The sequence below is a fragment of the Barbus barbus genome (assembly GCF_936440315.1).
Source record: "Barbus barbus genome assembly, chromosome: 10".
In the NCBI taxonomy this organism is placed as follows: Eukaryota; Metazoa; Chordata; class Actinopteri; order Cypriniformes; family Cyprinidae; genus Barbus; species Barbus barbus.
The window spans coordinates 31,989,658-32,061,746 of record NC_136738.1 but is presented as its reverse complement, the minus strand read 5'-3'; the positions used below and the strand labels follow the sequence as shown (position 1 = coordinate 32,061,746).

Sequence of the window (72,089 nt, the reverse complement as noted above, 5' to 3'; positions counted from 1 at the left end):
AGTTGTCAGGTATGGCAACCAAAACCCAACGTCATTTGACGTTGTTTTTAGGTTGTGGCATTAACTAACCAAAATCCAACGTCGAGCCAACGTCTTAAGCCAACATCATATTGACGTCAAATACTGAGATACAGTCGTCGGGTATGGCAACCAAAACCCAACGTCGCCTAGACGTCATAATGGTAACGTCCACACAACGTCAAATTATAACATCGTTTGACATTGATCTATAGTTAGTATTAGGTTGTGGCATAAAATAACCAAAATCCAACGTCAAGCCAACATCTTAAGCCACGTTCATATTGACGTCAAATACTCATATACAGTCGTCAGGTATGGCAACCAAAACCCAACGTCTCCTAGACGTCATATTGGTAATGCCCACTCAGTGTCAAACTCTAACATCATTAGACGTTGGTCTTTTGTTATTTTTAGGTTGCGGTATTAACTAACTAAAATCCAAAGTCGAGTCAACGTCTCAAGCCAACGTCATATTCATGTCAGTTACTGACATTCAGTTGTTAGGTATGGCGACCAAAACCCAACGTCACGTATATGTTATAATGGTAATGTACACACAACGTCAAATTCTTACATCATTAGACGTTGATCTTTTGTTAGGTTTAGGTTGTGGCATTAACAAACCAAAATCCAACGTCGAGCCAACATCTTAAGCCGATGTCATATTGACGTCAAATACTGATATAGTCATGAGGTAAAAAAAATAAATAAAAATTTCACAAGAGAACTGTACATTTAATGCTGTTTTTACAGTATTTTTCTGTTATTTTAAATTATTAGCAAAATTCTTTAGAACAACTTCTATAAATTAACAAATGTTATTTTAAGTAGCTATAATGTTATTAATCACAAATTATAGTAGTTCTCATTTTTTAAGACAGGAAAATGGTTGTATTATTTATACTAAATTTTTTTCTGTTGTCTTAAATTGCATATAAATTAATGTAAATTCATACAAATAATCTGTAATATGTAGCTCATTAAAGGTTTATGTCCATAGCTGTTTAGCATTTTTCTTTGTAATTTTAAAGCACATCATATCAGTTTTATATTTAGGTGTTTTTACATTTAAACTCTGCAATTCTGAACACAAATATAGCTGACTTATTTCATTACATCAAAATATGCATAGTCTGTTTTTTAAAGCTGCACTACTCTCCAGGTTGAAACTTTCATGCCTCTGCTCACACACCATCTGATCCAAATAGCTTTGCAATGGAAATTGTGAACAGAGAAAAGTATGCATAATCTTTAAAAGCTCAAACAAAAACAAACAAAAAAACATTGACTTCACAAACACGTCATACATACATCGAAAAATATTGGTATGCTATCTGATCAGAGTATGCATTTGTTATTTGTGTGAGAGAAACCCTATACCTACTGAGAAATTTGAAATGAGAAAAAAACAAGAGCATAGAGAAAAGGGTCTGAGAGGACTGGAATGCATACATTCCATGCAATGTGTAGAAAACATACATTCAAATATGGAAAATGTAGAATCCTCAATTTGTCAAATGTGCATGTCTGCGTTATGGAAACACCTTGCTGTGAGGTGACTGCATAACCACGGAGTCATTTGCTGTTGCAAGCAATACAGTGATGAAATGAATAAGAGTACATTCATTATCAAAGGCCTCAATTATTGTTGAATTAGTCGCACATCAACATTTACAGTTTACATTTTCCCATACCACGAATGCTGTAACAGCATTGCCACTGCAGTCAACAGTGTAATCTGTAGACAAATGTTGCAATTATGACAGTGTTTGTAGTAAGTGTTACTGTGGACAAAGGAATAAACCTAAACCAACAGGTGGTGTAACACTTACAGCAAAGGGTCAGATATAGAAAATGCCACAGTTGTAGGCACAGCTGCATTTAGGCATAAGAGTTATACAGTTGAGGCAAGGGATTTGTTAAAGTTCAAAAGGGTCATCATTGGTCATGTGAATGTAACTGTAATTTACAAGTATAGCCAGACATGTACACACCTTCTCTGTACTCCTAAACCTAACCCTATTTTAACTATAAATTCATATGGAAATTATAGGTGAATAGTGAATGGCACAGATGTACCTGACCCTGGTTTTGAGCATAAGTGAAAACACAATTTTACCAATTACTTACATGTAACAGCCTAAAAAATAAAAATCAATACATATTTGCTATCTTTTGTTTAAAACATTTTTTTTTCTACAGTTACAACGTTGTTTGACGTCTCTATGTTGCTTTGTTCGTGATTGGTTAATCTGAATGTCATCCAGGAATCTGACCAATGACAGCAGGGCACGCCTCCTCCCGCTCAGATTTGAATATTGAGCTCAGTCGTTACAGCAGCTCTGTTTATCTGCAGTCCTGCTCCGTTCAGTGCTCTAGGAATGGCTTTCACATGATTGTCGCATATCTGACAGATGAGTTATTATTTTGACCGATTTTGAGTTATGCGGTGTCGATTGAGAACACAGACACAATGGCTATGGACACATAATGGAAACACAGAAGGTAAGTACCTCTTATAAATGTTTTTTTGTTACTGTTAAAGTGATATGATAATCGCGATGACAAAATCTGTTACTGTGTTTTGTTATTATGTTTTAATACTGTCCAGATAAGGCTGTGTGACGATGTCTTGGGCATGATTAAAAGTGACTCGTTGTTGTTGTTTTTATATTGCGAAATGTAAATATATCCGCGTAGCGTTAGTACTACAAGTTCTGGAGGTTTATGTAATAGATACATATACATGAATGACAGAATAAATAGCGGGAGCTGGACCTTAATATGAGTTAAGTACTGAAGGCCGCCTTTTGCTGATCTTATTTTTAATAACAGAATGAAATAGTAAAAATAACGATATTGTTATTTTATTGTAAAATAAAATGTCTCACTCTGGAACATGAACAACTGACATGTGTTCAACAGAGAGATCATGAAAGCACCTGAAGAATACTATGCAAACCATGCGTTCGGATCCAACTTACTGCTAGCTGCTAAGTGTTTGTATAAAGCTGGTGAGTAGCCAAACTTTCTGTAAGCCTGTCTGTCTCTGTCTCTGTCAGTAAGTCAACAATTACTATTGTTTTATTAAACCTGTTAAATATTTGTGTGTGTGTTTTCCCTCTCATGGTCCAGAGGTTTTGGGATTGAAAATCTTCTGCCATATGATCTTCTGTAAAAGTGAGTATTCATAATGCTTTAATGATCATGTGCCGTTATATGTGCTGAAATGTGAACATGGGCAAAGCAGGCAAACTCTGCACCAAGGCACCACTCTGATTCAAACTTAATTCTTGAGTTTAGCTCACTCAAAATCAAAACTCCCTCATCATTTTCTAACCCTCATGTCTTTTTTAATCTTCTTTTGTGTTCCACAGAAAAAAAAAGTCAGTTATGCAGGTTGGAAAAGACATAAGTGAGTAAATGATGACATAATTTTCATCATATCCACCTTATTCTTCACATAAAAATGGCCCATTTATAGATTTTATGGGTCTTGCTTCCAGATATTTTTACTTTTTTAGCTGTACAGAACTGCTCGTTTAGGTGCTTGATATTGCAAATTGGTTTGTCATACCATATTATTTTAGTGTATTATCTTAATTATGAACACACTGGTTTGTAATACAAACAGCTTTAACAACTGCATGTTGTTATTGTTATTTAAGGCTAATGAACTTGAAGTCTCGCCCATAGGCTTACTTCTGCGTTTAGGAATAAGGTGGATGAAGTATGAAGATACTTGAGTAATTTAATGATCTCCTCAAGTACATTTGTTAGACATCACCCACGTGTGATAGAAAAGCAGTGTAAACAGATTAATAATTTTATTAGTTATAAATATACAGGTATTAGCATTTTAGCAATTGATAAAAATATTATATTTATTTTTTTAGTGTACTAATTGCCATTTTTTTTACATCTGGGAAAAGTTGTTATTTGTTGCGAATACTCATTTCTTTATTTGTATTTCCTGTAGCTCAAATAGTAGAGCATGGCGCTAGCAACGCCAAGATCATGGGTTCGATTCCCAGGGAAAGCAAGAGCTGATAAAATGTAGAAACTGTAACTTGAATGCAGTGTAAGCCGCTTTGGATAAAAGCGTCTGCTAGATGTAAATGTATTTATAATTACAAGTAGGGTTAACTTGTAACTTGCTCAAGGGTACCTCAAGCCCTGTTTACACTAGTGGGTTTCCTGCCAGGACTGAGACTCGAACCCATGACCTTCAGGCTACGAGTCTGCCTCTCTAACCATTAGGTCACAGCTAAATAATTAAATTAGTCAGAATATCTCAATGTCAAATGTTGTTTAAAGAAAAGGTACATAAATGGAATCCTCCTTTTTAAGGACTTTTCAATAAATCTGTCGTCTTTTTTTTTTTTTTTTGTATTTTTTTTTTTATTTAACCCCCAGATGCAGCAAGGATCCAGCTGATTACTTCAGATTTGGAGGACTGCTCTTTATCTACTGTGTCTGTCACTTCTGGTGCAGAATCATGGACCTTTATTTGTATGTTTTGACTTTACTTTTTATTACACTTGTGTAGCTAGTATTCAGGATTAAAATACAATGTAATTTTTTTCCACATATATTATCAGAGCTATATTGGAGCCCAAAAGGGTCAATCGAATATTGATAAAAACACTATAAACCTGATTGGGATAATACAAGCTAAAGTACAGTTCCCTGCACAATCTTTTTCAAAGAAAAAAATTATGATACTAACCCTAATTTTTTCAATTGCTTCTCAAGAATTCCTCTTCAGGAAATTTGTTTACACAAATTTACATCTGAATAATGAAACAGTTTTAAAGAGATACTCCACCCCAAAATGAAAATTTTGTCATTAATCAATTACCACCATGTCGTTCCAAACCCATAAAAGCTTTGTTCGTCTTCTGAACACAATTTAAGATATTTTGGATGAAAACCGGGAGGCTTGTCAATGTCCCATTGACTGCCAAGTACATTACACAGTCAAGGTCCAGAAAAGTATGAAACACATCGCCAGAATACTCCGTCTGCCATCAGTGGTTCAATCATTATGTTATGAAGCGACAAGAATACTGTTTGTGTCAACGTAGCGCCATTTTGGAGATTACGCCCTGGACACAAAATGTGTACACTCTTCTGTATCAGCCTCGACACAGGGATGCGTCTTCTGCGTTGATTTATGCTTTGATTTGAACGCAAACAGCGCATCCCTGTGTCAAGGCTGATACAGAAGAGTGTATGTGTTTTGCGTCCAGGGCATAATCTCCAAAATGGCGCTGTGCTGATGCAGAGGAGACGTTACGGTGCCTAATTGTTGAATAAAGTCATTATTTTTGTTGTATTTCTATATAAAAAGTATTCTCATCGCTTCATAACATTACATAACATATTCTGACAATGTGTTTCATACTTTTCTGGACCTTGACAGTGTAATTTACTTGGCAGTCAATGGGACAGACAGAAGCCTCCCGGGTTTCATCCAAAATATCTTAAATTGTGTTCCGAAGATGAATGAAGCTTTTACAGGCTTGGAACGACATGGGGGTAAGTGATTAATGACAATTTTCATTTTGGGGTGGAGTATCCCTTTAAGCCTGGAATACACTACACGACTTTTAAAAATCTGAACAGATTTTTAAATCACCAGGCATCATACACTTACCGATTTTGTAAATAATGACAAAGGAAAGCTGGGCATCATATATAATTAGGCCTGGAATACACTACACGTTTTTTGTCCTGATTTTCTGCCAATTTACAGTCTGGAGAAGTTGACACTAGTTGCCGAAAGTCAGAGCCAATCTGCAGATTTGATAGTTGACCGATTCAACAGAAAATCGCATAGTGTATGATAGTCACAGACTCCGGTTTTTTAGCTTCAGACTCAGATTCTATCCAGTTGGAGGATATCAAAAATGTTTGATATTTTCAGCCGATTTTAGAACGTATATTGTTTCCATTTGTCACGCGTCTCCAAGGCTCATGTTTCTGAGTGAGTTTGTTGTGCTCGGAACAACTTTAAAGTCTGGTAGTGTATGATCCTCGGTCATGTAGTGTATGATGCCCAGTTTTCCTTTGTCACGATTTACAAAGTCAGTATACAGCCAGGTCCATAAATATTGGGACATCGACACAATTCTAACATTTTTGGCTCTATACACCACCACAATGGATTTCAAATGAAACGAACAAGATGTGCTTTAACTGCAGACTGTCAGCTTCAATTTGAGGGTATTTACATCCAAATCAGGTGAACGGTGTAGGAATTACAACAGTTTGCATATGTGCCTCCCACTTGTTAAGGGACCAAAAGTAATGGGACAGAATAATAATCAAATCAAACTTTCACTTTTTAATACTTGGTTGCAAATCCTTTGCAGTCAATTACAGCCTGAAGTCTGGAACGCATAGACATCACCAGACGCTGGGTTTCATCCCTGGTGATGCTCTGCCAGGCCTCTACTGCAACCGTCTTCAGTTCCTGCTTGTTCAGTTTTGTCTTCAGCAAGTGAAATGCATGCTCAATCGGATTCAGGTCAGGTGATTGACTTGGCCATTGCATAACAGTCCACTTCTTTCCCTTCAAAAACTCTTTGGTTGCTTTTGCTTTGCTTTGGGTCATTGTCCATCTGCACAGTGAAGCGCCGTCCAGTGAGTTCTGAAGCATTTGGCTGAATATGAGCAGATAATATTGCCCGAAACACTTCAGAATTCATCCTGCTGCTTTTGTCAGCAGTCATATCATCAATAAATACAAGAGAACCAGTTCCACTGGCAGCCATACATGCCACGCCATGACACTACCACCACCATGCTTCACTGATGAGGTGGTATGCTTAGGATCATGAGCAGTTCCTTTCCTTCTCCATACTCTTCTCTTCCCATCTCTCTGGTACAAGTTGATCTTGGTCTCATCTGTACATAGGATGTTGTTCCAGAACTGTGAAGGCTTTTTTAGATGTCGTTTGGCAAACTCTAATCTGGCCTTCCTGTTTTTGAGGCTCACCAATGGTTTACATCTTGTGGTGAACCCTCTGTATTCACTCTGGTGAAGTCTTCTCTTGATTGTTGACTTTGACACACATACACCTACCTCCTGGAGAGTGCTCTTGATCTGGCCAACTGTTGTGAAGGGTGTTTTCTTCACCAGGGAAAGAATTCTTCGGTCATCCACCACAGTTGTTTTCCGTGGTCTTCCGGGTCTTTTGGTGTTGCTGAGCTCACCGGTGCGTTCCTTCTTTTTAAGAATGTTCCAAACAGTTGTTTTGGCCACGCCTAATGTTTTTGCTATCTCTCTGATGGGTTTGTTTTGTTTTTTCAGCCTAATGATGGCTTGCTTCACTGATAGTGACAGCTCTTTGGATCTCATCTTGACAGTTGACAGCAACAGATTCCAAATGCAAATATCACACTTGAAATTAACTCTGGACATTTTATCTGCTCATTGTAATTGGGATAGTGAGGGAGTAACACACACCTGGCCATGGAACAGCTGAGAAGCCAATTGTCCCATTACTTTTGGTCCCTTAACAAGTGGGAGGCACATATGCAAACTGTTGTAATTCCTACACCGTTCACCTGATTTGGATGTAAATACCCTCAAATTAAAGCTGACAGTCTGCAGTTAAAGCACATCTTGTTCGTTTCATTTGAAATCCATTGTGGTGGTGTATAGAGCCGAAAATGTTAGAATTGTGTCGATGTCCCAATATTTAAGGACCTGAATGTATGTATGATGCATAGTGTTTTAAAAATCTGTTCAGATTTGAAAAGTCATGTAGTGTAATCCCGCCTTTAGAATTAATAGTCGTTTGAAACTTGTAGATATTTTGTATTTCTTGTGCTGAGAATATTTAATTCAACTCATTAACTTCTCCTCAAACTGTTCTGTTAATTGGTACAGTATTTTAAATGTTGAAATGTATTTGAAATGTATTTCCTTTCAAATTTGCACTGTTTTACTTCAAAAACTGAATGATTGCATTTTCAGTTTTGTACAGTATATGTAGAGACTTTGTATTTTGTCTTTCAAAATAAAACTTTTAATTTACAATTGTCAGCATCCTTTAACACTATAATTTTTTGTTTTTTAATAACCTGTAAAATAAGAAGTGTTTCTCTGTAGAACGTTTAGACTAGTATTTTACTTTTAGCACTTTATTGAATGCGTTTGATCATAATAATCTAGGAAAATCTGTGAAAGGACAGTGTTCCTCTGTACACGGTTTAGTGATATCACTTTATTTAATTGGTCAGTAAAAAATCCATAAAATAACACTGTTTTACACTGTTAAAAAAAAATAAAGAAACGGTCAAATGACTGGCAGTAACGGTTGCCAAACATAAAACTGAAGTAAATAAAAAATGGGACAAACCACGCTCATATTGATGTAATGTGGAATACCATTCATATGCCTTAAATATGGGATGATTCTATGTTAATGTCAAGCCTTGTTTGCAAATTTGTGCTAATATTGCCAACTTACAAAATAATGACAGACTGCTGATGTTACTGAACTCATAGTGTGAAATATCCAAAAACATTGCTTTTGGTACCATATAAGAGTCATAATTTGCTCAGTCAGTTGTTTGTTCTCTCACTTTTGTGTACATACAACAGACCCAAGTAAATGTTTGAAATTGTGCAATATCAGTTTTGTCTTCAGAAGATAAAAGCATAGCAATTTGGGTGGGCCCATGATCTTCCATCTAGCACCACAGTAGAACCAATGTGACAACTACATTAGATATGACAAACCTAACACAAACTATAACAAGCGGTTCATAATGTGTTATGTATAATTAATTATTTGGACATTTAACTCCTCTTCCTTTTGTATTCACAGGTTGATAACAAATGTGGTAATGGCCAGTTTCGATAGGGATGTAATGCAATGTTTGTCCACTGTTGGAGGCTGACAAAAATCAGGTTGACATCAGAATTTAATGTAAGATTGACGTCAACCTCTAATGTTGGATAGATGTTGCATTTTTCATTCTGACGTCAATCTGACGTTGGGTTCTGACATCAATCTGACGTTGGGTTCTGACGTCAACCTGATTTTCATTTTCAACCAAAATACAACGTCTGTCCAACGTTGGGTTCTGACGTCAATCTGACGTTGGGTTCTGACGTCAACCCGATTTTCATTTTCAACCAAAATACAACGTATGTCCAACGTCGGAGATTGACGTCAATCTGACGTTGGGTTTAGACGTCAACCCGATTTTCATTTTCAACCAAAATACAACGTCTGTCCAACGTTGGGTTCTGACGTCAATGTGACGTTGGGTTCTGACGTCAACCCGATTTTCATTTTCAACCAAAATACAACGTCTGTCCAACGTTGGGTTCTGACGTTGGGTTCTGACGTCAACCCGATTTTCATTTTCAACCAAAATACAACGTCTGTCCAACGTCGGAGATTGACGTCAATCTGACGTTGGGTTCTGACATCAATCTGACGTTGGGTTCTGACGTCAACCTGATTTTCATTTTCAACCAAAATACAACGTCTGTCCAACGTTGGGTTCTGACGTCAATCTGACGTTGGGTTCTGATGTCAATCTGACGTTGGGTTCTGACGTCAACCCGATTTTCATTTTCAACCAAAATACAACGTCTGTCCAACGTCGGAGATTGACATCAATTTGACGTTGGGTTTTGACATCAGTCTGACGTTGGATTCTGACGTCAACCCGATTTTCATTTTCAACCAAAATACAACGTCGGAGATTGACGTCAATCTGACGTTGGGTTCTGACATCAACCTGACGTTGGGTTCTGACGTCAACCCGATTTTCATTTTCAACCAAAATGCAACGTCTGTCCAACGTTGGAGATTGACGTCAATCTGACGTTGGGTTCTGACGTCAACCCGATTTTCATTTTCAACCAAAATACAACGTCTGTCCAACGTTGGAGATTGACGTCAATCTGACGTTGGGTTCTGACATCATTCTGACGTTGGGTTCTGACGTCAATATGACGTTGGGTTCTGACGTCAACCCGATTTTCATTTTCAACCAAAATGCAACGTCTGTCCAACGTCGGAGATTGACGTCAATCTGAAGTTGGGTTCTGACGTCAATATGACGTTGGGTTCTGACGTCAACCCGATTTTCATTTTCAACCAAAATACAACGTCTGTCCAACGTCGGAGATTGACGTCAACATGACGTTGGGTTCTGACGTCAACCCGATTTTCATTTTCAACCAAAATACAACGTCTGTCCAACGTTGGGTTCTGACGTCAATCTGACGTTGGGTTCTGACGTCAACCCGATTTTCATTTTCAACCAAAATACAACGTCTGTCCAACGTCGGAGATTGACGTCAATCTGACGTTGGTTTCTGACGTCAATCTGACGTTGGTTTCTGACGTCAATCTGACGTTGCGTTCTGACGTCAACCCGATTTTCACTTTCAACCAAAATACAACGTCTCTCCGACGTTGGGTTCCGACGTCAATCTGACGTTGGGTTCCGACGTCAATCTGACGTTGGGTTCTGACGTCAATCTGACGTTGGGTTCTGACGTCAACCCGATTTTCACTTTCAACCAAAATACAACGTCTCTCCGACGTTGGGGTCCAACGTCAATCTGACGTCATATTGACGTCCGGTGCCTGCTGGGTAATCACTTATAAATGCACCAAAAAACACTGACTTTGTGTAGCAGTCTTGTTATGCATAAGAGAAAAGGTAGAAATGTAGTTTGTTGTTGCTGGTAAAAGTGAAGTGTTTAATCACGCAGCACCAAACTGGAATACAATCTGTTTATTTGAGCAGCATGTTTGAATGTCAGCTTAGCCAGTGGTGTGAGTCTGGGGCGTATCTTTGCAGTTCTGTTTGGTGGCACAGAAATGATACACTGCAGCTTTAATAGTGTTAACAATCTCATAAATACATGAAAACAATACATGCTCTCATTATGTGCCCACAATCACACAACACTCCCAATGTCCTGCATTATCAGATCAGAGCAGCTGGAGTTCACATGCATTTCTTCACTTCTTTGTGTATTATATGAAATCATTTTTTTTCACTGCAATGGCCAAAATGTGCATGTTTTTCCCATTTTTATCACTTTCATTTTAAGACTGGTTCGCGAAGCCTCAATAAACAGTTGAGTCAGTACAAACCTGCCTTAAGATTTCTCAACCAAAAGTCTCTTTAAAAGTGTAAATGTGATATCACTTACTCTGTGTTTCCTGTGGAAGCCGATATAAGCCACTGAATGAAGAAGAAAGTTCTCACAATTCTTTTTTTTTTTTTTCAGAATCGGGAGATATGACTTTATTTCTTGCAATTCTGACTTTTTCTCAGAATTGCATGATACACATTTGCAATTTCAAGTTATAAAGTCAGAATTGTGGGATATAAATTCTCGCAATTAATGATTTTTATTTGTTGATATCATAAAAGCTTGGAAAAGGGCAAATACAAGAGTTATAATCAGTGTCTGCTATTATAAACACAAGCTAAAAATAAACCATAAACATTTACAGCTATGTGGAAAGTCCCCTAGATGGTGAGTCCAAGATGTTTATGTATTTCTATCATATCACTTTTTTTCATGCCATACTAACGTAGAACAAACTCAGTAGGCCTTAGCTAGATACAGTATAGTTCGACTCTTTTGTGTTTTACTGATGGAGATAAAAGTGTCCAAAGGCAAACTGAAGGAACATTAGATGTGGTAATTCTGGATCTGGCAGATTAAAACACCAGATTAGTTCTTATCCACTTTAAATGAGGGCTTAATGATGCTAATGCTGCTTGAACAGACTTGCAGGAATATTTACAGTTTCCTTCCAACTTTATGCCTAATTTGAATTGTAGTTCGACTACAAGCTTAGGGATACAACGCAAAGATGTGATACAATGTAAACTCATTTAAAAACGATTAAATCTGTGTATCACATAAAGACGGAATCTCTTTTAAAAACATCAAAATTCACATTTCATACCAACTCAAAAGAAAAATAGAAGTAGAAAATAGAAATAAACTTAAAAGTACATTTTGCAAAAGGGAAAAAAAGCTATTTTGAGGATCAGTGCATTATGACATTTATACAATCGAGACAAAATAACTAAAACATTAATTATGAGAGCATATCTTCACATCAAATCCCCATTATTATAGCGCAATTACTGCAATTTATTAATGCAATTTATAATTCTCAATTGGGATTCTTATTAGACTCACTGTAATACAATTATTTTAAGGCAGTATAATAATGATATATTTTAAATGTTTAATTGCATGTCAGTGTAAACTAATCTAACTAATGACTTCAATTATGTATTTAAATGATGTATTATTCATTAGAAACAAATTCTTGTTTTTGGCATAAATGTGGTTATAAAATATGAATTTTTTTAATGTTCTTTAAATTTTATTTAATTTCTTTATTTTCTTAAATATGTGGGTAGATAGTATTTATAGAGTTGTAACTTTTTAGTTTTAGTTACTTTTTCTTATTTGTAAGTCGCTTTGGACAAAAGCGCCTGCTAAATGACAAAAGTAAAGTAAATTATTATTATTATTAACTGATTTTTAGCTGATTGACAAAAAAAAAAAAAAAAAAAAAAACATTATCCCATGGAGTGATGTTGAAGGAGGGACAACACAGAACACCTTAGCAACCACCTAGAAAAATGCAAACAAACATCCTAGATACCACCTAAATATAACTCAGCAACCATATAGCAACACCCTAGCAACCACCCGGAAAACCCTAGCAACACTTACAAACATCTTAGCCTCAAAGCAAACTCTATTTTTTTTTACAACTTCTAAGTCAGATTAATTTCTTTCTTGTTCGTGTTCTTGTCAGTTTTGTGAAATTCACTCCAACAAAATATAAATCAGAATTGTTAAATATTTAAACCTCAAGAGTTAAACCTCATTATTAAGTTCTGTTAGGCAGGTAACGAGTTATACAGTACTATTTACATGAACTCAGTTCACTCATGAATGCATCTTCAAGGCATGGATACATCAATAGTGAAGTGACATACTGCCAATGGTGACCCATAACTCGGTATTCGTGCTCTGCATTTAACCCATCCAACGCACACAAGTGTGTTTGCACTCAATCCCACCTACAATCCCTGCCGGCCCGAGACTCAAACCCGCAACCTTTGGATTACGAGTCCGATTCTCTAACCATTAGGCCACGACTTCCCCGCAATAATAAATACAAGAGATTATATGCTCTCAATCTTTTATGATGTGCAATAATCTTCAGAAAACCTCTCCAAACATAATGAAAGTGTTTGTGTTCTGGCCATTATCAGCAGTTCCAGAGTTCAGCAGATATTGCGTCTGTCCTTGACGACTATTGACTGAGTCCTGGCATGTGCTGAAACAGATTCGCTCCGGGGCTCTTTTACAGGTCACATGAAGTCACAACATGCCAATGTGGGTCAATAGTGGCCAACATTCACTTCACAGACAAGAGATCCTACCAAGATTTGATTAGAACAATGATAAGACTGAGCTGCAGGAAGAGTTGAGATTGTCTTTATTTAGGCGTATGAATGGAATCTGTATAACTTTGCTATCTAAAGTTAAAAATGCTGTACTTTGTGTAGATGTACGTCTGAAGTCCCCACAGAAATGGAAATAGACGTACATTTTTTTTTTTTTTTGTAGATGTAAAGCCTGAAAATTGTACATTTGTAATTTTCACGCCTCAAAAACAAAATTCATTTAAAAATGCAACTATTCTAAGTTAATGTACATTTTTTCTGGTCATGCTGAGCTCTAAAATGTAGAATTGGCTAAAAAAAATTCTCTAAGGCATACGAGTAGACTAAAATTAATTTTACATGTAGGTCTGTATAATTTAGTTTTGTAATCAAAAGATAAATGTGGTGTAATTTTTCCTGTAGATATTCTTCCCACTGTAATGGAAAACCTGAAAACTGTACTTTAGTCACTTCCAGATCTAGAGATCACAATTAACAAAAAAAGGGCAGATGTTCTTAGTTGATGTACTTTCTTCTAGTCATGCTCAGCTCTAAAATATATAATTGACAAGAAAGCATTTTGTTTTAGGTATATGAAAAGTTTTTAAGTTTAGGTTTGCATAATTGAGTCAGTTTTGCTATCTAAAGTTAAAAGTTCTGTACTTTTGTCATTTAAAAGCACAAAGTAAAATATTCTTAATGTACATTTTTCTAGTCATGCTCAACTAAAATCTATAAGAGACTAGAAATAATTTTTTAATTGCAAGAAAGTCCTATTTCTATTAATTTCTCGTTTAAAAAAAAAAATCCTCATCTAGTAGTTACAAATTTCTAAAATTAGTTGAATTCCTTAAAGTGACAAGCCGATACGGCTGAAAGCCAAAAGCACAGAACAAACATTTAAAAAAAAAAAAAAAAAGTCCATCTGAATATTACAGATTTTTATTTGCATTACAAAACAAAAAATTGTGCATTCCAAGACATCAACATACAAAAAAACACTGCATGACTTTAAAGCATTTGAGCAAGTCAACCAAGGTCACAAGAGATGTTACAAGAGTGAGTCTCTGTTATGCGTCACTCAAACTCCTAGCCCCGCCCCCTCGCCTCTTCTCAAAGCCAGGCTCCGCCTCCTTCTCCATATCAACAAACTTCATGAGAATATCAGTGGTGCGCTTTACAAAAAGAGTATGTGGGCACAGAAACATAGGGCTTGCACGGACGTCTGCATTTTTTTGGTTGTCCAATCACAATGCAACTTAGGTCATATTTTCCATTAAAAGTTAAACAGCGAGAAGATGTGAAAAAGGCAATGTGGAATGTACAGTGCATAGAAGTGTGCAGAGCAGGTTTCATGATGAACCCGCCTTTTTCTCCTCTTCGATGGCTGAAAGACAAGAGCAGAGAGTTATTTGTTAAGCCTCGGGTTTCACCGTTTTAGGTGCACACCTCAGAAAATGTGTGAGAAATCGTACTTTCTTTAGACGGCAAAGGATTTTTCTCCTGAGTTTCTGTTTTCTTCAGCTTGGTTTTGTCGAAGCTGGTCACCTCCTCGAGATTTGGCTTGTCAGACATGTTTGCAGTGGGTCTGAAATCAAATAACAGGAAATGGCTTGCTGTTAATGATGACACACTCACAAAGAGACAAATGCAGGCAGACACAAGGCCTTATGACTAATACAGACGCATTCAACATTAATATTCATATTAGTGCACAGCCAATATGGGCTTTTCCAATCCTTTGTTTCCCTAACCTGTAGTATCTGGTGTCCTACTGTAACAAAATACACTTAAATGTGCATTTCAAAGATAATAAAGAAATGCAACAAAAAGAAAAACAGCTGAAGTCTTGTTTTAATGCTATATTGTAACAACTGGTCAAAGGAAACGCTAGTGTTGCATCACAGTCTTGAGTATTTGGTATGTAACCACCGCCCTTTCCTGCTCATTCTCGCGCATATTTCACTTCATATCAACATTTCGATCTGTAAAAAAAACATTTTAGCTTTTGCAACGATCTGAGCAGATTTCCAACTCGCACTAATGCAATATTTCTCATTTTGGCGCATTGAATAAAAACTAATCAAGCTCATCGTTCCTGAACAAAGAAACCCCCATCTATCGTCTCAGATAGATATATCCTAACCATCACATTTTACATACAAGATATTTAAGTTGTCACATTTCCTGGTCGTGATTGTAAAACGGATGCATTTATACTGTGATGCATTTCGCCAATTACGCATAAGAGCGAAACCAGTTTATAAAAATGCATTCGGATTGATATTATAGACTATAATCTAAAAGATGAGGAACGATATATTCGTGCATTCTAAAAGGAAAAAGCGTGTGTGGTGCTCACCAGAGTTTGCGGTAGTTGAAGAGGTTTATTCTCCAGCGTCTGCAGCAGTGAGAGAAACAGCGCAGAATCAATGCTTTTATAAGCAGAGCATGCTAATCACGTGACTGACGTCACCGGCCCGTTAGACGCATCCTAACTTCACCGAGTCCCTAGAAATATTATAAACCCACCGACTAGATAATAAGAATAAAGTTTTAGTTAAGAAACATTGGAAACGTGCATGCATTTGAGAATTTACGCAGAGAGAAAACGCACGAGGAACTGAAGTGAACGCCCTCTGAGATTAAAGCTGCTGCGGTGCGACAGCGACATCTGCTGGACATCTACAGTATAACTACAACATCTTTAAATAAATATATCACCATAATTGTTCTTTTTTAACGGAACAATTGCAGGAAAAGTGTTTATTTTTATGTTTCTATTGAACAAAATTAATTTATGGCATACTTCTGCAAGAAAAGCATTTCTTAAAAGCACACAAGATCACAAATATATCATTATTATTATTTTTTCATTTTATTTACCCAGCAAACTCAGTTCAGCAAGACCAGATGCAGCACAAATTGAGCTGTAAATTTATTATTTTGTGGAAATACTGCACAAAACTGCAGGCTAATAAGGCTAAACACTCTAAATGAATGAATGAATGAAGCATATTATTTTGTGTTAAGTAGACCCATGCACCGGGCATGCATAAAATAAACCGTGTTTTAGCTGGCATGAGAGGATCTAGACAGTAACAGGAAGTGTGTGATCATTTCCTGTTAGCTGCTAGCAGACTTTTTAGAGACATTTGAGCAGTTCCTTGCCAAATTTGCTGAGCTTTTTATCTTATGATGAAAATAGAAATGATGAAAAATCTTATGAAAATAGAAAACAGATGCTTCTTGTCAAATGTTTCTTTGCATCTCTTTTATCGAGTGTGTGTTTGCAAAGAGAAACAATGAAGTTTGAAAATTATTTGTTTTAATAGTTTTAATTGACATTTTATAAGTCATATTCTACCTTTAAAAATGAAAACAAGTAGGCTATAAAATACAACAGACTAATTAAATGAATGATTCATCTTGTATACTACTATTTCAAATGCATACATTTAGCTATGACTGGAAATTTCCAGCATTTTTTCATCATTTTTTATTTTTTTAAGAAAACGGTGAAACAGATGCTCCTTGTCAGAAAGTCAAAAACACAACAAACTAATTGAAACATAAGTGACAGAGTAAAGGATTAATCTTGTAGTCATGACAGCCCCTTTCCACCTGAAATACATCTATCAATTTTACAATAAAAAATATCTAACATGAACATTTCCTGTGCAGTAACAGATTTTGTTGTTTATTTTGTTTAAAAATCTTATAAATGTATGAGGTGCCAAGGGGGGCCTTTTACCCCCCCACACGGCATCAATACTTCATCTAAAATAATGTTGTGTTTAATAATGTCTAAGTTAATACTTCTTCAAAACAATCACTTTAGCAAAGTTTGTACTATTTTCTGCTTGTTTTGATAAATAAAAGAATACATTTTTGCTCAATAAATATACTGTCTTTAAAATATGTTAATATAAAACATTTTAAAAAACAGAAACAAAATCATTTAAAAAGTAAAGATTCTGAAAGCATTGAAGGAGATCCCACAATAATTTAATATATATTTACAGAAGTAACAACAAATTATATTTTATTATATGATATGATTAATACCATGTTTTTAAATATGATGGTTTCATTCAAAACATGGTGATTATCTCTAATACGGACACCCATCATAATATATGATATTTACCATCTGAATATAACCATGTCAACAAATGGAAAAGTCAGCCATCTATTAATTATCATGTTAATTACTTTAGCCCCAACAGCAGGGGTGCTTTTTACCCCAAATACCACACTTTGACACATATTCTTTCATTATTTAAAAACTGTTGCTTTAATTATAGAAAAAAAACCCTGAAAATCATAAAAGAGACATTTGTCTCAAAATATATTCAATAGTTTTAGCGATTCTCATTTGCTTCTTAAATCTACAACATTTTAAAAAACATCAAATATTAGATCAATAAGCACAGAATCAGCTTCGCATCAAGGATCAGACAAATTTGCAGGTGCATCTTGAAAAGCGGATGTTTTGGAAAGTGCTCCGCCAAGTTTTTCTGCCATCTAGTGGTTTAGAGGAAACTAATATCAAAGGCGCCTTTTACCCCAGGGCGCCTTTAGCCTTTTTGTACCCTATTATATTACATTAAAAGTGCATTAAAAAACAAACAAAACAATAAAAACAACAACATAGCATAAATGTGTTTCTTTTTCTTTTCTGGTGCACGTTTGATTACTTTTGTTCTTTTCACTTTATTGGCCACAAAAATGTAGAATAATAAAATAATCAAGATTCATGCTTTCTACTACGTGAACTGAATCTATGCAATTCACAAATTGCCACAGGGCTCTGTGACTAACATGGTATTAATTTTGTTTCTGTAGCTCAAACCAGTTTATGCATCGTTCCTCCTACTTAGTGGTGAAATATCTGCTGTAGAGGTCGCTGTAAATGGCCTGGTTGTCCACTCGTATGGCGTTGCGCAGCGACTGCCAGAACCAGGCTTCAGCGGACGACGAATGCGGCCACTCGAGGATGCTGCGCCCGCAGAGCCGTCTGCGCAGCCGCAGAAAGTGTGAGTGCTGCAACACGGGCTCCAGCAGCAGCAGCACAATCACGTCCTCGTTCTCCTCCAGGAGCCTCTGGTGAGCCAAGAAGATGGCCAGCTTGAAGGAGCCGCTGTTCACGTAGCTCTGGGTCAGGACGAAGACGGTTTTGCGGCTGTGCTGGATGCTCTGCGTCAGACTGTCCAGAATGGGAGAACCAGGAATCCAGTCCCGTTCCTCCAGGCAAATGGGCAGGAATCGCTCGCCTTGTTCCTCCAGCTGCACCCGCAGGTGATTGAGCACCCAGTCAGACACCTGCAACATCAACACTCATTGAACTGAACTGAATCAACGCTGAACTGAATCTAGCTGAATAACGACACTGTTGTCTTCTGTAAAGCTGCTGAGGTCTGGACTGAACTGGTTTTATGATTGATGAACTTTACATAGTTATTGAACTGAACTGAATCAACACTGAGCTGAATAATGACACCCAGCTAACAAAATATGTTCTAAAAATCAAAAAATATTTGATAACATTTCTGTTACATTCCATGAAAGATGCATGAATAATTTGAGAACGTTATTAAAGACCAGATAAGAACAATTTCAATAACATTACCATTAAGTTATGAAAAAAAATATTTCTGAATGTTCAAAGTGTCCAGATTTTAAATGTTTTAAAAACATGGTTTAAAAACATTATTACATTAATTATTAAATTACCAACTTTTGAACAGTTCTGAAAAGAGTTCATGTTAGTGGGGTTTACATCAAAATTAAAATTTGTCTCATATTTAATGAAATTTGCATCAGTGATTCTGTTGTTTTCCTGTTTATTACTGTGCTCTGAAACTATCTGTATTGCGTAAATGCAAAATAAATAGAGGAGACTCGACCTGTGTGTCCTTGGTGTCGTAGGTGATGAAGGCATCGTAGATGCAGCTGTCAGAGCTCAGTTGCTGATACCCAGTAAATCTGGCTTTCAAATAGTAGAATAAGTAGGAAACGTCCCAGTAGAAAAGGTGCATAGCGACGGCCACAAAAGTAGTGCATAAAATGCAAAAAGTGGAGAAGAAGTACGCCAGAAATGCCAGCTGGTCATCAATGCATTCTGTAATTTCAAAATCTATCACCGCTTTACCTTTCCTCTCTTCAGGCATGGCACACGTCACTGCAGTCACCAATCTGGGGATCTTCACTTTAGTCTTGTAAATCCACAGAATGAATTCAAGTAGGTTGCAAGTGCAGTGGAAAGGGTTGCCATAGAGCGACAGCGTCTTTAGGTAAATCTCGGTTTCTGATGGAAATGTGGACTGGTTGATTGTTATGAGGTGGTTGTTACTGAGATCAAGCTTCTCTAGGTTTACCGCTCCCTGGAGGAATCCACTGGAAAGCTCATATATTCGGTTGTGACTCAGATCAAGGAACTCCAAAGAAGGAACATCATTTGACAAGTTCCTAGATATTTTATCGATGAGGTTGTTATTTAAAATGAGCTCTCGGAGATGAGGGAATTGCCTCAACATTTCCCAGCTAACATTCGTCAGGTGATTGTGGCTTAATTGCAACCTTTGAATGCTTCTGGGAAGATTTTTATAAATCCTAAAAGGGATCTTCACAATGTAGTTATTGGATATGTCAAGACAGGTCAGATTGGTCAAGTCTTCGAACAGCTTATCGTAAGTTCTGTCTTTTAGTCTCCACATCTTGCCGAGGCTATTGTACTGGAATTGCAGCTCTTGAAGAGACTTGCTTGACATGGTTTTGGTGGTTAATGTATAGATGCTATTGCGACTCATATTTAACACTTTCAAAGAGGGCAAATGTTTGAGAAAGTTCAAATTGTGCGTCACACCTTGCACAGTGAAGTAATGGGGGTTGTAGCTAAGATCTAGCACCTCAAGACTCTGTAACTCTCGGAAGGCGTAATCGTATGCCAGGTCAATTTTGTTGAAGGACAAGTCCAGATATTTGAGGTCTGGGAGCGATGTGAATTCAGATCCATTGGGAGCCGTGGCAAAGCCATTTCCTGAGAGATTGAGGCAAGATATGTTCCCGTAACTCTCAAACTGTTTAGGAGTAATTAAGAACAGGTTATTTCGGCTGAGATCCAACACACGACCGGCGGCATAGCACTCTGGTTTTACGAGAGCTTTTGGAACGTCAAACGAATATCCTTTAGGATAAGGTTCTGACATGGAAGGCATCATGGATGAAGATTTTAAACCAACGCCCGTGTCTTTAGGCAACTCCCCATTTACGGTCACCGGGTAAAGTCTGTTTTCTGAAAGATAGATTAGCTTCACATGTTGAAATTTTTCAAATACGTTTGCTTGTGCACGAACAATGAAGTTTATTCCTACATCCAACACCGACAGATTTTGTAAACCAAACAGAGAGCTGAAGGTCTCATTTTGGATTTCTTTAAAAACCAAGCCTTGAAGGTGCAGCGTCCTCAGCGAGGTTAAGTTTGCAAAGCTGGGCGATAGTGTAACCGTGGGGGGGTAAGCCTTGAGAGCGTAGTTAAACGAGAGATCGAGTTTTCTCAGCAGTGGCAGGTTATTCAAGAAAACATCCTCTTGAACAGGACCTAACAAGAAATTAAACGACAGGTAGAGTTCCTCAAGCTTTGAGATGCTTGCGAACCAAGTAGGATCGATTTTCTCGATCGAATTCCCAGCGAGGTGCAGAATCTTCAGCTTTGCGAGGCCAGCAAAGGCTCGTGGATGAATTTCAATGGAAACATTTTTACACGGAATGCATGGATATGGAGCATTGTGACATCGTGGACAGTTCCCTTGGATTTTTAGACTCATCAGATTGTCGAGTCCTTGGAAATCGTGCTCTCCGACGTAAGATATTCTGTTTGAAGCAAGCTCAAGTGTATTCAATGACAGAGGTAATCCTTTAGGGACTTGAGTTAAGTTGTTGTAAGACATAGTAAGATGTTTCAACCTGGTCAAGACAGAAAAACTTCCGTCTTCTATATGATAATATCTTGAGCAAGGATTCCAGTAGTAGCAGTTTCTCGAAAGGTAGATGAGTGTCAGATTTTGCACATGCCTGAAGGATGTTGAGTTTAACCGGGTGATCTTGTTCTCAACCAGCTTTAGTTCTCGCAGATTCTTTGTAATATCTTTTGGTATGTCCATTAGACCGATCCCGTTGAGCTCCAGCGTACGTAGCTGGGTCAAATTTGAAAACACTCTGTCGACGAACAGAACCTCCCTATTATTATTCAACCAGTTTAGATTTAGCTTGGTCAGATTCACCAGGTCTTGAAAATTTGCGGCTGTTAAGTTCTTGATCTTGTTCTCAGATAGATCAAGGTTGGTTGTGTTTGGTAAGAATGCTGGAACCTTTTTGAGTCCACGTCCATGGCAGTCGACCACAACTGTCATTGTGGTTACATTTTCATGTATATCGCAGGGTTGAGTCTTCAGACTCGTCCTGTCCATTTGATAAAGGGCTAGTGTGATCTTCAGTGTCATAATGAGCCAGACGTCTAATTTTATCACCTGTGGGATATGAAACACAGGGCTGTTAAACGCCATTGAGCAATATGACAAATTGTGACAAAACATTTTTAGCTTATTAAAACAATGCATTTTTATGTGCATGGCATGCAATTGTCTTTGTAACCATGAACAGCATATGCAAAAGCTTAAGAGTAAGGCGTCTAATTTTATCATCGGTGGTAAAGTGAAACTGAGCAATTATAGCAAATCAACAAAACATTTTGGTGAACTATACCGAAATGATTTAAGCAATGCATTTTTATGTGCATGACATGCATTTGTCTTCATAACAATGAAAAGCGTATGCAAAAGACTATAAAAGCCATACACTTGATCCAAGCTCATCTATTTAAAAATCAATTACATATCATACATAACAACGAATAACCATATAGGAAAGATAAATATTAGCTCTTTAATTGAATGAAGTGCACTTCCTTACCATGGTAGCAATGTCAATGTAATGTCCCGGTTCAAGCTATGCAACGCGTAGACCCAAAATAAGCGGCGTCTGGCAATGCACACACAGTTGCATTTAGGAAACAGGAAGTTTTGGTTTAACAGTTAAAGATTATTTTAACACTAACAGCTCTAAATGCTGCTTTTGATCGGCACCTGGCAGTCCACTGACTAATATAAATCGTTCAGTTTCTATTTAATGCTGTTTGTTTGATGTCTTTTTTCATTAGTCACATCTTACTGGTTGCTGTGTGGATCAATGCAGCCACAAAGATGAAAGTGGTTTCGTCAGTTGCCAGAATAAGTGAGGAAGTTCTGCCTACATTGTTCCTTCTTCTTGGGGACTCAATAACACAGATCACATGCACATTTACAAACGCTACAGGGTCTCTTTTTAGAAATAGAAACTGGTGGAGTTCTTCTCTGTATATCCCCAAATCATAATTTAATTTCAAGACACAATCCTAGTGTTTTCAACATCAGGTTTATACTTGCTTCATTATTTATCTGTAGTTCAAGGTATGGAAATATATTTTAAAGGTGAAGTGATTTTTTTCAGTGGTAAGAACAGTTTCCCATATCAAGAATCACTATATGCTACTGTAATGAACAGAGCCACTGTAAGTCAAACATTCGCAGGTTTATTTCCTTATAAAAATGAAACACTGACACTGTGGTCACTGTAAAGCTGTTCGTTTAAGTGTTATTTTTAGCAGTTCCGTTTGGAGACACTACTACCACAGAAATTATACACTTGAAATTTAATAAACAGCATTTTTCTAAAGTTATTGATTTGGGCAGAACAACAAATTACCTATTTGCATATTCTCTGTGAAATTACACCAGTATAATAGCATATAAAATGCACTTGTATAATGGGGATTTCCACTATATATGATTATGATGAAAATTTTGTAACACAAAGCCTTTATGCAATATGCATTATAAAAGTATTCATAATGTACTTTGTAATGAATTATATCTTGTCATAAAGTGTTTTGACCAAAGTTAAAATGCATTATAATATTTGCAGATTCCTTGTTACATTTGAAATTAGTCATATGTTTCAACGCATTATACTTTCTAAAGGTGTAACAATGAATAGATAACTATAACAAGGTTTTAAAACTGTGGTTTAAGGCTTCAGGTGTTACTCTTCATTAACGCATGATCATATATTCTGTTTTTAAAGAGGTGGAATTGTTATTTTACCTCTATATCAAGGCTACTTATATCATTAAATATATATCTAAGAATATACAGTTTTTGTTTCGTTACCTCATATTTAAGGCAATGGCAAGCTGCTGTGGTTTTCTCTTTTAATCACTTTCATAACAGTCCCACGAGGACCCCACGTCTTTGGAGACCAGGGGAAATCAGATGCCTCGCAGTGTTTCATTTTTGAATAAACTGAAATATACTTAATACTGTACATTGAGTTGTTAGCATGAGACCTGAAAAATCTTTTTTTCCAGAAAAACAGCTATTTCTAAAATATGATGGAATTTTAGCTTGGATGAAAGGATTAATAAAAACATTGTAATTTAATACTACAATAATTTGACCTGGTCATTTAAAACCATCATTACAACAACAAAACCAACAACAGCAAATATGATTAGCATCCTGATTGGTCAAATGACTGTAAAGATTTACAGTAAGCATAAAATTGCTTAAACCAGCATAAACCTGCTACTACATACTTGTCATGTCTTTTTGAACCGTGTCTTATACACAGAGACACTGTCATGTTAGAATAGAAAAGGGTTCTGTCCAAACTGTTGATATAAAATTAGAAGCACACAATTCCCTACAATATCATTATATGCTTTAACATTAAGATTTGTACTCATAGAAATTACTAAAGTAATCAAACATGTTCATTAGAAGGGGGTGCCAATACTTTTGGCAATATAGTGTATAATGGTATTGTAATAATAATAAAATAACACTGCTATGAATATGCATATATAATACTACTACTACTACTACTACTAAAACCTGCATACATCATAAAATTGGTGGCGTTTGAAGAGAGATCCCCATATGATTGTAAAGCGCTTTGGGTGCACAGCAATACGCAATGAAAGCACAATATAAATGCTTTATTCATTCATTCATTCATTCATTCATTCAAAATAATGAGCAAAATTCTGTTTTAATTGAAGCACAATCAAGTCAACTTTCCAAATATATGTCAACTACCAAGGAATGAAAGTGTATGCATTAAACTCAATTGTTATCTTTATTTGTAGTTATATGGACAATAAAACAAAGTCTACCAACATTAAATTAAAGGTGGTTTTGAGGAAGATGCTTTCAAATGCAGAAATAAAGCTTTAAAGCTTCAGATGTGTCATCAGGTCCATGGAGTGTGTCCCAATCACAAAGTTTCCTGGAAGAGTTTGTTATATTGCTGACTCTCAGTTGCCATGACACTTCTGAGACTGAACCAGAAGTACCTCTGCGCTTGAGGGTTCCTCGGCCACTGGAGAACTGATTTTTTTTCTTTCTCAGACTGAGGTACTTGGAATGACAAGGCATTTTCTCCAAGAATATCAGTACGATAACATCATTCCTTTCATCCATGAGTCGCTGGTGGGCCAAATAAAACGCTGTCCTGAAGCTGCCACTCTTGATGTATCGTCCAGTCAGAATGAAAACCGTGCGTTTACTCAACTGTATGCTTTGGGAAAGGTTTTCAATGAGGGGACATCCAGGAACCCAATCCCGTTCCTCCAAACAGAGTTGCATCCTCGGGTCACCCTTGTCTTCCAGTTGAATGCGAAGCTCTTGCATGACCCACTCATGAACGGCTTGATCAGTCGTATCATAGACAACAAAGGCATCATGCTGTTGGAGGAAAGCCGACGGTATCCCTTGAGTTTGGCCAAACAGAAGTGGTAGATGTACCAAACATCCCAAAGAAAGAGATGGGATGTTTGGCGTGAGGATGCTAAGAATCACAGATGTCAGTAAAATGCAGAGGATGATGGATAGGGAGTTGTGTTGGCAGGCTTGGATGTTGAGGAAAATCACACTTTGACCTTTCTGGGCACTTGGTAAAGCACAGCAAGGCGCGGGATGTTCACAGATGTCCTGTTGATCCATCGGACAAACCACGTGGCATTGCAAGAGCATACAAACCGGTTGTTGTTCAAGTAAAGGGTCTGCAGCTGGTCAATAACATTTGCTGGGAAACTCGACTCATCAATGAACTAGATGCGATTGTAACTGAGATCCAGGACCTTGAGGCTGAATGCATCCTTGAGAAAATTGGGAGTCAGTTTCACAATATTGTTCTTGTGTAGAACCAGAGTTTGGATTGATTTTGTATAGTTAGACAAGCATGCAGGAACATCTGTCAGGTGATTCCCACTGAGGTCTAACCGTTTTAGGTTTTTAAGGTACACATGGCCCTCCCAACGAAATGACTTTAACCGGTTGTTAGTGATGTTCAGCTCTGTGAGGGTGTCTGGAAGACCTTCAAAAACGTCTAGTGGGATGAAGTTTAGGTTGTTGCGAGAGATATCAAGAGACTTCAAGGCCAAAAGTTTCTTAAAGTAGTTGGCATACCTCGTGTCTCCATCTCTCCACAACATATCAAGATGGTTGCCTTTAAACTCCAAATTCTCCAGTGAAAAACTCTCCATTTCCGTGTTCGTAGATGTCGAAATTTGATTATCGTTCATGATTAATTTGCTCAGCTTACCCAGGTTCTTTGTAAAATTCAGCATGTGAGTTAAACCCTCAGCAACAAAGTAATGGCTGTTACGGCTGATATCCAGAACCACCAGGCTGCTCAGTTCCTGAAATGCTGAAGACGACATCAAATCCAGACGACTGTCTGAAAAGTCTAGATATTGTAAATTCTTCAACTGGACAAACTCAGAACCATTCAAACTCTGGCTCATGGCGTTCCCAGAAAGATTTAAACAATTCAGCTCACCAAGATCCAAAAATCTAGAATGAAGGAAAAAGATGTTATTCCTACTAATATCCAACGTTTTTCCAAAGGAACTACATTCGTTGTTGAAAGGACTTGAAATCCAGAGTTCCTTGTCCTTGAATTTGCAGCTGCGTGCAAATTCGTCATAAAGGAAATAGTGCATATCCTTCACTTCTCCATTGTGGTACTGTGCACCTTGCAACATTGGAGAATTATAATGGTTTTTCTCTGTGGTTAGAAAGCAAAGTTTCTCCTTGACAAGGCATTGAGATTTTGTTGTCGGACAAGTTGATGATTTTGAAGCTTTTCAGGTTTTTCAGGACGCTGAGATGTGCTATCTTTATGAAGTTTGTGCCAAGATCAATGAGCTCCAGTTTGTTTAAATTAGTCAACGGTTGGATGTCGTCCTGCTTGAGTTCTTGAAATACAAACCCTCTGATTCTTAGGACCTTCAGAGATTTAAGGTGATGGAATGATCTTGAAAGGTTGAGGGATGTAGGATACACCTGGAGCTCGTAATTGAAAGACAGATCCAACTCTTCCAGATTAGGCAACAACGAAGCAAAGGAGGTGCATGTTATCTCCTTAACCAAAAAATTGCTTGAGAGATCTAGAAGACTTAGTTGAGTCAGGTTTTGAAACCACTCCAAAGGGATGTGTGTTAAAGAATTACTATGAAGCCGAAGAGTCTTTAGGTTCTTCAGGGTCTTGAAGGAGTTTGGATGTATCTGAAGGGGAGCATTATTTGGGCATGGGACGTATGGGAAAGGTGCATTATAACAACGTGGACAATTCCCACTCAAATCCAGTATCTCCAGCTCCGTCAGGTTGTGAAAGTCCATCTCTGTTATTGTCTGAATATTGTTGTTGTACAGATACAGCTCTTTGAGGCTGGATGGTAGTTGGTGGGGGATGTAGGACAAGTTGTTAGACTTCAGAGAAAGCAAAGTCATCTTGTCAAGCTGCACAAATACATCCATTTCAATATAATATGATGTGTTGCACAGGTTCCGGAAGTAGCAGTTCTGGCCGAGATACAGTGTTTGGATATTCGTCAGTTCTGTCAGATTCTCCTTCAGGATTGAATAAATACTATTGACCTCGAGACTCAGAAGCACTATGTTGGGAGGAAGGCCCTTGGGTATGCTGGACAGCTGGTTACCATCCAAATAAAGCGACTTGAGGTTCTTTAGCTTCCAGAAGATGCCGTTATCAATCGTCAAGCTCTGGGTGCAGACACAGTCTTTGGGACCAACATTGATTGGTATGCAGTTGCAGCGCAGGTCGATCTCAGTGATGTTCTGCAGTTTGTGAAACGAATCATTCGTAATATGGGGTATGTGATTGATCGTTAGGGTCAGGTTAGTGGTATTCGTTGGGATTCCCAAAGGAATTCCGGTTAGTTCTTGTCCAGTGCAGTTGACAGTGACCTCGCTCCCGTTACTAGCCAGAGAAACATCACACTTCAGACTTTTGGGGTACCACTCGGCTGCATCCAGCAAAGAGATGAGACCAGCAAAGATGATGAATGTCTTCTCTGTCATCTGAAAGAGGAAGATGGTGTGTGTTAAAATGTCGAATAATGATAAAACAATAGACTCATGAGTCATTCACAAACTTATGCACTCATTATGCACTCTCAGAAAAAAAGGCAAATAGCTGTCACTGGGGAGACACCCTTTCAAAAATATGTACAGTTGTATCTTATGTACCCCTAAATTGTGCATATTTGTACCTAAATGGTACAAATTACATTTTGAAAAGGTACCATAAGAGTGTATGAAGTATGCTTTTTTTTGTGACCTGTAGCAATGGATAATGATTATGATGATATTATGAGCTCCATCTGTGTTAAATTACATTTAGCTGGATTCAGATTTATGGCATTAACTTGATAAATGACGATGTTTTTTTGCCCACAGATCTACCCTGTTTAACACATTTTACGTTTACAGTAACTCCACTACATACATTTTTCCCCCAAATCTGTGCACAAAATGTAAAAAAAAAAAGAATTTAGTTTAGCTGATATTTCTGGCATAGTTTTAAATATATGAAAATAACACACATTTTCAAACATTCAGGAAATAAACTAACATTTTATGAATGTATTAGCTGCATATTAAGAATGAATGCACTTGCAGTAACTACCTCAGAGCATCTTTGTTTTGAGACACAATCACTATAAGAGAGATTTGAATACTGTAAATGAAATAAACATTCAATTACTCACCATCTTCATCAGACCTGGGGTTCTTTTTTGACGTTCGTGACTTGTTGTTCGGTACTTTTGCTGGTTTCTCAAGTTGCACACCCTGTGCTACTTGAAGAACAGGTGTTATTGACCAATGTTAAACCCCCCCAAAAAAAAAAAAAAATTACAAACAAAAGTGCGAGTGAGTATATTTCAACTTCCCCTTGCAAACAAAGTTGTTCTGAATATCTTTCCTTCTAATTCTGCAAAATTATTATATTACCAAACTACTACCTATCAGCATTGTTATCTTAAATTTTAATGTATAATTTATGAATTATATGTTATTAGAACAATATTGTCACTGAAACACCACCATAAAGTGGAACAGCATTACTTTCATCCTTTATCTCAAGGGACGGGTTTCTCTACTAGAGATTAAGCAAAACAATGTCAGGGGTTTGCTCAAGTTCTGCTATGATTTCCTCATAAATGAAAGCAAAACCAGAAAAAGTGAAGCACTTCAATTATCAAATGATCAAAAATATTATCTCTACCCAACATAACAGTTGCTTCTTCAGCACACAAGTACAGGGGAAAAAAATTAGAGAATAGAAAGAGGAAGAACATTTCAAACAACACTGGCATAAGATAGGAAATATAATGACTCACAAAGAAAAGAAAGACAGCATGAGATCACAGTTTTCAAGCTGAAATATTTAATGAAGATGATTCAAATAAAATACATTACGATTATTATTTAAAGTCAACATGAAATCAAAATAGTACTTTCCTGGTCTTACAGTGAACAATTCTTAAGTGCAGGTTATTCTAAATAAATAGTTTGCATTTTTGTTTAATAATATTTCAGCAAAATGTGATAACTCCACCTCAAAAAACGATTTATCAACCACTCTCCAGCAAATCATGGATAACATTCTGTCCTACACTTTTCTTGAAGACATTACACTGGGAAATACATCAGATGACAGTAGTTAAACTAGATTGAGAACGACGCTTCATGCTGACTTTAAATGAACTAAATGTATGCATTAGCCAGTCAAATAAGAACAGCAAATGAAACTGTACAAGTTGAGAACAGAATTACAGTTTACAGATCATATAGTGGCTTTAATTGATCTTATTTTTGAATGTGAAGCTCTTCTGGTATGAAGACACATGAAACACATGGATAAATAAACACATGGAACAAAACGGATGCGTCTATCAGGTGCTGTGATATATGTCTTTTAAAAATTCTATGTATTGTAGAATACTTCCTTTTCATTTTACATATTACACAAAATATACACAAGCACTGTTATCACAGTGGATCGCAATGGCCAGATTATCTCGATCTTCATGGCAAACGTACGGTATGCGTGATATCATATGGCTTTACTATGGCTAAATAAAAGCAGTGATTTTCCACATATGGCCATTGCTGCAACCAAATAACAGCGTACCGAATGCAAATGAAGTTTTGCTTTGGTCATCAAAATAACTTTCCAAAGCTTCCACGCAAAGTAAATAAAGTGACTTCCCGAATCGCTCCAACTAGCGCTTCAAAATGTCCTTTTGCTGCTTAACAAAAAATCCTCAGAGCATAAAAGCCCTGCACATGCAGTCTTAGAGAATGTGGCTAAAAGAGACATATTAAGTGACCAGTGCAAGAATTTCTCAGAGCAATGCACAGTTCTTATGCCTGGATTGTGTGTTGTCCAAAGGAATCAGGAGATGGACTTGCCTTGTTCCAATGCTTGTTGTCTTAAACTTGTTTTCTGTGCTGACTTCTGTAACATCAAACCATCTGTCATTCACTTCCATTTCAGAAGATTAAAGTCAACAAGAAATCAAAATTTTATCTTAATGTACATTCGTGTCATTCCAACTCATTCCCTCTCACCATTCTGGCACAAAATGCCTACTTTTCACAATCCAGTTCTGGCGGATACATCACATTAATGGAAGCCAAATGGGTTTTGGGTTTCATGTTGACTTTGGGAATGACAGTGTTGTAATCGGCTCTTTCAAGGGTTGATTGGGTGATTACGACCAGTTTCCATAAAAAGTGTCAATGCTCCCTGAGCCAATAGTTGTCTTATTAAGATTCCTTTTCTGCCTCCCTGAGGCAACCAGAGCGGGGGTCATTTGAGGCCGAGTGCAAGAATAAACAGGGAAGCATTCAAGACCTCCGATCACCTCTGGTTTGGCACATAGGAAACTGTGCTATCGATGAATATGGACATATCGTGAGAGAAGACGATTCTTCCATTTTATCTCCATCTGCAGTATGCTACACTGGGGAGGAAAAAGAGAGGGATAGATTAGTCAGCCATTATTCAGTTTTATAATTTCATGCTTCAGGATATCTGAAATGCCATCAAAGTTCCTGCTCATCCTGATTCAGCATGATAAGGTAATGACTGAAATGAATGACGTTAAGCCTGGGCGGGATACTTCAGAAACGTTCTACACAAGGCTTAAATGTTCCAAATCAGGAAATTCTAATTACATCCTAAAACTTAAAATCTGCTAAATAGTAATTCCTGATTTGAAGGTGAAGTGGTCCATGTCTGCACCACTAATGGTACTGTATAGAATTGCAATCTGACTATTTTTAAAGCAGAATTACAGCACACTAACTCTGAAGAATGAATAGTTTCACTTTTGATCAATATTAAACATAATTTTAATTCATTTGCACAGCTATTTTCACAACGCAAAAACACTATAAATAAATGTAATTAGCTCCTTTTCATTACTGTAGCTAACTACATTTTAAAACTTTTTTGTTTTACTGCATTGAATCACAAAAGTACAAAATCTGGTCAACAGAAAAAAAGTGAAAATACATCTCTATGCAAGACATTAATTAGCATAAGTATTCACCCCCTTTTAATATAATGTCAGAATTCATCACTGGTGCAACCTTTTTATTGTATGTCAAATAACTAGTTGAATAGCTTTTGTGTACCCAAGGACTTTCAATTGATGGTAGCATAAATGAGTCAGCACTGTGGAAGACCGTGAAGAAAAAAAAAGTCCACGCAGCTGTATGAAACTGTAATTGAAAAGCACCAGGCAGGGATTTCCATGTCATTGAGCTTCCCTTGGAGTAGCAGTTAAATCAATAATTAAGAAATGGGAAAATATGACACAGCAGTAAATGCACCAAGAGCAGGGCGTCCTCAAATGATGCGTCATCTTGCAAGGAGGAGACGGATGAGGGAGGACACCAAGAGACCAATGTTACAAGCTCCAGGCTGTGCAAATAACAACTGCTGCTGTCGCTGAAGAGAAGCTACTGTTAAAAAACGTCATGCAATATCTCAGATATGTCAGAAGACTAACCTATCAGACTAAACATGTTAATGTATAATCAGAAATACACCATCTCCACAGTGAATCATGCTGTGAGGATCTTTTAGAGGTTTTGAGGCTGGAGGGCCAAATGAATGCAGCAAAATATAGGAGTTTTACGGAAGCCTCCAACCAGGAGTGACTTCCATAGTATTTAGATCACTGAGAATCATATTATGTGACTATGCATTACTTTAAGGACAGCTGGCCACCTACTAGCTATGTTCTGCCTCTATAAAAAAAAATGGTGCAAACAAAGTACAGACTTAGTTACAAACTAACTAGTAGTTATTAAGCCTCTAATGTGGAATATACATTTCAATTTATACATTTCAATTTAAGAAAGAACCTAAAACAACTACACCGTAACACAGACTCGAGGTGAAACTACTAAATACTGACATATACTGGGTGGGGGGTGAATACTTGCGCAAATTATTGTTTAATAACTGTTAAATATGTTTACATAGAAATTACGTAGGTTTCCCTTTGATATGAAAGAATATTGTTTTAGTTGATCAAAGCCCAAATAAATCCCTGATTTCATGTTGTAGAAAAATAAATAGCCAAGGGGTGTGAATACTTTTTACAAGCACTGTATGATCAGCTTACAGCTTGAAAGGCTAGTTTTAGGCTAGTTTCCCCAACACTATGTGGGATAATTAGTAGAATTAGGTTAGCTTCAGTTTGAATAAAGACGATGGCTACAAGAACCCTTAACTTTCTCACCAGCTCCAACTAAATGTTAAATGATTCAGCGGCTGACCAACAATGTGAGTCTCTAACCACATGGTCAAGCTTTGCAGTTTCTATACAGTGAAAATGAACAGATAGATAACAGTGCCATTAGTTTAATTAAATATCACATTTGACAACTTAAACGTTCAAGCTTGCAGTACCTGTAGTTTCTCTGATCTTGGGTAACCTTTGGCATCCCTCTCGGCCTGACTCTTGGCCAGCCTGTCCGTGGTGCTTCCGTAAAAACGTTCCATCTACGTTCTGATTTGGATGTCCGAGAGCTTTTAGAGAGGACTCTCCATGCAGATGGACGCTATCCACCGTGCACAGAGGAGAGTCCATTGGCGTCACGCAGCTACTGCTTCCCGTACTACAGCTGGCATCGATGGACGAACACTGGGAACTCTGGAGGGAATGAATTCCCTCGCTCTGTAAAGACGACATCCTTTTGGACAAGTGGTACTCGTATAACCGTGTCACTTCTTGTTCGGATGAAGCTGCCTTGCTCTGTTGATGTTCATTCCGGGCTCGTTCAATCATAAATTGTTCTTTGGCGGGGGAACTTGTGTTCAAGTCTATAGAGTCCTTCAAACTGACTTTTTGCATTACCCTGTCTGCATGCAACGGACCGCCGTCGCCAACCACCTCAGAGTAAATGTGCTCTTCAGATTTATTATTCAGAATCATATGCAATCTTTGATTGCTTTCTTGAAACGCATAAGACATCCTTTCCAAGTCAAAGGGACCTGAACGCTTGGAATCTCGTCCATTGAAATTGTTGTACATCCCAACAAGATCCTCTGATTCTGTGATGTTCATCTGACGGGCTTCCGCTTGGGCGCTTGATTTCATCCCACCATCTTGCTCCTCGATCTTCCCCTGCAGCATTCCCATCATCACGTCCCTGTGCATTTTGTTGAAGTAGTCCGTCAACGACTTGGTTTCCATTGTTTCTGGCTCCATCTCAAAGTGGTCTGAACGGAGATTGGCGACCGCGGCGGACTGGGAGTCGTCTAGAGACGCCCGGACCTCACACGGCACCAATCGAAACTCGGTCTCCTCTTCGGCTAAAGTGTGGTACCCTTCGGCTGTGGCTACTAACATTTTCAGAGAATTTTCAGAGAGTTTCTGAGCTGCGGCCAGCTCTGAGCTCTCCGTCATTTCGGACGAATTTGTCTCATTCCCAGAATCAGAAGAGGACTCGGGGCTAAAGGATCGAGATATTTCTACACCTGTGTGTCACAAAGAGACAAACATTTTAGCCATCACACCATACACACGTATACTTTAAAATAGTTTATTTATACAAAATGTTGAAGGCTATGAAATGCAACAAATAAGAACATAAATAATGAAATACATGAACAAAAATGAACCACAAATCATAATGAGATCACAATTACATTTCTAATAAAACAAATGCACACACAATACATGGGGTTTGCATTGAAGACAATGGAATACGGAGAAACAAAACCAAAATAAAGGAATGGCTGGAAGGTCAACGTCAATGAATAAACGTTACTATAGTGTAAGAACCTGAACTATTGTCCGATTGTGGATGAGATTGTTCCTCAGAGGCCGCCAAGGCCTCGAGAGCTTGTAGTGTGGAGACAACGGCGTCATTGAATACTTCCTCGGTCCCACCGGCCACTTGCGTCGGAACCGAATCTATCAGCGACACAGGAATGTCATTTTTTAAGCCTTTTCGCTCTTGATGGTCGTCTTCATCTGAACTATCCCTGAACCCTGGCGGCGGAGCGGCTATCGCCAAGTTTAGAGACTGCAACAGGTCATCGCTGTCCTCCTCGTCATCGCCTTCTGGTGGCGGCGGAAGCGAAGTGAGATCAATAATGTCGTCGCTAGATTCCGAGAGCGACAGGAAAGAGTTCGCCTTGTCCTTCATCTCCCCCATCATCATGTCCTCCTCGCAACTAATATCGTCGTCGTCCTCGGCGTCATCTGTAGTCTCGGCGTAGCAGATATCGCGCAGCAAAGGCTCCTCGATGCCTTCCGTCATACCAAAGATCTTGGCGTCGCCGTAGACCATGTGGGAACCGTACTGGAAGCCGTCGACCTCCAGTGACGCTTCCAGTGGCTTGTAGTCCTTCTGTTGCGCGTACATGTACCGGTGCTCCTCCAGCACTTCTGGGATGTCCTCCATCAGTCTTTGGTATCCCAAGTTCTGAGGGTTCACAGACTCCAGCGGAGGATCGCCGAATATAAAGGACACCTTGGCGCTTCTGGGCGACTCTTGAGGTTTGCCTTTTGGGACACTGAAGTAGGGCTGAGGATGCATGTGGCTTGCTCTGCTCGCCCGCTCAGCTTTCTCGTCCCCATGCATGCGATGCTGCAACTGGTGCATTTCGGAGACAGTGGGGGAAATATCAAACTCTCTTCGCCCACAGATGGTGTATTCGGGGTGGGGCTCATCACATGCACTGTAGGAACCGTAATTCCACTCGATTGCTTGGTAGTTGTGCTTGACCCTTGAGTCTTGTCCTTAGACGTAAACAAAAAAGGCGTGTTATTAAAGTATCAGATTCACATCAAAACTATTTAAATAAGGGGATTCTTAAACATTTTGATTTAAATGACCCCCATTGTCCAGTGTAATATTCCAAGGCCTATTATATTGGCCAAAATGTATCTGTCAAGTACTTCTGCTGTAATTATGACAAAGCTGGTTGTTTTCAAACTCTTTATAAAACAAAACCTGTAAGTATTGATATAGTATATTCAATTAATTTAATCATGATAGATTTTGTGATTACAGAAGTTTCAAGAACTGTATGTTCTTCAATAAAAACAATAATTACTGAAGTGGAAAAAGAATTATGATTATGAACAATATGTTTTCATTTGTTAACATTAGTTAGCATTTATTATTCTTAGTTGATGTTAATTTGAACATTTACTAATGCATTATTAAAACCAAAGGTATTGTTAATATTATTGCAATGTACTAACATAACCTAATAACGAACAGTTGTATTTTTGTTACATAATTTGTTATAACAAATAAATAAAGTTAGCTGGAGGTACTTTGAGTTGAGAACCACTGCCATTAATAAATAAACAACTATTTCAAGCTGATAAATGAACTGTTATATTGTTTAGTTCATGTGCATGCTCTTACCTGCAGTGTTCGCCATGTTGAAGATGGACCTCCGTGAATCGACCAGCAGCCTGTAATAACCAGCAGTCAAACACGCCAGGTTCATAGCGTCACTGGATTCCATTATAAGTGTGATGGGCTGCAGAAAGAAATATTTTGCAGAAGAAATGCATAAATAACCAGTAATCACAACAGCAAGCAACGGAAGGCTGTGCAGTTTAAATTATTTTAGTGATCTAAAAGTCCATTAGTGGTGGTAAAATTACAGTAACAAATAAACTTGAGCAGCTTACTGCTCTTAAAAAAACAGTAGCTTCTGCAAAAACTGTTTTTCAATAAATAGTTATTCAATAAATAGTTGCATTTATTAATATTAAGTTTTTAGTTCATGCTGTAGCAAACTTAACGTACTGCATGTATTGACTAATGTTTAAATGAAGCATGCATATGTCAGTAACTATAAATAATGTATTCATATTTTCTTTATAAGTACTGGATGAAAGGGATGTTGAAGTATGTGTTATATACAACTGGTGTAATGCTGGTGGTAAACAATCAGTAAATAATTTATTAATAATCAAAAATAATATGCTAGGTAATACAGTTTTTAGTTCATCTTTGCACAGCAATGTAGCAAACCTATTATATTGCATTTATATTTTCTATTGTATTCTTTGTCTTAATTATCTGTTTTATCAAGTGAAACATGCAAATGTCAGTAACTATCAATTATTAATTCATGTTTTCATAATAAGCATTGGATAAAAAGGATGCTGAATTATGTGTCCTTTATATTGTATACAATTGGTGAAATGCATGTGGTAAATTGTCAATAAATAGCTTTCATTTATCAATAATTTATATTTTCAATATGCATTTATTCACTTAACTATCTGTTTTCTAAAATTAAATATTCAAATGTCTGTAAATATGAATGATTAATTAATGGTTTTACAATAAGCATTAATAAAAGGCATTTTAAATTGTTATGTGTCTTTAATATTGTATAAAACTGGTGTAACGCATATGGTAAATAGTCAATAAACTGTATTAAATTATCAGTGAGTTATAAATATTCATGTAATCCAGTTTTTAGTTCATGATTGCAAAGCAATATAGCAAACCTAATATAGTTATTTTATATTGCATTTAGTAACGATTTTATAAAATGAAGCATGTAAATGTCTGTAAGTAATTCATAATTTAAATATAAGCATTGGATAAAGGGATGTTGAATTATGTTCCATTAATACAGTATACAATTGTAGTAATACATGAGGTAAATAGTGAAGAAATAGTTAAAATTTATCAATATTAATAGTCTAAATAATCTGCCATGCGCTATTGTTTTAGTTCACACACACAAAGCAATGTAGCACACTTAACATATTGCATACTGACTTAATTGTTTTATAAAGTGATGCATGTAATTGTAAATATGAATTATTAATGATTTCTTTATTACAACTGGATGAAAGGGATACGGAATAAAAGGGATGTTGTCCTCAATGCTATTATGCAATTCAACTGTGGTAATGCACTGTTATCACATAAGACGGAAAAATATTAAACTAAATGATTTCTGGAAAGAAATTATGTTTTTATCCATCACACCTTAACATCCAGGACGTGAAGCTCCACTCGCACACTCCTTTCGTCCTCCGTGTACATTTCGATGCGGTTGACGTGGCTGAAGTCGGCCAGCAGCGCCACCAGGTTGGTTTTGGTGTTGATGACGTGACTGATGCCGTAGCGCGGCCCGACCAGCAGAGTCACCTCCGTGTGTTTCTCTCCTTGCTGTCAGATCACAAACACACACACCTTCAGATTTCAGCAGCTGAAGCTAATGCACTAAAACAATATATTTTCATTATTACTTTGTACTTCATAATAGAGGGGAGCATATGCAAATGTGAAATCTATCATGTTTGCAGTGCTCAGTAGAAAATATTTATCCTTGATCTGTCAACTTCTTTCAATTTGCACGTTACTGTACTGTTATTTTGCACATAAGTCAATATTGTACACTTGCACATACAGATGTACATAGTCTGTACTTCTATATCTACATAGTTTATATTTCTACTTCTGCGGCATAGTTTTATTTTATTTCTTATGTTTGTGTGTGTGTGTGTGTTTTTTATTTTATTTTTTACATAATTTTTGCAATTGTCTTGGCATTCACTGTGGACAGCAAAGACAGATTTTCATTGTACAGGGAAACCTGTTTTCCTCACTGTGCACATGACAATAAACGCTTTGAATCTTGAATCTGAATCTTTAGTTAAATATGGCAAATAGCATATGCATTTTAGCAAAAAAAAAAAAAAAAAAAAAAAAAAGATCATATAAAAATGCTAGAAAATAAAAATACACTGGAATTTTGATTTGTTTCTAATTTAATAATTTTTAACAAAATCATTAGAAATTAATCTTTTTCTTTACTAAACAAAATAATAGAACTGCAAAACTAAAAAAAATATATCACGACCTCACATGCTAGGAAATGAAAATATAGTGTGAATCCTTGATTTGTTTAGTTTTATATTATTAGAAATCCTATTTTCATTACAAAACAGAAATGACAGCAAAACTAAAAAAAAATCATATACTTAAGCTACAAACTATTTTCTCACAAGAAAATTACATTTAATATAAAAATAAAAATAAAAAATACATAAAAAAATGAAATAGCAGCAAAAGTAGAAAAAAAAGAAACATACTTCATATGCTATGAAATTTAAATGTAGTTTCTTGACAGTTTATTCTGAAATACACCTGAAGCTTTAACCTCTGGATCTGCATTGAAAGGCCTCAGCTGCTGAAGTAATGACTCTCTGTGCACTTACGACCAGCGTGGACTTGAACACTTGTCCTCCGTACAGCCTGAGATCACTCAGATATTTCAGGTAGTGGACCTTCGCCTGCAACGCCGTCAGCTTCAACACACAGCACAAATCCCAGCAGAATTAGGGAACAGAAAGTGTAAATCACAGAAATAGAGCACTCTTTCTTCTTCTTTCTGAATATGTGCCTCTGGGAAAAGCAAGTTCAACTAGGTTTATTTGCAAAGACAATCTGTGCTCACAAGATGCTTTATCACAATACTAAAGTGCAATGCACTATAACAAAATATAATGCAGTACGTTATACACACACACACACACACACACACACACACACATATATATATATATAAAATAGAATACAATAGGATATTTATATATGATTATACAAGCAAAAAATGTATAAGTTATATATAAATAAATATATAAAATGTATATATTTAACTACAAGCCTATTTATATATGCTTGTATATGCCAAAAATGTTTAAATAAAGTGTTATATTCAACAACATACAGGATTAGTCTTTGCTGTGATAGCTCGTGAAATTTCATTGTGAAAATCCTAAAGCGTATTATATTATGCATTGAAAAATCAGCTGAAAAGATCGATTTTAATTGCACTTTTCATATGTACAACAAGCTGTGAAAGTTTCTTCACCTTTTTGCCAGGAGGCACCAGGTTCTGGTTGGTTTTCAGGATGTGTGTGAGCGCTTTCTTGATGTTCTTCTCTTTCATGCTGGACAGAACCGCTGGAGGCAGAAACTGCGCCAGACCCCACTCCTTTCTATAAAGACACGGCGGGAAACAAGAGCTTTCATGCTGAATTCAAACGCTCTTCGCAACAGTCAAACATCTTTTATCTTTTCTACTCATTTAAAGGAACCGCCACCCGAAACTTTTTACTCATGCAGATCAAACAATCATATTCTTTCTTTGGTGAAACACAAATTGAGAAGGTTAGGAAGAACATTTGAGCTTCTGCTGTCCATAAAATGGGAAACGTGTGTCAAAGTTGTAAAATAAAGATTATTGGAGTGCATTTTTTTCAAGAAAATACTATCAGTCTTTTGTGTACTTCAGAATTTCACATCTAACTCAGTGTTACTTGCCTTTTTTATTATTATTATTATTATTTGTGGACATTACAAGCAATTTCTGAGTGGAAAAACTCTCTTTTGTTGTTTAAGTGTACAGTGAAAGTTTCTCTCCATAAAGGACCAAAAAAGCACCAGAAAAAAGTTATGTTTGTAATTTTAATTTTCATTACATTTTATTAGTTTTTAGTTTAGTTTATATTATTTTATTTAGTTTTAGTTTTTTTGATTTTCTTATTTTTCCTTTTCATTTTAATTTTTGTTAAGGTTTTAGTAATTTTGTTGTGCTTTTGTCATTTTTATTAGTTTTTTATGTTCATATACTTTAGTATTTTTTATTTCAGCTTTAGTTATTTTAACGCATCAAGTTAAATTAGATTAAAATAAGAAATACTCAATTAGCTGAAATAAAATCATTTTTATAATATTTTAATCCTTTTAACATTTATTGCATTTCATTTCAAGTACAATAACATTTATAATAAATAATAATCCTGACTTCTAAGTCTACTTATATGAAGTTATATGATAGTTTGTGTATGGAACAGAGTAAAATGTAATCTTTAACACATTTTAAGTGCTTGACAAGTTAAATACATTTCTGTAATGCCTGTTAGTGCATATGGACTACTTTCATTTTTTTCCTCTAGAGAGTTCGATAGTCACTGTGCAGAAAAAAAAGCTGCATGAAGACTAAATTAATTTTTTTGTGTTCCACAGAAAGAAAAAGAAAAACAAAAATCAACTCCATACAATTTTAATAATTGTCTGTACTACTCCTTGTGAGCATAGACATGAATGTTGAACACTCACTCGATGTATTTCAGCGAGACTTTCTGCGTTTGTTTGGTGCTGAGCGTCAGGATGTACATCTGAAGAGCAGCCAGGCGAAGCGCCGTGTCATATTTGAGCTCAGAGCCGAAACGCTCCTGCACCACATCCTTACAGCTCTGCATTCAGATGAGCAGAGAACCAGAATTAACGCATAGTGTGCTTTAGCAGACATAACCTTTCTCTCAGATGTGATACTGAAAGGAACAGTTCAGCCAGGTCATTCAAGCTGTGTGAGTTTGTTTCTTCATCAGATTTGGAGAAATGTGTCTCTGCATCAGTGTCTCATCAATGGATGCTCTGCAGTGAATGGGTGCCGTCAGAATGAGAGTCTGATAAAAACATCACAATAATCCACACCACTCCAGTCCATCAGTTAACATCTGGAGAAGACAAAAGCTGAACAAATCCATCATCAAGACTTTTTTTTTTTTACTAAATTTTGACATTTCTATTTTCTATTTCCCCGTCTAAATACTGTAAATCTGATGTAAAACCACCCATCTTTATATCAAGCTGATGTAAAGCCGTTTTGACACAATTTGCATTGTTAAACGCACTATACAAATAATAGTGAGTTCATAATCAAGCTTCCTCCCATGAAAAAACAATCTGGTCTGAATCAGGAGAGAAATCTGCACAGATCAAGCAGCGTTTACAAGCCTAATCAGTCCAGAACAACTCTAAACAGCTGTGGCTGGATTTTGATGCGAGAGATAACAGGAGTTTATGCGTTTTTGCTGTTTTGGCTTGTAACCGGTGCTTGATCTGCAGATTTCTCTCCTGATTCAGACCAGAGCACTTTTTCACTGGAGGAAGCGTTATTATGGATTATGGACTCTATTATGGATTATGGATGTTAAAAAGGTCTTGATGATGGAATTGTTTCTTACAAACACACTTTTTTTGTCTTCTCCAGATGTTAACTGATGGACTGGAGTGGTGTGGATTATTGTGATGTTTTTATCAGACTCTCATTCTGACGGCACCCATTCACTGCAGAGCATCCATTGCTGAGACACTGATGCAGAGACACATTTATACAAACCTGATGAAGAAACAAACTCATCTACATCTTGTAAATTTTCAGCACAAACAACATTTTGCTTCACTGTTTATACAGCATTAACGCCAACTATATTGTAAACAATATGTACTTTTAAAGTGATACATCTTCCCTTACTATTTACAGTAGCAATTTTACATGCATTATCTGATTATTTTGTATTACACTGCATCGTCTAATTGCACAAACATGGGATGAAGTTAATGAAGAAACCTGATAAACAAACAAACGGTGAAAGAAATTCATTATAGGTTTCTGATATATCAGGCTGAACAATATAGAGATTTTTTTCTGAGGAAGAGAATGAGAAAAGACTGAAAACTAACGTCCATAAAATGAGCTGAACGTCAGAGGCGTGTTACCTGAACGTAGAGGTAATCGAACGCCACAGCGTCTCTCCTGAGAAGATCCACTGGATCTTTTGGAAGGAAACTGATGCGGAAAAAGCACTTCATCTTATGTGAGCCTGGCCTTTGGGTCACCTAAAAAACAAGAAATCATCATCATATTTCTCTGTATTCTGTCTATCATATTTAACTGCTTGTAGATTCATCATCATTTCTTTATGCGCGTCACTCAGATTCAGTAGCGGCTCATTCATCAGCACAACAAACCTGCGTGAGCATCTCCTGCTCGTGGAGAAGCATTAGCTTTGTTGCAGATCCTTCCATCTTGTGCTCCAGCATCAGAGAGAAGTGCTCAATGCTTTTAATAGACAGCTTCTCTTGCAGGGTCAGAATAACATCCTTTCAAACAGAAGAACATCTCTGTTATTCATGTTCAACACCGCCAACACGTGACATAGTGCTGACGTCATTAGAAATGTTTTAATAAATAATTTTATAATTGTACTTGGAAATTGTAGTACATTACTGTTTACAAATTACATGATGAAAATTGTAGTTAGTAACAATCTATTAGGTTACTCATTTTAGGTATTCTGACTACTTTTGAATCACTTTTAAAGTACTAACTTGTTTATCACAGATTTAAATGGGATTATTGGGTACCATTTATATTCCATTCTTTGTTTTCAACAACATGAAGTGCATTAAATATCACATTACATCAGTGTTTCTCAGACTGGAGTAGAGGAAAGAGGAATTAGAGAGAATCGATAAATTATCCATACAGTAACTGTAATCTGATTATGATCATTTTAAAATGCAACAATCAAATTACAAGCAAGTCAGAGTAATTAATTTTGAAATTAATATTTGTTTTCGTACATAAGTGTACACATTTGTACATTTGTGTAATATTAGACTTGTCAATTATCTATTTTCAAATGTGTTTGGTTTACTTTCAAATTAATATTGCATAAAATACGCTACTATTTAAAGGTTTGAGCTCAGTAAGATTTTTTTGGGGCTCACCAAGGCTGCATTTATTTGATCAAAAATACAGTAAAAAATAGAAATATTATTATAATTTAAGAAAACAGTTTTCTATGTGAATATCTGTTCAAATGTAATTTATTTCTGTGATGCGCAGCTGTATTTTCAGCATCATTACTCCAGTCTTCAGTGTCACATGATCTTCAGAAATCATTCTAATATACTGATTTACTGCTCAACAAACATTTCTGATTATTATCAATGTTCAATGTAACAACAGTTGTGCTGCCCAATATTTTTGTGTATATTTTTCAGGATTCACAGATGAATAGAAAGTTCAGAAGAACAGCATTTATTTGAAATAGAAATCTTGGGTAACATTTTGTCACTTTTCATGTATTTAATGCATCCTTGATAAATTATAGTATTAATTTATTTTAAAAAATTAATTTAGCTTCCTCTAATAATATTTTATTGCACCATATTTAATGTATGCACAGCAGTATTTTGGCTGATATGGTGCATCAGCAGTAATTTGTAAATACCTTAATGGAGGTGTTGCAGTCGAACTTAAAGGACTTAGTTTGTCCGTTTTCCAGATACACCTTCAAGACGTTTGGCATGAAGAGCAGAGAATTATCCTTCACAGTCTCCTGTGGATGAAAACACTCCGTCATGTTTCTAATATCTCTGAGCTGCATGAATAACACATCTAAACTGGCTTTTATCTGTTCGCTGATCTGTCAGTGATTCACATCCCTGTGATGATATCAGCACAAAACACATGCGGCTGCATATTTTTAAATCATTAACCTCTTGTTGTGCCACTAATTACGACATACAGTATGAATGAACACTGATTTATGTAACGTGCGTCTTCATAATCTTTCATCACAATGCAATAATTTGCTCCAGAGCTAAAATCACTTTCCGGCTGACGACATCAATCCTCTTATTCTAATCACATGACTCTATTCTGGTGCATAACGTCCACTTTTCACAATCCAATCAATCTCAGATGATTATAATCAAAACCCTACAGTGCTTCTCACTGAATATCCGGTTCCTCTCAGAGATGTCAGATTATGGAAGTAAAATGGGTTTCAAAACACAATTTAGATCTTTAAATCTTTAAACTTAAAAATACGCTTTACAACAGCTGTAAATACTGTGATACATGACATGCTTTTTAAGCAAAACGTGTCATTTTTCACTTACAGGTACTTGTCCGTTAATAATGACTTCTTCAGCAAAGCGCACTTTGACCGGATTGGATTTCAACTTGGCCTTTTTAGCTTCACTGATGAAGGCAGATTTGGGCGACTGGATGGGAATAACAGAGGAACAAAAGCAGAGAAATTACTGAATATCAATGCTATCAAGTCATTATCTTCTGCCTGAGAGCTGCGCCAGAAACTAATAAGCAGATCCAGATGGAATCCGCAGCAGGGTTATTAGAGTCAACTAAAACCATAAAGAAATAGTTTTGTTTCTTGAAATAAAATAAACGTTAACAGTATCTATCTATCTATCTATCTATCTATCTATCTATCTATCTATCTATCTATCTATCTATCTATCTATCTAGTAGCTTAAATAAGTTGAAGTACTAATATAATTTAATTAAACTAATATATTAAAATAAATACACACAATTACAAAAACACACAAAACAAAAATGGTGCCTTGGCATCTAGTGGAAATAAAACTAGTTTAAGTACTGAAATAATTAAAACTAATACATAAAAATGGATAAAAACTATATGAACTTTAAAAACACTAATAAAAATGACAAAAACAAGAAAACTAAACAAAAATGGTGCCTTGGCAAATACCAGAAATAAAAAGTTTAAATACTTAAAATTATTAAAACTAATACAAATGAACATTTAAAAAATGAATAGTATTTGTCACTTTTAATAGTGACAAATATAACAATTCAACATATCAACATAAACAATAGTATAGTGTAGTATAGTATAGTATAGTATAGTATATAGTATAGTATAGTATAGTATATATTTAGTATAGTGCAGTGCAGTGCAGTGCAGTATAGTATAGTATAGTATAGTATAGTATAGTATAGTATAGTATAGTATAGTATAGTATAGTATAGTGTATCACTGATAACAAAACAACATACAATAACTAAAGTAACACTGATCTGTGGATCTGAGTTTGTGGACTTCTGCAGAATTTAACCACAGTCTCAAATTAGCCAGAATACTAAAAAACTAACATTCAAAACAGTCAATATGTAGACTTACAGGGTATGGCTGCACCACAGTCAGGATGATGGACTCCTTACAACATCTGCCAAAAATAATGGAAAAAAGACAATAAGAATATGAAATTCTCTAGATGGAATCATGGATAGTTTGCAACACCCTGATCTAATAAAATGACATTCAGACATCTGACTCGGGTGTTCATACTCATTTTGGGACCACAGTATATACAGTTATTGTAGACAGAAACTGCTGGTCTGTCAGCATGTAATGACTTCAGCTGAAAAACACATGTAGTAGATGAAGAGCGACACAGTAACCGGTTGATGGAGTTCAGTACCTGACCAGGTCAATGACTCGTTCCCGTGGAGCCGAACTCACAGCCTCCTCATTGATCATCACTATTTCATCTCCTGGGATCAGCTTCCCTTCTGAAGGCCCTCCTGCACATTCATCACAAACACACATTGCATTTATGTTTATATTATATGTATTTTTCTAAAACAATGAACATCATGCACCACGATAATGCACTTTTCATTTGGCCATTAAGTTTCCTATCATGATCCTTTCTTGTCACACTATAGATCAATAGCTTGGGGTAAGGGTCAGTTTGCATGTTTTTAAGACATTAATACTTTTATTCAGCAAGGATGCTTTAATCGGTCAAAATTTAAGTATTTCTGAAGGATCATGTGACACTGAAGACTGGAGTAATGATGCAAAAAATTCAGTTTGATCACAGCAATAAATTACACTTTAACATATATTCAAATAGAAAACAGCTATTTTAAACAGTAAAAATATTTCACAATTTTTTACTCTGTGACTGTTAAAATAAATGCAGCTTTGGCGAGCAGAAGAGACTTATGCTTCCCGACTAGTTTCTTAGTCACACTCATGTTGTATGAAATGACTCAATTGTATGAATACATGCAGAAGAACCAGTCTCGGTTAGCTGGGATACCTGGAGTAACCGATCGAACCACCACTGGTTTCTCGCTGCCCGCCACGAAGCCAAAGCCGAGCACCGGATCGCGTCTCATTTCCACCTTCCGCGGTGCAGGAGGGACGAACTTGTCCACATCAACACACACTTCCTCCAAAGAACTTGACTGCGAGAGGTGACTGAAAGACAGGATAAAGATCAAATTAGTTCAATGTTAAAATGCACTCAAAACTGACTGCTTTAACCCTGTATAGCCTGACATACGAAATATAATTTTTGAAATGGAATGGTTTATTGAACCTTTAGACTTTCTCTTCTCTCTCTATAACACATACATATAAGTTTGTGTATGTCTTTTTGTTGAGTATCATTATTTGATCCACACTAAAGATGTGGTGTTCGACACTCTAGATCATGACATACTCATAGATCAATTACAAATCTATACGGGCATTCAGGGACAGGCTTTAAGATGATTTAGATCCTACCCGCATGACCGTTACCACTTTGTTTATTTTAATGGGGAATGATCTCAATTAACTGCAGTAAAGTATGGAGTGCCACAAGGATCGGTCTTAGGCCCACTGCTATTTTCATAAACATGTTGCCCCTTGGTAATTTTATCAGAAAATATGGAATTAGTTTCCATTGTTATGCTGACAATACTCAGCTATATATTTCAACAAGACCTTCAATCTTTTATGGCTCATCTAGCCTGACATAGAGAGAATATGGAGGAAAAAAACAACTTCAATTTATTCAGACTCAAACTGAACAAAAATATTCAATTTGGTGTAGATTCTGATATCTATATGGACAAAAACTGATGAAATTATGATGCTTTTAATGTAAATCAATGAGTTCTTTATGACAGTATAGCAGCTACTTACATAAAATGATATAAATTAGTCATAACTCTATATCTCATATGCTCAAAACATATAATGCAATGCAAACCAATGATGACTGAGAGATTGATAATCAGATTTAAGACTCACTGATTTTTCTAAAAAATTATTGATGGAGAATCAAGTAAAGCCGAGCTGCTTCAGTCCAGTAAGTGTTCACCTGGAAATATTAAAGTTATTCTTAGATTTGCTTGATAAAAATCAGTAAAGATTTGACAGAAAAAAGACACAAAGTTGATGACTGATGTTGATATTTTAGAGGCCTTAGAAATTGACTTATGATGCAGCATGTAAGATACAGTATGCAGAAAGCTTGCAGTTTCCACCTTTACACACTTGTTTTCCTCAGGTGTCCAGATTACACAACTCTGATTGACCTCTTTCATAACAGCAACATGTGAGACGTTCTCCATTAAGACACAGCACAGTGGAACTGAACGCAATAAAAGCTGTGGAAATGATCGGCCTCCACGGGAACATCTATGCTGCGCCTGTCACAGTTCTCAAAGCTCCCGGCAACCGTAATTTAGTGGGAGGCGAACAATGACTTTCTAGTACAAAAGGTTGATGGGAGAAAGTGCTACGAGTGAAGAAACTGCTGCAAATGTTGATGACCCAGTTACACACTGTAATCATTCAAAACTGTTGGCTGGTTCAGTTGAGTCACCACACACTTCAACACGCCACGTCATCTGATCAGAGAAGAACTGGATACAAAGGCACAGACTTTACTCAAAAAATGGGGAGATGCTGTCTGAACACTCTCATATTTCTAAGTATGTTTAAATGATATATCGAAACAAAATTGATTGTGACAGTCATAACACAATCTGATGCAACAGTCATAACATGAGGCTGTGATTGTATTAAATAAGTGTGTACCGTATCATGAGCTACATGTGTGCAAATAAACACAGTGTCACGCCTCGCGCTCAAACATGCAATGCATATATGCATTTGAGGCAAACCGCCAAAATAAAAGCTTGGTTTAATGTGAATGAAAATTAAGAAATTAAGACATAATTATTAGTATCATAATTTTACAGCTGTGACAAAAAATATATATGAAGTACAATAGTATTATTACAGAAATTTAATTTTAAAATTTTAAAAATCATATTTTATAGTCTTACAAAATTGTTAATATTTTAGTCATACTTTTTTAAATTTACAGTACATTAGAAATGTTGAAATACATCTCTTATTTGATTTATTTTTAATAATAACAGTAAAAACCATGTTTTAGTCAAATTGAATGTTTTCTTTTCCATTTTACAATACTTTAGTATTGTTGCAATATATTTCTTATTTTAATAATACAGTGTGAATAATATTTTAGTCATATTGAATTTCTTTTACAGTACATTAGAATTAATGCAATATATTTCTTATTTTTATTTAACAACTGTAAAACATGATATTTTGTAGTCGGAAACAGCGGAAATGTATAATATTTATTCATTTGGCCTTTAATTAATGTTTGAATTATTTCAGGAGGACATTAATTTTTGCTTATACGTAGCAGAAGCAATCCCAGTTAATTAATTAGTGTATTGTGTGTATTGTTTATGAATAATAGCAATAAAGCTTGTCTGGAAACACTATGCATTGGTTTATGAGATGCATACTTGTGCAAAACCGAACATCTTCTGCAGGTGCATGTGAAGTAAAACACAAAGCATGATTTACACACCTAATGTATGCCTTTACCTCTTCATTTTCTTGCATCAGTGATAAAAAAGCTTCTCGTCATGGTCTGTCTCTGAACAAAACACAGCCTTTGGTCTTTATGTGGAGCTCGGTGTCCCATTATCTGTATTTTATCACTCAGCATACGATTTTATTGTGAATTTAATAGCATTATGTTTCCACGTTCTGCTCAGGTAACCAGCAAATGGCCTTTACATCACATCTTCTCGCGTTTCACTAATCTAATCGCCGCTAGTTGCTCAGCTATTGCTCACTCTTTATATCATCTTGCATTTGTTGCTCTGTGAAGCGTGAGCTCTGTGCACGTCGTTAGCTAATTAAAGCCGTGGGCTGGAGGAGGTGCGAGGAAGCGCCATCATTCTCGACACATGTTCCAGCGCACCGCAAAGGGCTACAATTAATCTTTCAAGCCACAGCGAGAGTGCGAGAGGTCATGTGTGCGCTGCAAGAGACGATACTCAGTGCAGCTACAACAAATCTGTAAAAGGCCATTAGTTCACGAACAGGTCTTTGTTTAATAAATCTAGGATGGTGCAACACTAAGGTCATGGATTCAGTTCCCAAAGAAATGCATGAACTGATGAAAAGCAGTGGGCGATTTTACCAAAATCTTTTGCACTAAATGTTTTTACTCAAAAGTCAAGCAAGTCTTTGTAAAATAGGCGATATATACACACACATCTATGATGCTCAGCTCAATTCTGTATTAATTCAACAAGTTGCAACATTCAACAATTTTCATAAGGTGATGTAATGTTTTATGGTTAAAAATTACAAATAGATATCATATTTTCCCAATTTGATCAATGTACATTAAGACAAATGTTATCTATAACAAGTTTACTGAAATGCTTTGCTTAAATGGTTAACTAAAAATTAAACAAAATATTTTCGTTACCTGAAATAAAATAAACGTTAACATATTTCAGCAAGTTTCCAAACATCTCACTTTGATAACTAAAATAACTACACCTAAAACATCTTTCTTTCTCTCTCTATATATAAAAAACTACTAAAAAACAAACAACTAAAATTAATAAAACTTTAATGAAAATGAAAATAAAAACAGAAAATTTGCAAATTAGCAGGGTTATTATTGTTAACTAAAATTAAATTAAAATTAAGCCATTTTCGTTACCTGAAATAAAATAAACATTAACCCATTTAATATTTTTTTTTAACTAAAATAACTAAAACCCTATAAATTACACACACACACACACACACACACACACACACACAGATAGTTAGAGAGATAGACAGATAGATAGATAGATACTAAATTACAAAAACATGCAAACATTACTTAAATTTCTAAATGAAAATGGATTCAAATATTTCTATTTATGCAGTAATGCAAAAATGCATAAATCTGGATAAAGCAGGTTCAAAATTAATTTGGTCCTGTTGACACAATAAAGGTTTTTAAAGAGAACTTTAAATTTCTCTATTTATGCCTCTATAAATCAGAAAACACTGTCAACTAGAAAAAAATAATTTTCACCATATTTTAAGGAATAAAATATTTCATAAATTAGTCCGAATGATACATAAACAAACCCCTCAGTAAAAGTCTTCAGAAGATCGAATAAAACTAAATTCTGGTTTATGGATTTATGTAAGCGGCCTCTAAAGATAAAGTGTGATAAAATAAATACCTAAATGTGCATTCTGATTAAAAGAGTCAAAAATCTTTTTATCTTGTCTTAAACAACATCTTGACTCATTTGGGACGCACCCCGCTCTGCATTATTGACATTACTCCATGTTTACTCATCTGTCTCAGATGTAAGTATTACCATTGCAAAGTAGACAGTGTCACACCATCCACCCATAATAAAGGTATACCTCAAAGCGCTGTAAATCTCTCGGGATAAATGCATGCACCGAATGCATGTATGAAACGCATTCATGCAGCAACGGCCAAATTATCCAGGTTAATGCTAGATGATGGCAGTGAGGCGGGAGCTGAGATAAAAATATGAATGGGATTTGTGCCATCACTCAGAGGAGCGCGAACATGGCAAGCCCTGCGAAAAACATATGGGATGCAGGAAACGCATCGCCTTGACTTCAGCCACGACCAGCTGCTATAGATGGCCAGCGTCCCAAAGTCTTGAGCGCTGCGGACACTGATGACCAGAGTAATGTGTGCGAACGGGTCTAAGCTTCAAAAGGGTGTTTCATATTGTTAAAATTATCAACAGGTGACTGAATAGCGGGGATAATATTTTATATTAAAACTAAGAGGAAAACTACCAGTCAAAAGTTTGGAATAATTAAGGTTTTTCATGTTTTTTTTTAAATTATGCTCTCCAGGACTGCATTTATTTGAACAAAATACACTATAAATTGTGAAATATTATTACAATTTCAAATAAGTGCTTTCCATTTGAATATATAGTAAAATGTAATTTATTTCTGTGATCAAAGCTGTATATTCAATGAATAAAACTACGTTTCGCCTGTAGTGTCTTGCTTTAAACAACATCTTATAAACAAACCAAAAAAATAAATAAAATAAAATCCATTGCTCCAACAGACTAAAATTAAACTGTTATTGAAAGTATTAAATTGACTGAAAACTATTATAAACTTGTTGAATGGGCAGCTGAACAACTCAAATCAGACATATTTGTTCTATCTGTTTGAGGGTGTGAATAGAGCACTAATGATCTGTGATGACGATGATGATTATTGGTGATTTGATGCAGCGATGACTCACGTCATTATTCTGTCTTATTCAACTGACTCATCTGAAACATTCAAAAGACACAAATCGCACGTCCCTCACAAGATGCGAACGACAGCCGAACAAAAGAGCACATCATGACTAAATGCCAAAGCAAACATGCAAAACTCAGTCGGACCCCTGCTGCTGCTGCTTCTGAGAAACGACTTTATTAACCGGCAGGGAGCAAATCTAATCAGGCGCGAGAGCTCGATAATTGTGTTACGTGAATTATTCCGGTCAAAAGCTCATGCTAAATGCTTCTGGTTAATGGAGTCTCTGGACTTTACAGCATCTCATCTTACCTGACCAATCAAATTAAGCAGGTGAGGTGACTGCGAGACGCTCTTACAGCTCTTTGAGCCGTCTATCAGCTACACAACCAGCACCTTAACTCCAGTAAAACCTGATTTGAAACGCTCTACATAAGCAGCGATCCTGTGCATTATAGGAACAGACTGAAGCAAACGTGAAACCTGATGCATAATTGATTTCAATGCAGTTATTGTTAGTTAGAGCCAAGTTAGTAAGTGTAACACTTACAGCCTTTATATATAATGCATTACAAAAGTATTTCAATGCATTAATTAAAGCAACTTATAATGCATTGTGTGATCTCACAAAAAAACTGTATCTGGAGTTATAATACCTATCTATTCACTGTTACAACTAGAAAGTGTAATGCATTAAAACACATCACAAACAGCTGATCGACAAATATTATAATGCATTTTAACTTTTATTTTATTTTAACAATTATTTCAGAAAAGATGCATTACAATATGCATTGTGAATACTTTTATAATGCATTATACATGAAGGCTTCAAGTAAAGTGTCCAAAATCAAATTGACCAAATGCATCCAAAAAGCTCATGCAATACACCAGAGGTCCCTGAAAGTTTCAATGCAAAGGGCCAAAAATCAAACTTGACAGATCATGGTCTAAGGAGGGCCAAATTACTCAAAATTAAATAATTAAATAAATGTTGAAATATATAAATAAATTGTTAAATACATAATGAAATAATTAAATACATAAATAAATGCAGAAATTAATTAATTTATTTATGTATTTATTTATTTATTTATTCATTCATTAATTTCTTTATTTCCTCCCTCCACATTTCATTTTCAGGGTTATGGTTGTCGGCACGTCACTCAGTGGGCGGCGTCACCTTTCCGGCGATTTCTTTGGTCTTTCTAATTTAAGCGCCTTTTTCTTGTACTTAAACACTGGCAGTGTTGTGTACTGTAAATACACTGGAAAAAGTGATAAGTTGACTTAACTTAATCATTTTAAGGCAACGGGTTTCCTCAATTTTTTTTTAAGTGAACTTGTGAATTGTCAAGTTCACTTAACTTATTTTTTTTAATTATTATTTACTTAAAAAAACGGAGGAAACCCGTTGCCTTAAATTTTTTTAAGTTAAGTCAACTTATCACTTTTTACAGTGTACAGACCAGTATCTGTCAATGTGACAATCAATTCTGTCATATTTTCCAGCGTTCTCGTTCTGAACAATGTGTGCCATGTGCTTAGATGTATGATATGGCCAGCATACTCTGCTGCGATGCGACGTGTGCCCCTCTTTAGAGTGACCATACCTGACCGTAGGTTGACCGTAGATCCCAGCTTCTCACACACACCATGATTGGTCAATTATGTACAATGCTTGCATGCTATTGGTCAAACTACTTTTCAATCATTACCTTCAGCAAGCACGAAAACAGGAAAGCAAAGCCAAAACTAATCCTGGCCGTGTCCGGGAAAAATAACATGCAGTATAAAAGGTAGTTTACATGATAAAAAGTACAAGTAACAAATACCTCGTTTTATTAATTTAAACAGGCCTTCGAAGTTTAGCAAAACCTCGCGGAAGTGATTTTTTCATGGTGATTGTGCATCACGAATGTATTTATTACACGAAAATGTGTTATTTTTCAAGTTAATCAGGTCAGTTTTGATCACGAACAATACACTGTGCTTAAGCGGTGCAGCAAAATTATGTCATAATCAACGTTTTGATTGACAGCTTCCTCTGCAAGAGTCGACAACAGATCTTTTACTGCACCATACTCAGCCATAGCTCGTGATGCGAAAAACAAGAAAAAGACCAAAGAGGTGACGCCGCCCACTGAGTGACGTGCCGACAACCATAACCCTGAAAATGAAATGTGGAGGGAGGAAATAAATAAATGAAGAAATTAATGAATAAATAAATCAATGAACGAACAAATAAATAAATAAATAAAATGAATGTATTTAATTAATTAATTAATATTTATATATTTATTTCTGCATTTATTTATTTATTTAATTATTTAATTTTGAGTAATTTGGCCCTCCATAATGGTCATGGTAAGTAAATGTTGCAATCTATCTTGGATTAAAATGTATTAAATGACCATTTTCATTTTACCATTACCAGTTTTACATTAAATTCACCTTTTTTTTTTTACATTTCAGTGCAAAAATAAATTAAACAAAACACAATACAAAAATATAAATGTGCTTTACAGGCATGTTTATTTATTTCTTTCTTTCAGTTAGTTTTTCCTTCCTCTTGTAATATGGCACGGTGGAGCAAATCAAAGGCTCTGGCCTGCAGTCGCTGGTTTGTGCATCTCTCACACCTTTCTGTTGGTGTGATAAAACGCTGCCAACAGAGCAGCCTACAAGGTTTTGGAGTGAAGCCCGTGTGTCTCTTATGTAAACTGTGGTGTGTTTATTTGATTGGGACTGTAGTGTTAAATGATAGCAGAAACCCAATGCACAGCCATTTCATTTCCATTTCCAAACCGCTACCGACTCAAACACGGTTTGAAAAATGTCCTACTTTACAAAGACTACAGAATACGTAAGCGCTCTAATTTCTCTCTATACTCTAATTATAAATGGTCCGCTGCACTAATAGAGAAGGATTGCAAGATTTAAAGGAGGCGCTGATCCAGCTGGCCCAGATCTGATCTCTCGTTACAAAACACTAGAAACAAGAGCCAGAATCAGCTGATCATCTCACGATACTGTAAATTAGATTTTGACAGAATTTTGCTTTGTTTTCTACAGTTATGTCTATGAAAAAAGGAGGACTTTAGTTTGTTTTTGCATGCTGAAATGGTTAATTGGTTTATATAATGAAAATAAATTTGATGTAGGATTCAATTTTCATTTTGAAATTGCTAATAATTGGCAAAACTTAATAGAAATGGCATATTACACTGGATTATATGTGAAATTTTGAAGTTGAAAGACTAAAATATTCGGTCTGTTGGTGGTTTTTGGCAAGAACAAACTGCATTGAATACCAGATTTAATGCCAACTGTCTAATATCTGTCTAAGGAGACTAATAAATTACACATTTGTGACTCAAAACTGCTATTCACAAAAATGCTGGAGCTTGTGTGGGATCTCAGAGAGCAAACCTTATATAAACTTAGGAGCAATGGCATTGAAAAAACTTTGCTTTTATGCAGAAATCAAGGAATATTTTTGAGAATGCACTGAGAATGGAAACAACATCATGCACAATTAATTTAAAATCTTTAAAATCAGCATTCAACTAATTGCTTAACTACAGTATTATTACAGAAATATGTATTTATGAAAAAAACTATAAGCGTTGTTACAAATAACTAAAGCTGAACTGAAATTGAATGTGAGGAAATCATTATGATGCATAAAACTATAATAGCTGATATTATAAAAGCCATAATGAGAATATCTGCATAAGGACACTAATAAATCACACATTTAGCGCAAAACTCTTACTGCTTACAAACAGCCGCTGGAGTTTGTGTGGGATCTCAGAGCAAACCTTATTTCATTGAAAAAAAAAAAAACAAGTTGCATACTGTCTGTGTAAAAAGCAATGGATATTTTGAGATTGCACAGAAAATGTAAACAGTGTCATGCAAAATCCATTCCAAATCTTAATAATCAGCATTCAACTGATTGCTTAACTATAATTACAAACTAAATCCTAAACTAAAATGTGTCAAATATCAGAAAATAAATGTCACATATCAAAACTAATAAATGACACATTTAATAATGCAAAACACTCAACTGCATGTCACAGAAATCCTGCGTACAAAACACATTTTGTTTGGGATCTCAGATAATAAATGTTAACATAGAAGCAATGCAACTTGTGGCAATGAAAAAAAAAAACAATCGCATACATGCAAAAGTTAAGAAATATTTTAATGATTGCACTGGAAATGCAAAGTGTCATGAAAAATTAATTTCAGATCTTAATCCTGAAAATGAACTGATTGCTTAACTATAATTACAAACTTAAACCTATACTAAAATACCTAAAAATTAATAAGAAATATATCTATCAAATTTAAACTAATTAAAATAATCCTTCAACTGAAATGGAAAGTGAAGTGATAATTTATCATTGTTCATATATTTTAGTTTTGCTGATCATAATCATTTTGTTATAAAATTTAAAAAAAATAGCTGCATGAGGACAAGCTTTAATGCCAAATGTCAAACAGACCGAATAAAACCGACTAAAAAGAGACTGAACTCTTTTTAACATAAAAGCAATATACAGTATCTAAAAAAACACTGCTTAAACACAAAACACAAAATATTTTGAAGATTGCACTGAAAATGGAAATCTTAAGAACCCTAATTTTTCCAGTCTGAAAAGCACAAACTAAAACTTAAACCAAAATATGTACAAACAAACTAATCAGAAGAACAATCCATAACTGCAACTAAAACTGAGCTGAAATTTAAAGCATTAAAATTAATTATGAACAGAAAAACTATAATATCCTGATATTTGACATTTGTCATTAACATTGGCTTTTTTTTTTAATCAACTAAGGAGACTAACAAATCTGATTTAATAGTGCAAAACACTCGGCTGCATGTCACAGAAATCCTGCAGTCGCTGCTGTGATTTGTGTCCACGTGACTCAGACGAATCCTCAGCTCACCCACACGCTGTCTGTCAGCACAGACTACAGATCATTCAGCGCTCGGAGCTCGGGTTCGATTCACAGCTCAGACACACAAACACAGCTTCAGCCGCTCTTCATCACTCACTCGTCTCGTCTCGTCCAAGCCTCTGAAAGCCCCGGGCACAAACACTTGCCCTGAACAGCAGATTTTTTTCATTTTCTTTATTTTGAAGATGTTGCTTCTATTTTAAGACTTCGAGCCGGCGAGCAAAGAGCAATTCGACCAAACGCAGCCCGACTGGGAGAACGAAAACATGCTGCTTTGAACACCGCCACAACATCATATCAGCAGTGGAAAACTGGGCTTTCTTGAAGGATTGCCCACTTTCTTCAGACTAAAACCTTGAATGGTCAACACATCGTAATTACAAACATTTGCAGTAAAGTGCAGTAAAATCATCTATGTGTATTATCACACAGACCAAATGCAATCAAAACTCAAAGATCTACGTGCATGTGTTTATTCCTATTTAGAAATCAAATTGTTTTCATTCTGTTCCTCAAAATGTAAAAAAAAATAAAATAATAATAATAAAGCAGAATTACTTTTGTTAATAATTTAGAACTTCACAAAGGTCAACAGCAGCTGGTTAAAACAGCAAATGTGAAAAAGATAAATTGATTTAATATTTAAGTATTTTCAGCTCATTTTTATTTAAGTTTTAGTTATCAAGTTAAACTAAAAGAAAAAAAGGGTTCATTTGGAAACTCGCTAAAACAAAATAAGTTTAGTTTTATTTTATTTGAATTCATTTCGATTTTTTTATTTGAGAAAGTTTCCAAAGCAACATTTCTCATTTTCACTTAGTTTTCCTTGAACTTGAAAACTAAAATAAACATGAATAAAAACATGTATAGACATGATAAAAAAAAGGACAAAAACAAAACAAAATTACTAAAACATTAATTAAAATAAAATAAAAAAACAGACAAAAACCAGCTGAAAAAAAATCTTAATGATACTAAAATAACACTAATTTGAATTTTTTTATTATATACCTTTTTACATAAGAAAAATATTTATTTTTATACTACAGCCCTGAAAAGTACGCTTAAACCATGCTAAAAATGTCTAAAAAAGAATGCATTGAATAACAAAATATCAACATTTTAGCATCAATAAGTATTATCAAACATGGACCAAATGTAATAATAATTCAGAGCAATGGGCAGTAGTTTTGAAAAAGGGGAAAAAAACATTTTCTTTTACAGAAAAGCATATTTTACTTGCTATTCCCATATGAGTTTCCCATCAGCCCCTCTTAAAGCTAAAATGATGTATGAAAATCTTTAAAAGAAAATACAAAGTCTCTATAATGCCGTCAACATTCAAAGAGGTCACCAGCAGGCGGCACAACGAAAGACAAAACTAAATAACACTTGCTATAGGGCAAGCCATATACTTTCCTACAAATAAAAGAAGTGTTTTTGATACAGCGTGTACTAAAAGTACACTTAAACTATGCTTAATGTCTGAAAACAAAAAATGTATATATTTAAGAATAGACGATAATATCATATAATACCTGTATATGAAATAAAAGCAAGTGCCATTTATTTTAAAGGATGCACGGTGAAGTTTCATTGGCTTGAAATAAATAATAAAAACAACAGAAGTGAGACTTAAGTATCCCAATACTTTTGCAGCCAATGTAAAAAAAATTTATGTGCACAATTAAATGCTAAACAGCATTGCATTAGTTATCATGTTAAAAAATACAACACTAGTATTCATTTGCACCAGGCATTACAAACACAATGAATCTCTTTATCAAGCATTGTGCAACTAAACTGTCAGATTCAGCCATGCTAGAGCCCTTAATAGTGTGCCACCCTAAGACATTCACCGCACCTGTCCGGCCGCCCCGTTCATCATTTCCTGAAAGCATCACATGCCGCAGTAAACAAACACGAATCTGGCACATATCCGATGAATATTTCAAAAACGGTAACTTCTTTTATGGTTCGAGTCAACATCAAGAAAAGACTTCCATAACGGACGTTAAAGCATAAATTATTACACACCCGAGTATGAAGCTGCATCTCAGCCAAGGAAGCAGACAGACCCGACGGGAAGCTCCTGCTCACAATATCCCGCATCCGATGTGCATGTGCCCAACGCTGTGTTCGATTCTTACATAAGTGGCCCCGGCCGTAGACCCTCATGTGTCACAAACCCCGCCCTCTGTTGACGAGGCGGCTAATTAGAAATCAACTAAATAAGCTGCTTTCACAGCATGAACGCCAACATGAGGACCAGAGGAACATTTAATGCATACTGGGTGTTCACAGGATGCAGCCTTGTGTCGAAATAATCATATAGATCATATAATAATAGTATAGTATAGATGTAGATATTATAGATAATGACTAACCTCAGGATGCTCCAGTCACTCTAATAAGCAAACAGTTCAATTGGATAAAAGATAGATTTTTTGACATATCTCAACATGAAAATCAAAGTACTGCCTATATGTAATATATAGATAAAAAACGGAAAATAAATACATAAACAAAAAAACAAAACAAGAACAACAGTGTTCTTATTAACTAAAACAATTTAAATCGTTTTGAGAAAATGAAACATAGATGAAAAACCAATTTAAATTATACATTCTGCATTGGCAAGTAACTGAGGTTAAAGTACTAAAATTAAAAATGAAATTAATAAATGAAAGGATATATAAATATTTAAGAAATCAAAAACTAATAACAATAGCAAAGGCACATAATAAAATGACTAAAACGTATGAGAAATATATTACAGAAAAATTGGTAACATTTTAAAAATAAATTAGTAAATGTTGAAGTTAAAATCTACTAAATATTGTAGTAGTTAATTGTTAGTTAATTGAAGTTAATTGAAGTTCACACTCTATACTAAATGAGGAGCATCAATGCTCTACTACCGACCAATAAATAATTTTACAATTAAATAATTATTAAAATAATTTAACCATTAAATTAAAGAAACTTTTATAGACAATCTTTGAAAAATAAATGCTTTAGAAACTATTTATATGGTAAATATTGAGGCAGGGAAAATAAATCGATGCATCACAAATCGAGAAATGATTCAGCATCTTCTCTCATCTCTTCTTCGTGAGCATTTGAGTGAGCAGATAACTAAATAAGAGCGCCATCTACTGTTAAAATCTAAGCTCAGAATCGCGATGCATTCGTAAGATCTCAGAATCCATCAGCATCGATTTATTGTCACAGCCCTAATATATCTCAAATTTAGATTTGTATCTAAACATTTATATAAATAAATACAGCATGCATTTAAAAAGGGGGGGGTGGGTATAAGGGCGGTATTGGCAGAGTGGTTAACCAGAACAATTTAAAATGGCACTTGATGTCCAAAAGGTTGCCGACCCCTGATCTAGTGCATGTAAACACAGACCAGCAAGATCAATACTAGATGCACTAGATGGAATATAAGAACACACCCCTAACACAGTACTTTTAGAAGCAGATGTGATTCATCTATATTCCTATAGACAGAAAAAGCCAAAGTGTGTCTCCTTGTCGCTCCAACCGAAGCAGCTGTAGACTCACATGTTGCTCTTAGCCTCCTCACATCTCATTTATCTCACGTCAGTATAGCGGAAAGAAAAAAGCAGCATTAGTATCTTTTACCGGTTCGTCACTACAGAAGGCTGATGCGCGTTTCTGCATGCAAATGTGCTGCGTGAAGCTTCACTCGAGTGTTAAGCAGATCAAAGCCGCTGTCGCTCTCAAACTCGCGCGGAGTCACCGTGTGCAGTGCGGCGAGGAGGACGGAATCAGTATTCGGGACGCGAGGATGGAGGGAGCGTGACAGGTTACACCAGGAAGCGTCGACAGTCAAACATCTGCATCGGGAGGAAGGCTGAATGCAAACACACTCACTTGATGTAGCAGTCGCGGGTCTCTCTAGAGGACGACATCTCCCAGCCATTGGAGGGTCCCTGTGCGGACGACCAACTCCCAGCGGCCTGCGGCGGACAGCAGGAGGACTTGATCCTCTGACTGCAAGACAAACATAAGACCACAGCGGTCAGGAGAAGACGACAGAGACGCTGTGAGGAGGAGAAACCATGTGTAGACTGCGAATCATGCAACACAGTCCATCTCAAAGCAGCTTCACAATAAACAGGAAAATAATAGTGAAAATGTGGCAAAAGTCATCCAACAGCAATTGAAATTCACAATACTTGTCATTATTCAATGCTGATTCGATTCAGTTCAGTACCTGTCAGTGTTGCAAAATTCAATCAATCAATTTGATAAATTCAATGCGGTTTTAAAGTATATTGTCATTTGGCTTAATTCAGTTCAACATTGATTCAATTCAAAAGTGTTGATGTTGCAAATTTAATCAATTTTGAAACTAATTCACAAGTGTCACTCTCCAGCTCAAATCAATTCAAAAGCTGATCCCATTCAGTTCAATAACTGTCAAAGCTGCAAAATTCATCAATTATTGAACACATTCACAATTATTCAGCTCAATGTTTTATTAAATTATGTTCCGTGTCAGTTGCAAATTTAATCAATTATGAAGCAAATTCAATTTCAGCTGTAAAGCAGCTCTACAGAAGCCAATAATTCATCTTAATTCAGTTCAACATTGATTCAATTCAAAAGTGTTGATGTTGCAAAATATAATCAGTTGGTGAAACTTATTCACAAGTGTCATAAACCAGCTCAATTCAGTTCAATATTGACTCATTTCACTTCAATAACAGTCAATCTTGCTAAATTCAATTATTAAATTCAATTCGGTTTTAAAGCAGTTCAACAGAAAATGTCATTATCCAGATTAATTCAGTTCAAAAGTTGATTCGGTTCAGTTCAATAAAGGTGTCAATGTTGCAAACTTCATCCGTTATGAAACAATTTCACGATATCGTTATTATTCAGCTCATTTCAGTTCAATAACAATGTTGACATCACGAAATTCCATTATTAAACAAATTCAACTCAGATTCAAAACAGCTTGACTAAAGAGTGCCATTAATATATTTAAGAATAATGGCTATAAGTGCCATTATTCAGCTTAAAACAGTTCAAAAGTTCATTAAATTCAGTTCAATAATAGTGGCAATGTTGCAAAATTCAGCAATTATTAAATTAATTTACAGTATTGCTATTCAACTCGATTCAGTTCCATGTTGATTCAATTCAGTTCAATAACAGTGTTAATGTTGCAAAAATGTATTAATTATTAAATACATACTAGCATCATTCCACTTAATTCAACATCATTCCACTTAAGTCAAGTGTCAAATGTTGTAAAAATTAATCATGAAATGAATTTACCATATTGCCGTTCAACTCAATTTGTTTCAATTATGAAACAAATCTAATTCAGTTTTAAAGCAGCTCTACTGAAGGCAATATTGCCATTATTTATCTTAATCAGATCAAATGTTGATTCAATCCTGTTTAGTGTTGCAAAATTCATCAATTATTAAACAAATATGATTCAGATTCAAAACAGCTCTGCTGAACAGCGTCATTATTCAGCTTAATTCAGTTCAATAGTAGTGCAGATGTTGCAAAATTCAATCATGAAACTAATTCACAATATTTTCCTTACTGAGCTCAGTTCAGTGTTGATTCAATTCATTTCAAAAACAGTGTTAAGGTTCCAAAGTTCAATTATGCAATTAATTCAATTTCAGGTCTACAGAAGACAGCTGTCAGTTGTACTGTAAAATAAAATTGTTTATCATGCAGCCCTACTTCCCACTATACTGAATATTGCTAAATATGTTTACTTTTTAATACTGAATACAAAAAATAATAGCACATATGGGGAGTTTTTAGCCGTAGACCCGTAGGCTTTTTTCTCCTCTCTAAAGCTGCTGAATATCAACCGCTAACAGCCTGGACTTCATTTGTGACAGTGATTTAATTACATTTATTATGTAATGCAATCATCCAAGCCTCAAGATTGTCATGCTTCAGTCTTGTACGCTAAGAGCTGTGAAATTGATCTAATGCTGAACTGCTGACAGATTCCTTAGAAAGCCTGATATCCAGTGGGCCGTTTGATCAAAGCCGTGTCAGACTGAGCTTCACATCATATAACAGATCACTGAATACACACCTGACTCACTGTATCAGTGTGGAGCTCAAGGGCAACATTAACACTAAACTGCAGCAAAGATAGTTACAGAACCCAAACACCCACCTGAAGTTAAACAGAAATACAGATGATGATCCACTGAAGCAAAACTGCTCCTTAGAATAAAAGCACTGGCTGTATGATTTAGGCCTTTAAAATTCAATTAAAAATTATATATAGAATTTTTATTCATTGTTATTGATACAATTTTAGCTTTATATCTTTATTACTTATTATTAATGTAATGCATTAATGTAATTATTGATGCACTTGATGTAATCATGAATCAATGTTGATATATGTATATATATATATATATATATATATATATATATATATATATATATATGTATATATATATATATATATATATATATATATGTATATATATATATATATATATATATATATATATATATATATATAGTAACTTATGAAATAAATAAACACTGATTATCATCAAAAAGCTAAGCAACAATCAACTATACTTTTTCAGCAAGGTTTTACCCAATTTTATCAATTTTAGTTTTATATTTTTTACTACTTAATGTAATGCAATAATTTTGCATTAATAATTGATTAATGTAACTTTTATCAATCACAATTGAATATTTGATTACTTATTAATTCTCTCTCTCTTGCTCACACACACTTTATAAATGTACAATAAAATAAAATAAATATACTCAGCATATCATCAAAAAGCTGAAAAATATCAGCCATTTTTCCCTCAGTGAGGTTATATCACCCAGACCTACTTCTGAAAGAAAATAAAAACTGAAAGCAATATTTTTAAAATCGATTTTATAATGATATCAGACAAAAGCAGCAGGATGCAGACAGAAATATGATATTAAATGAGCTGCAGTCTGTCAGAGAAACCTAGTAACTGAATTACAGTAATAAAATTCTAATGCTTAATGCCATCAAAGACGTCTTCCTCAACTGATGCACTCATTCAAGGGGAAAAACTTTCCGTCGTCTGAACCTCTTCATAGGATGAATGACAAAATTCACTTTTAGAAGCTTTTCTGACTCGTAATGAGGTTTTTTGCATTTATTATTTAAACACACCTCCTGTAAGGAGCAACTGCACCATGATTATGTGCATTAGTCATGCAAGAAAGCACTGAAAACTCACAAACTGGTTCATAATAAATGAACATTCAGCCTACTGTTTTCTCAATATAGTCCTATATGCAGCAAAATGTGTACATATAAAAATAAAAAAAATAAAAATATTATATATATATATATATATATATATATATATATATATATATATATATATATATATAATTATACACATTTAAAATATATATATATATATTGCATAAAATAAAACCATGATTATTTATATGATTCCTTGTGCTATAGATGGCATCTCTTCTAACATACAGTAGGGGGGGGGGGGGGGGGGGGTTATTTGATCCCCTGCTGATTTTGTACATTTGTCCACTGACAAAGAAATGCTCAGTCTATAATTTTAATGGTAGGTTTATTTGAACAGTGAGACAGAATAACAACAAAATAATTCAGAAAAACGCTTTCCAAAAAAGTTATAAATTGATTTGCATTTTAATGAGTCATATCAGTATTTGATCTCCTATCAATCAGCAAGATTTCTGGCTTCCAGGTGTCTTTTCTACAGGTAAGGAGCTGAGATTAGGAGCACTCTCTTAAAGGGAGTCTCAGCTTGTTACCTGTATAAAAGACACCTGTCCACAGAAGCAATCAATCAATCAGATTCCAGACTCTCCAGCATGGCCAAGACCAAAGAGCTGTCCAAGGATGTCAGGGACAAGACTGTAGACCTACACAAGGCTGGAATGGGCTACAAGATCATCGCCAAGCAGCTTGGTGAGAAGGTGACAACAGTCGGTGCGATTATTCTGGGGCTGGGGCTCCATGCAAGATCTCAGCTCGTGGAGTTTCAGTGATCATGAGAACGGTGAAGAATCAGCCCAGAACTACACAGGAGGATCTTGTCAATGATCTCAAGGCAGCTGGGACCATAGTCACCAAGAAAACAATTGGTAACACACTACGCCGTGAAGGACTGAAATCCTGCAAGGTCCCCCTGCTCAAGAAAGCACATGTACAGGCCCGTCTGAAGTTTGCCAATGATTCAGAGGAGAACTGGGTGAAAGTGTTGTGGTCAGATGAGACCAAAATCCAGCTCTTTGGCATCAACTCAACTCGCCGTGTTTGGAGGAGGAGGAATGCAGCCTATGACCCCAAGAACACCATCCCCACCATCAAACATGGAGGTGGAAACATTATGCTTTGGGGGTGTTTTTATGCTAAGGTAACAGGACAACTGCACCACATCAAAGGGACGATGGACGGGGCCATGTACCGTTAAGGCCAGGGCATTGAAAATGGGTCGTGAATGGGTATTCCAGCATGAAAATTACCCAAAACACACGACCAAGGCAACAAAGACATGGCTCAAGAAGAAGCACATTAAGGTCCTGGAGTGGCCTAGCCAGTCTCCAGACCTTAATCCCATAGAAAATCTGTGGAGGGAGCTGAAGGTTCGAGTTGCCAAACATCAGCCTTGAAACCTTAATGACTTGGAGAGGATCTGCAAAGAGGAGTGGGACAAAATCCCTTCTAAGATGTGTGCAAACCTGGTGGCCAACTACAAGAAACGTCTGACCTCTGTGATTGCCAACAAGGGTTTTACCATCAAGTACTATGTCATGTTTTGCGAAGGGGTCAAATACTTATTTGACTCATTAAAATACAAATCAATTTATAACTTTTTTGGAAAGCGTTTTTCTTGATTTTTTTGTTGTTATTCTGTCTCTCACTGTTCAAATAAATACTTTCTTTGTCAGTGGGCAAACATACAAAATCAGCAGGGGATAAAATCATTTTTTTCACTGTAAGTTCTCATTTTGCACAGATCTTCATTTTAAAGCATTGCCTGTGGCAACGTCTCATTTATACACAGTATTATTCTGAAAACAAAATTATTCAGCAGCAAAAAAGCAGAGCCAGCTAATTGTGGAATGGATTTAAAACACAAGTAAAATGCATGACAGTCTTACTGGAGCTGCAAGCATTATCATCAAAATCATACCATTTGATCTTTTATTTAAACAACACTGTAAAAAAACTTTTAATATACAACTATACTGAGGTAAAACAAATAAACAAGTGTAAAAGCTTGGATTTATGTATATTGGAGATGTTTTAATGTAAATCCTACAGATACTGCTTCTGTATCTCACAGTCTGACCTGAACACTAGAATTCCCTGTGAAGCCTATTTCAAATCTTTCCATTGTGACTTTATTCTCAAGACAATTAAACATATTTCCCACCAAATTATCGCTACAAAGCTGGTGTGACGTCTTGAGATGCTAATTAAAAAAAAGAAAAAAAAAAAGCTACTGTATGACTTCAGAAACTTGGACCGCTATGATATTTTCCTTAGTATGAAAAATACATTCTGCCATTCTTTTCTTTGCAGAAAAAAAACAGGTTTGGAATGACATGAGGTTGAGTAAATGGAAAATAATTGCTGATTTCCAAAAAAAGGCCTAGTATTACCTGATGTGATGATACAGAGTTAAAAAAAAAAAAAAAAAGACCAAAATTCTGACTTTGAAATCAGGATTATGCATAAAAAAATGTCTGAAAATAGTTAAGAATGTAAACCGGAATCATGTGGTTTGTGTGTTTTTCTGCTAATTAAGGGAAAATACAAATATTATCAAATGCAAAAATGTATCAAATTTTGCTAAAGTGTGACGTGAAAGAGCAAATTACTAAGAAACGAGAATTGCTTTTAGTTTTTATTTTTAGGTGAACTATCCCTTTAAATGTTTAGAAACCACTTCTAAACATGGACTTTATGCAACACTTCCATGCAAACACTGTAGATTTGATTAAGCAGAAGGAAGCATGTGTTGCATACAAAGATATTAAAACAGATGAAAAGCTGAAAATCTGAAAAGCAACAGATACCGAGGTAAAGTCATCAATTTCATCTTTAGAAAGCAAACAAAACAATCAACTCACAACGTCAAACACAGAGGCTTCAGTACAGAACGACAGACGATCAAAACACTTGTCCATTTTCTCCAGCAGCAGCTTCATTAACTTGCTTTTCTCGATGATGTCTCGTCTTTAACTCCGTTTCATGATGGGGATTTACGGGAGTAACCGAACCGGACGGAGAAACACAAGCCACTCAGAGAGCCATCAATAAATGATCACCGCGCCGTAGCCAAGAGCCGTCGCACACTAGTGAGGGAACATCAGCTGCACAATTCATGAAGAGCACTAAGCAGAGCAAGTGTTCAGATACCGTGGATTATTCATGTTCGTACGTTACAGCTTACTGTATATAAGTATGAGACTTTTGATTCTTATGAAGTGAAAACTGCATTGTGATTAAAAATAATTCAAACATCATGACTGAACTAGTATACAAAAAAAAAAAAGCAATTATTTTTAATGGATTATCCAAAAATATAATGTAATTAAATATATAAAGTAGCGTCCCAATTTTTTTTTTTTTTTACTATTATAAATAATTTTCAGTAATTACAAAAAAACTGAAATAAAACAACAATTACTACATCAACTTAAACTTAAAATAAAATTAGAAATTAGAAAGAAAATTAGAAATTAATAAATTTAAATACTAAAATGACTAAATCTGAAATAAAAATGATTTAAAAGCTAAATAGAAATATTGATAAAATGACAAAAGCCCATAATATTACTAAAACTAAAAAGAAAACTGGAAATAAAAAAAATAAGATAATTCAAAATTAATAAGTGCTATAATACTAGTACATAAATAATACTAACACTGATATAAAAATATGTGGTTAAATAATTTCTGTCGTTTCCTTCAACTGATGTACCATAATATGTAAATGAAGCTGGTAAAGCAGGATCTGTTGCCATGGCAGCACAAGCATCTGTCTGTCTGTCTGAGAAGAGAAGAGAACGACAATCAAACGAATATCTAGTAATTAGTAGCCTGATGTCTCTCCTGCAGCATCAGTCATTCAGTGTGAATCCCAGAGAAACTGTCCAGTGAACAACAGGGATCCACTCTCTGACTGACAGGATCCTCCGAAACGAACTAAAGCTTAACTAGCTGCTCATCATTTCAAGATCGACAGAAAACTAGTCAAACTACTAACAAAAGTAGCTTTAACAACGCAACATCTTCATAAATATCTGATGATAATAAGATTATTTCTCTTCTTCACAATCACAAGTATTTATCTGCTACAAAAACACTGAAGTTCTCAGTTAAACAAGCTGCTCATTAAACGCAATTAAAAAAAAGAAACCTCATTAATATAACCAAACTTAAAATACAGAGGAATACATCAGCATTTAAGTATATTTAATAGTGCATTCAGATATTTAATTGCACTATACAAAATAATATGTAAAATTAAGTATTGTTTATCTCTCTGAATCATTTCGAATGAATCAATTAAATGATCCAATTCACTAAAATGAATCAAATATCAAAATTATAATATTAATTACACAAGGTTTTTTTTTAAAGATTGTTTTACTGTTTTTGCAAAAAGTTGCTTCTGCTCACCAAGGCTGCATTTATTTGATAAAAATACAGAAATGGCATGAAATAAAATAATTTTATTCCTCAAGGACACATTCAATTGATCAAAAGTCAGAGTAGACATGCATAATGTTACAAAAGATTTCCATTTCAAATAAATTCTGTTCTTTTGAACTTTCTATTCATCTGTGAATCCTGAAAAATAAAATGCATCATGGTTTCAACAAAAAATATGAATCAGCAGCAATTTAGCATATTATAATGATTTCTGAAGGATCACGTGACACTGAAAACTGGAGTTTGCTTTGCTTTGCATCACAGGAATAAATTACATTTTACAACATATTCTCACAGAAAACTGCTACTTTAAATTGTAATAATATTTCACAATTTTCACAGTATTTTGGAGCAAATAAATGCAGCCTTGTTGAGCAGAAGAGACTTCTTTCAAAAACTTTAGCGTATACTACAGTATATAACAATATTATATAATTATGTAGGAAAACATATCACATAATGCTCCATGCTGCAACAGAAAATGACGAGAAGTAGTGAAATGGCATATTTCCCTCAAAGTTCCCGCTGTGCTCATCTGCAGACAGATATTGATTTTTCAGCAGACGGAGGTAACGACTAGAGGCTGGTGCGGTTGAGATAATGCTAATATATACTCTTACATAATAATATAATTATAGCATACACTGGCATGATTTTCTATTCCCACAATATTTACACAAAAAAGCCTTAAAAAAGCTCTCCTCCTTTAGACTAAAGCAATTATTACACGGTCAACTGTAAAACAGTCCCTCCTGGACAATAAAGTAAAGTAAAGTAAAGTCGTGACGTATTGTCAAGTATGGTGACCCATACTCGAAATTGGTGCTCTGCGTTTAACCCATCCAAGTGCACACACACAGCAGTGAGTAGTGAACAAATGCACACACACACACACACACACACCGTGAACACACACCCGGAGCAGTGGGCAGCCATTTATGCTGCGGCGCCCGGGGAGCAGTTGGGGGTTCGGTGTCTTGCTCAAGGGCACCTCAGTCGTGGTATTGAGGGTGGAGAGAGCGCTGGACATTCACTCCCCCCACCTACAATCCCTGCCGGCCGGGGACTCGAACCCGCAACCTTTCGATTACGAGTCCAATTCTCTAACCATTTGGCCACGACTTCCCCATTATACAACCATAATAACGCCATTATACAACCATAAATGTTTAATATCTTGGCCTGTGTCTGGCTGTAATGACTTCATCTTTTTGCTTGGCCGTTGAAGAGCCGCACAGAAGTAGGATTCCAGCACATGAACCTGATCGCACATGTATGCGCAGCATCAATAATTCAGTCTAGTGCAGGAACTCATATTCCTCCAGTCTGATCTCCATTCCACCGAACGGCCACACACACACACACACACACACACACACACTCACACACTCACACACTCACACACTCACACACTCACACACTCACACACTCACACACTCACACACACACACACACACACACACACTCACACACTCTCACACAAACACACACTCACACACACTCACACACACACGCACGTCTCCTCCTATTCAACTAGGATATGGGTGAAGTTGTGTAAAGTGTTTTCCTTTACATTCTAATATCATTAGTGAGCACAGACTGAACGGACCCACACTCTAAAAAAATAGGGCACAATATACTGTATAATTTGAAGGAATGTTTCTGTATTTATTTTTTACAGAGCAGAAAATGCAGGCAGAATCACGAATCATAAAAATTTAATTTACTGAATAATTTCACGGAATTCTGCAAAATTTGGGTGAATGAATCAAAAGTAGGGCTTCAGATTGTCATATGGACTAGTGTTAGTGCATATTAAACTGCAAAAGTCTGAACACATGAACTTCATCTCCAGAGCTGCTCTCAGAGTCAGCCCACTAGATTATTATATTTGACAAAAACAAAAAACTATCATCAGATACACACGGATGATCTTTACTACACCCTGCCAAAATAAAAGGTTGGGTTTACTTGAAGAAATTATGACAAATATATTACTATTGTATAATAGAATGTAATTCTCAAAGCAATAATATTACAAATATTATTTACAAGATTTATTTAAAGAATGACCATTTTTTTTCTCCACGTTTTAATTTTAACAGTAAACCTCTGTCATGCAGTAAAAAATTAAAAAGAACTGTTAAATATTCATTTGATTATATTTTAAAAGATTAATTAATTTAATGGTTTATGACTTAATATGACTATAATACACTTGTATTAAATCAAATCTAGAAAAATTAATACAGACACGGATTAGTTTTTTTAATAACAATAAAAAATATTTTTAGGAGCTTATTATTATTATTATATAGGGTAAACGTACCTATTAATCTCACCAAAATCTACATTGAGACATTTTTAGTGCACAAGATATTGGTTTCGGTACAAAAAGTTATGTTAAAATAAAATATTAATCTCTCATATAAAAATATTAAATTTTATTTTAAATGACAAAATAATTATACATTAATTACAAAAAGTCTGGCTGTGCTTAATGGGCACATTAAGCTCATATCATGTTTTATTAAAAAAAAAAGTTTATTTTAAAAAACCTTTTTAAAGAATAATTGAAAAACTTTTTATTTGAAGGTACAAAGTCAATAAAAAAAATAAAACAATCAAATCAATCCATCAGAAACGACAGGTTTCTGATGGACAACATGCCTCTTTCATCTTTGGGCATAAACTATAGTTATGTCTCGATTTTGTCATCTTAAAGCTGTTAAAATAAGTTATTAGACATTTTATAAAGATTAACTTAAAGTGACAACCATCAGTTAATATGTGAAGTCTGTTTCTGAAGTATTTACAGAGACGTTTAGTGTGGAAGAGATTAAAGAGAGCACACTGAGCTTAAATGGAAAAGTAACAATTTTTAAATACATTTCATGTAACATTTATTAAAATGACAGGATTTTGCTAAATATATAGTCTAGTTCATGTATTAAGTTCATACATATTTTAATATGAACAACTATTAATAACAATTTCTATGAAATGATACTTTTTCTTATTGATGTCACACTGAAGCTGTGATTTTCACAGTAGTGCACCCTTTAAGCTCACCTTCAAATAATATTAAATCTTTCAAAATTACAGCACTGTAAAAACCACAGACCAGCAATAAACTGTTAATTTATAATATTATGGATGTAAAAGTATAAGCCAGTAATGCCTGTGAAGTAATATGCACACAATCTCATCCAGCTGTTCTGCAGCATCTGCGCTGTGTTGATACATCTTTTGAATCTAATGTAATTATTTCCTACATCCAAGTTCCAGGTTATAATATGCAAAAGTCTGAACATTAATCTCTTAATTTGACAATAAATAGTGAAACACCCAAAATAAAGGCTTAAACATCTAAAAAATGCACATTTAAGATGCTCCTCTTTTGGTGAAAGTTTTTAGACAGCTTTCCAAATGTCCGTCAGACAGAGACTCATATCTCAGCGTGTGATGATCTGATTGACTTCAAATTACAGGAGGTATGTAGTAACAAACACATCAATTGGTTAAGACATCAAGCAGGATAATAAAGGTTTTTTAATTTTTATAATCTGAGCTCAAAAATTAAACTGTGCTTAATGGGTACGTTTACCCTAAACAAATTGTAAAATAACTTGAATTTAATTGATTAATCATGCTTTTGTAGTTAAACAATTATGTTTAATTACAAAAATTAAGAATTTGGGGGAAAAAAAATTCTCAGGGGCAGGGCCCTAAAAATGTAATTTTTGTTCAACTTAATAAATTGCTGTTAAATTCTATAAGCTTCATGATTTCCATCAATTAGACTATTATGAGAAGAAT

The 72,089-nt window shown here is 35.5% G+C and overlaps 2 protein-coding genes and 1 pseudogene across 5 annotated transcripts; all 3 read right to left on the bottom strand.

Annotated features, from left to right (window-relative positions):
- Positions 1 to 16,811: 16,811 nt before the first annotated feature.
- tlr8a (toll-like receptor 8a) lies at positions 16,812 to 22,808 on the bottom strand. 2 transcript variants are annotated; one of them, XM_079427723.1, is made up of 4 exons: positions 22,729 to 22,808; positions 22,471 to 22,539; positions 19,407 to 22,028; positions 16,812 to 18,822 (listed from the first exon to the last, which is right to left on the bottom strand). In XM_079427723.1, the coding sequence occupies exons 2-4, from the start codon at positions 22,471 to 22,473 to the stop codon at positions 18,373 to 18,375; spliced, it is 3,075 nt and encodes a 1,024-aa protein (XP_079283849.1). In that variant the 5' UTR covers positions 22,474 to 22,539; positions 22,729 to 22,808; the 3' UTR covers positions 16,812 to 18,372. The 2 variants fall into 2 exon arrangements, with proteins under 2 accessions (XP_079283849.1, XP_079283848.1); XM_079427722.1 differs by having other exon boundaries at positions 22,471 to 22,789.
- A 2,062-nt stretch (positions 22,809 to 24,870) lies between these two features.
- On the bottom strand, positions 24,871 to 28,799 carry LOC306876499 (toll-like receptor 7; annotated as a pseudogene). Its single transcript has 2 exons — positions 28,670 to 28,799; positions 24,871 to 27,980 (listed from the first exon to the last, which is right to left on the bottom strand). The product of its transcript is annotated as a toll-like receptor 7 (transcript).
- Positions 28,800 to 29,336: 537 nt separating this feature from the next.
- On the bottom strand, positions 29,337 to 60,541 carry LOC306876416 (FERM and PDZ domain-containing protein 4-like). 2 transcript variants are annotated; one of them, XM_079427552.1, is made up of 16 exons: positions 60,428 to 60,541; positions 46,221 to 46,381; positions 45,594 to 45,696; positions 45,293 to 45,338; positions 44,244 to 44,348; positions 43,571 to 43,678; positions 42,303 to 42,434; positions 42,051 to 42,170; positions 40,605 to 40,741; positions 39,355 to 39,481; positions 38,699 to 38,788; positions 37,464 to 37,646; positions 35,871 to 35,988; positions 34,271 to 35,233; positions 32,893 to 33,963; positions 29,337 to 30,931 (listed from the first exon to the last, which is right to left on the bottom strand). In XM_079427552.1, the coding sequence occupies exons 1-16, from the start codon at positions 60,463 to 60,465 to the stop codon at positions 30,927 to 30,929; spliced, it is 3,507 nt and encodes a 1,168-aa protein (XP_079283678.1). In that variant the 5' UTR covers positions 60,466 to 60,541; the 3' UTR covers positions 29,337 to 30,926. The 2 variants fall into 2 exon arrangements, with proteins under 2 accessions (XP_079283678.1, XP_079283679.1); XM_079427553.1 differs by lacking the exon at positions 60,428 to 60,541 and adding an exon at positions 58,559 to 58,644.
- Positions 60,542 to 72,089: the final 11,548 nt, after the last annotated feature.

Coding starts and splice junctions, on each gene's coding strand:
- LOC306876416 (XM_079427552.1), bottom strand. CDS start 60,465: ATGTCGTCCTCTAGAGAGACCCGCGACTGCTACATCAA. Junction 44,349..45,292: donor CTGTGGTGCAGCCATACCCT/GTAAGTCTACAT, acceptor ATTCCCATCCAG/TCGCCCAAATCTGCCTTCAT. Junction 35,234..35,870: donor CAACATGGCGAACACTGCAG/GTAAGAGCATGC, acceptor TTTACGTCTAAG/GACAAGACTCAAGGGTCAAG.
- tlr8a (XM_079427723.1), bottom strand. Junction 18,823..19,406: donor ACGACACCAAGGACACACAG/GTCGAGTCTCCT, acceptor TTGATGTTGCAG/GTGTCTGACTGGGTGCTCAA.